General features: G+C 38.2%; 3 protein-coding genes across 6 annotated transcripts in view; all 3 read right to left on the reverse strand.

The window, feature by feature from the left end:
- Positions 1–8,588: 8,588 nt before the first annotated feature.
- Positions 8,589–31,302, reverse strand: LOC101744472 (apyrase). Of its 2 annotated transcripts, none has more exons than XM_062673049.1 (11): positions 31,281–31,302; positions 19,624–19,846; positions 18,376–18,573; positions 14,490–14,620; positions 12,876–13,026; positions 11,998–12,124; positions 11,088–11,245; positions 10,685–10,766; positions 10,122–10,280; positions 9,047–9,195; positions 8,589–8,846 (listed from the first exon to the last, which is right to left on the reverse strand). In XM_062673049.1, exons 2-11 carry the CDS (start codon positions 19,816–19,818, stop codon positions 8,712–8,714), a joined length of 1,485 nt encoding a protein of 494 aa, XP_062529033.1. In that variant the 5' UTR covers positions 19,819–19,846; positions 31,281–31,302; the 3' UTR covers positions 8,589–8,711. The 2 variants fall into 2 exon arrangements, with proteins under 2 accessions (XP_062529033.1, XP_004928858.1); XM_004928801.5 differs by lacking the exon at positions 31,281–31,302 and adding an exon at positions 30,788–31,243.
- Positions 31,303–35,426: 4,124 nt separating this feature from the next.
- Positions 35,427–53,698, reverse strand: LOC101744328 (alpha-tocopherol transfer protein-like). Its single transcript, XM_038016419.2, has 6 exons — positions 53,424–53,698; positions 46,949–47,105; positions 45,394–45,508; positions 42,036–42,170; positions 41,059–41,275; positions 35,427–37,268 (listed from the first exon to the last, which is right to left on the reverse strand). Exons 1-6 carry the CDS (start codon positions 53,584–53,586, stop codon positions 37,105–37,107), a joined length of 951 nt encoding a protein of 316 aa, XP_037872347.1. The 5' UTR covers positions 53,587–53,698; the 3' UTR covers positions 35,427–37,104.
- Positions 53,699–57,053: 3,355 nt separating this feature from the next.
- LOC101743541 (apyrase) overlaps positions 57,054–72,089 on the reverse strand; it is a 23,642-nt gene continuing 8,606 nt past the window's right edge. Inside the window, exons 1-11 of one of the 3 annotated variants that reach the window (XM_062673051.1) lie at positions 68,794–69,892; positions 68,239–68,535; positions 67,523–67,720; positions 66,507–66,637; positions 63,708–63,831; positions 63,170–63,296; positions 62,534–62,691; positions 60,384–60,465; positions 59,544–59,693; positions 59,036–59,178; positions 57,054–57,257 (exon numbers count right to left, since the gene is read on the reverse strand). In XM_062673051.1, the coding sequence (XP_062529035.1) occupies positions 57,132–57,257; positions 59,036–59,178; positions 59,544–59,693; positions 60,384–60,465; positions 62,534–62,691; positions 63,170–63,296; positions 63,708–63,831; positions 66,507–66,637; positions 67,523–67,720; positions 68,239–68,265 (1,266 nt within the window). In that variant the 5' untranslated portion in view covers positions 68,266–68,535; positions 68,794–69,892 and the 3' untranslated portion in view covers positions 57,054–57,131. Of the gene's footprint in view, positions 57,258–59,035; positions 59,179–59,543; positions 59,694–60,383; positions 60,466–62,533; positions 62,692–63,169; positions 63,297–63,707; positions 63,832–66,506; positions 66,638–67,522; positions 67,721–68,238; positions 68,536–68,793; positions 69,893–72,089 lie in introns of those variants that run through there. The other 2 variants (XM_004927651.5, XM_062673050.1) reach the window with 2 other exon arrangements.

Here is a 72,089-nt window from a genome sequence, read left to right on the forward strand (position 1 = left end):
GCAGGTAGTGAATAAAATTAACGCCAACAGGCCAGATAAAGCCGTATATCCCTAATTTAAATTAAAATTATCTGACAGAAAGTTTTAATTAGATAGATAATTAATTGTATAATTAGACGTGGTTTTGAGGTTACCTTTCTCACTATGGAGACAGTTAACGTCCCCAGTTGGAAAGATAAATTTCACAGTGATTTTTGAACAAGTTTTCATGCTCCATTCAAATAATTCCCTTAAGAGTTGTCTTAAACAAAGCTCTTACAATTCTCATCTCACTATCTCACTATATTATATGGAAACATCTTTGTTGAATTTCGTGTTCCTAAGCCAACAGCGTCGTTATTCACAATAAAATTGTACAAAGTTTTTCTAACTAATTGACAAATTTTATAAATCCGTCATCCGTGACCAAGAAAACTGTAAAATATTCGATACATAATAATATAATATATAACATAATAATATAGTATAATGTAATAGCAAATTCAAATTCAATTCAAATTCAAAATCATTTATTTCAACTTAGATGTCAGTATGACACACTTGTTGAATGTCAAAATACAAATAACAATGTTAACTCTACCACCGGTTCCAAAAAAAGCCACAGTCCTGAGAAAAACCGGCGAAACAAACTCAGCGGGCTTTTTTTTGTTTTTTCTCAAATATTTTCTTTTTTTTAAATAAATAAAAATATTTACAATAAAAGAAAAAACAAGTAAAAAAATACAATTAAAAAAATAATAATAATAATGAAAAGGCCAGGAGCGAGCGCCTCATTCCCACGTAGTGCCATCTAGTAAATAATCCTTAACTTTATAATATGCCTTGTTGCACAAACGTTCCTTAACAGTTTTCTTAAATCTATGAACAGGTAGTAATTGAACGTTTAGTGGGATCTTGTTGAAAAGCTGTACACCCAGCCCCCTAAAAGAGTTGCTTATTTTCTTAATTCGAGCCGCCAGCAACGCAAGCCTATGTTTGTTCCTAGTGTTCACATTGTGCAAATCGCAGACTCTGGGGAATTCTTCAATGTTTTTACGCACGTACAATAAATTTTCAAAAATGTATGGGACGCTAAAGTTAGAATTTATATTTCCTTCAACTTGTCCCTCAAGGATTCCCTCGGGTGCATATTATAAATAGCACGAATAGCCCTCTTCTGCAGCATGAAAATCGTTTCGACATCGGCAGCATTGCCCCATAGCAAAATGCCATAGGACATAACACTATGAAAATAACTAAAATAAACCAGGCGTGCCGTATCTTCATTAGTATACGTTCGTATTTTTTTTTTCATTTCATTTCTGTATCGATTCAACAAGGCAACACCAGTTTCAAAACGCATTTATTTCTGCAAATCAGTCAAATTATGAGTTACCCATTTTTCATATTTATTTTATTTTATCGATATTTTTTTATTCATTAGATGGGTGGACGAACTCACAGCCCACCTGGTGTTAAGTGGTTACTGGAGCTCATAGATATCCACAACGTAAATGCGCCACCCACCTTGAGATATAAGTTCTAAGGTCTCAAGTATAGTTACAACGGCTGCCCCATCCTTCAAACCGAAACGCATTACTGCTTCACGGCAGAAATAGGCAGGGTGGTGAACTCACAAGAGGTCCTACCACCAGTACAAGTTGACGAAAATTTGACGCAAACGAGTCAGTATTGTTGGTAAGGTAACGTTCATGCCTCTAATTCCTGGGTAGTTTGGTTCGGGTCGGCTTCCACCATCTCTTTCAATTCATTGTTATTCACAAGTGTGGGCGGTCCTCCACGTGGTTCGTTCGTCAAATCAAATTTCCATCACGAAAGCTTTAAAACCAAAATCGCATGGGGCGATCATTAGCAGTCCCCTCTCCAAACGTAACATTGATATTGCAAGCTGTTTCTGCAGCGTTAGATCCGCGTCGAAACTCGTATTCAAAAATCACTCGAATTTTCGGAGTATCCATCTTTCTTGTCTAAGCGCAATAAAAAAACAACAAAATCGATAATCATATGTTGCGCGTTTTTTTAAAGAAAAACCTCATAGGTATCATTTGAAAAAAAATTAACTCAAAAATCTCAAACCATGAAGGTTTTATGTCAATTCGAAGTACCTATTACAATAAAACGGCAATTTCATACGTTAGCCCCTATTATCATGATAATAATATTGTGTACAAATTTATTTATATTATTAAATATAAAAATATATATTATTAAATGAAATTACATTTTTATTTCCAAAACTCATTCCTCCACTGAAAAGTTTTACTTAAATTTTTTACAAGCATACTTGTGACATTAAAAGTATTTTTACAAGGAAATTAAACAGTCTCTCAGATAATTTTGTGCTATTAAAACTTAACTGTGAAAAGTTTTTATTATTATCTGAAGACTCAGTTTTGATCTAAAATTCTACTCAATGGCGAAAAGCATTCCAAATTTATTGTAAAGTTACGATTATTTAAAAAAAAAATACATTCCTTTTTACTTTTCTTTCGAGTTCTTTGTTGTGAAAATAATTCGCAAATTTCACATTTAGCATTGACTGTACAGTAACGTAAGCTCACGCACACATAGAAACAATGTTGTAATCAACACCGGCTTGTTATCTACGTTTACATTGTCATTCGGGGATGTGTACATACCACAGATCTTTACAGATGCCACTTAATATCATACAATGTTCTTGGATTACCGCTGCGATGGACAGTGTTTCCCCTGAGACACGATTATCGTAGATGCAAAAAGCTCTAAACAGCCCGCTTCTTTCATGTTGTTTATTTCTTTTGAGTGAATAACTCTTCTCTCTCCTAGATATTCTGGTTTTATTACTAATCGGAGTTGCATTTTTGTAAAAGATATAATTAAGATCATATTTACGGTTTATTCTCGCGTTATTATTATTTATTTCAGACTTTTCGAATATTTTACGGTTTACGTGATCACGAACGCGATATTAAACCGTAAAATTAGTTTTAATTATGTAGAATGCTGATGAAGAACTATTTTTAAAATATGATTGGTGTTCTGACCTTATTTTCTCATGTGCATAATGTAAAACCAGTACTTTGCTGAATCTATCACCGAAATCACGACCCACTGAGAATACTCATCGAGAAACTCAGTGGGTTGTGTTTAGTAGTTTGTCAGTGGGTTGTGGCAAGTACCCCAACGGTACGATATCACCCTAATCGTACTAACATATGATATGTGACTCGGTGACTGACTGACAGTCTGTGGTATCAATGACACTGGAAATCCTAAGTTGCTTACAGATAACAATGCATGATTTGTTCCCAGTTATTTATCTATCTATCTATATATATAAAAATGAATTGCTGTTCGCTAGTCTCCCTAAAACTCAATAACGGCTCGACCGATTTGGCTACTTTTGGTCTTGAATTATTTGTGGAAGTCCAGAGAAGGTTTAAAAGGTAGATAAACATGAAAATGCTCGTAATTAAATAAAAATAACAATTTTGTTTTTACTTTGATGTCTCCCCCGTCGGACGGATTTCTTTTGTTTGTTTTAAGTTTATTTCATACAAAAGTTTAGATATTTTATTTATCGATTGAGGCACTACGAAGTCTGCCGGGTCAGCTAGTTATTTATATTTATTGGAACGAAGTTCCTTATCGCGCGTTGTGAAAGGGGGCTAGACGGAAAAAATTCTTACGAAAAGTTGTCACGACGCTTTTTAGATCCGTCATTCTGACCAATCAACGTGTTGGCGCTTATCGCGTGACATTGCTCGTATCCGATTGGTCCGCGTAATGAGTACAGTTTCTCGAGATAGCGTTTCAACAATAGTAATTTAGTTCATAGTATTGTTTTTTTCTTCTTCATAATGCCGTAATTTATTATTATAACTTGAAAAAAAAATTACAATTCCTTCACCGAAATCCTTAATCGAAAGGAACTTCGTTCCATCCGGGTGTCCCTTGACACCTCTGAAGTTTTTTATTTATATGTTTCAAAACGCCAAATCTGAAACGATGAAATTAATTCAATCAGAAAGATTTATCGGAGTCTAAACCTCTTACCTGGCACGTTGAAGTATTACAAACATCTGGCACTACAATGCCGAACAGACGGTGTCCGTCAAATTATACCGAAATAATGGCTTCCAATTAAATTAACATACATTAAAATAAATTACTAAAACTCAGTTAAAAACAATTTCAGAGGGATGTAACGAAAGTTGTTTGTTGGAGGATCGGCGCGTCGTCCACAAAACTTACTGCTTTCTTTGAAATATTAAAAATATTTGGTGTCACCGAAATAGTTCATAAAACGAAGATTACCAAACTGGATCTTCCAACAATACTAGATATGAGTTACTAAGAGATGTCACCGATACCTTTACGATGGCTAGACACTGTAGTGGCTAATTACTCTAATTACTAATCAACTGCATTAGATTCTCGGTAGGTGTCAGTATTTTTGACAAATACATTTGATAATCGGTGTCCAAGTATATTCGGTGTATTCTTAGTCTCCTATGTGTATTTCTGAAATCCATAGCACAGAGAATAATACTAGCTTGAATCCAATGTATATAGAACTAATATTATTATTATTATTTTTTAAAGAACTATACAACTGCAACAGTCAAGTGCTCTATAATTAGATTTATGGCAAATGTTTAAGCACATTCATAAATCATGTTAAAAAAAAATGGAACAATAAATACATCAAAGTTTCACTATAAATTCACCCTATTGCAAGAGAAACTTAAACAAAATAGCAGAATTTTTGTAACGGATTGGAAACCCCCTGAATTTTTTGCAACGATACGTCAGTCAACTCTCGAATCCTTCTAAACTTTTCCCCTCGAAAATCGTAGCGAAGTTAATGTAATCCCGCCTGTGTCGGTCAATGCATGCCGTCCAGTTTAACGACCCCATTTTTCAGTTCGGCCAGATATTTGTTTGCATCCGTCTCTGTGGATTCCGCCGTCCCTTTGTTAGTTGTCTGAACTATTTAGATCCGATTTACCTGGAGCGGTAAAAGGCTTACAGTTTTATATCTTAAAACTGTAGTTCTGACTTCTGTTTAAATAATCCTTGTGAATAAAAGGAGTCTACAACAAATCATAATTCACAAATTTTCAACCTAAACTGTTGTGTCGGGATCCTTCTTCGTTAGGAGGGGTCGGCTCAATGTTATTATATTCGTGAATAACATTATATCCGTCCAACTATTTTACTGATTATCTACCTTAATATGGAAATAATTTCATTTTTGGCTAAATAGCAGAAAACAAATATAGCCATAGGTCGAAATACGTTACAGAAGCATCAAAGGATTATAATGCGCGGAAAGATTATATAGGGTTTTCTTATTATTTTTGATGTAGATTGAAAGCAAATCTCGCAGTAACTATAACTAGTCAGGTCATAAGTATTGTCACACAGTAAAAACTTTTCTTTTAGAATGCTGCCCACAAAAAAGTTTATTGAATTCGAATTTCGAATTGTTCATGGAAATAAAAATGTATACTTTTAGAATTTTACTCATTTTTTTAATATGGAGTGGACGCTTAAAGAAGACCGTGTTGCAGTTATTGCGTTGCATCGTTGCGGTTACGCGCCAATTCAAATTTTTAACATACTGAAAAATTTGAATATAACCAAAAGATTCGTTTATCGTACCATCAAACGATACAATGAAGACTCTAGTGTAGATGACAGGTCAAGAAGTGGTCGCCCTCGGTCTGTTAGGACTACAGTAGTGATAAAAGCTGTGAAGGCGCGAATTCAAAGAAATCCCAAACGTAAGCAGAAACTGTTGGCCCTTCAGATGTGGTTAAGCAGAACCACGGTGAAAAGGGTGTTAAATGAAGACTTAGGGCTTCGGGCATATCGAAGAAAAACAGGACATCGTTTGAATGCTCGTCTAATGGACCTGAGACTGAAGAGATGCCGCGCTTTGTTGAAGCGGTACGCGCGCAAAAAATATCGGGAAATTCTTTTTTCGGATGAAAAAATTTTTACCGTAGAAGAGAGCTACAACAAACAAAATGATAAGGTGTACGCACATAGTAGTGAAGAAGCGAGCTACCGTATTCCACGTGTCCAACGAGGTCATTTTCCATCCTCGCTCATGGTATGGTTGGGAGTTTCTTATTGAGGCTTAACAGAGGTACATTTTTGTGAGAAAGGTGTAAAAACGAATGCAATTGTGTATCAAAATACAGTCCTGACGAACCTTGTGGAACCTGTTTCTCATACCATGTTCAATAACAGGCACTGGGTATTCCAACAAGATTCGGCGCCAGCTCGTAGAGCGAAGAGCACACAAGACTGGCTCTCCTCCAGTCCAGATTTGAATCCGTTAGATTACAAGATATGGCAACACTTGGAGGAAAAGGCGTGCTCAAAGCCTCATCCCAATTTGGAGTCACTCAAGACATCCTTGATTAAGGCAGCCGCCGATATATACATGGACCTCGTTCGTGCTGCGATAGACGACTGGCCGCGCAGATTGAGGGTCTGTATTCAAAATCACGGAGGTCATTTTGAATAAACTTTAGTGTCATAAGAATCTATGTTTTGTTAAGTTCATTTTGGTATATGAATGGTTACATAATGAATAAACTTGTTTCAATTATTTTACATTAAACATGTGACAGAATTTATGACCTGACTAGGTAGGTACTTGATGATAAGTTAATACAACAGTAATGACAAATTCTTTAAGACGGATCGAATTAATTAAATCAAACATTTTGTAATTTAAAAAACTGGTTGAAACATTATTCCTATTAAGTATCACTCAACATACAAGACCCCTTTTAATTAATTAGCGGTCAGCAAATTTGCATCTGAGTCCAACGACTTGGAGCTTGCTCGATATTCGCTGAGCTGTATATTTGTACAGTCAAGATTCTACAAAATTTATTGAATGGAGCATTCGAACATTGTTTGTACAAGTGTTAAAGGTTGAATTTGTAATTCCAAAGTGTACCTTGAACTGAATATTGACGAAGTTTTTTTTTTTTTATAAAACCAGGCTAATAACTTGAGACAGTTGCGTTGTGCTAATTTTTTAAATTGTAAACATCTACAAAATAGTCTTTTTTTATTGATGACAGCATTGTCTACTGCATTTCCGAGAAACCTGTGCTTGAGCTATGAGTACAAATGTTCTACACTCCATGACTGAAGCTAGAATTTTCTCCTGTACTTCTTCTATATCGTTCCCTCACTACTGAGGGTCGCGACCACATGCGACGTACTTCCAATGTGCTCGACCATGGGTGGCATGGACTGCATGGTACAGACTACCACCGAGTGCTTCTCTTGCTAGATCTGACCATCTGGCTGGCTGGTGTTCTGCCCACGGCGCGCTTGCCGTCTATTCGACCCGTAATTATGAGCTTCTCTAATTCATGTCTGGGAGACCGCATGATGTGTCCGAAGAAGCTCATAACACGTTCCCGGCAGATGGAAGAGAGCCTTTTTCGGATGTTTAGCTGCCTTAGAATGGACTCGTTTGTTCGCATGGCTCTCCTATACTACGGCTTACCAAAATAGCACATTTGCAAAAAGATACAAACTCCCACCGGAATCCAACATAGTGCAGTGCTCGACATCTCAAACCAACATGCATGCGATTAGTTAACAATCGCTTGCTTAAATTATAATCGACCATTGACATAGAAACGGTTATATTTTTAGAGGATAATTAATTGATTGCGTCTGTTCTCTCTCTTCTCAAAGTTCTTGTCGATTTCCCAATCTACGCGACCTGTGACATCATCATTGACTTTTTAAACAGATTGAAATTTCATTATGATATAATCGATTCGAATGATGACTAACTTTTTTACTATATAAGAAGTTAAATTTTCATCAAAGAAGTTGAATTTTCAGCAATTGTTTATTTCATTATTCTCGTTAGGCATACCGGTTTACGATTCAATCATTACCGGAAGAAAAAGACATCGCAATGTACCACTATCTTATCTGGAAAAATGAGGTTGAAATCTTAACAATTCAATCTGAGCACGTAAATTGGTTACTAGCTATGAATTTACAAGTGAAATTACTACAATAGATTATCATTCTGAGCTGAAATTCTCGCAGGAGCGAAGAAATCTCATATTATCTTCTCTGGTTTTAGAGACAGAAACATAGCTTTAAGATTTTTTTTTAATTGCTTTTAAGGGTAGACGATATCACGGCCAACCTGGTGCTAAGTGGTCACCGGAGCACATAGCCATCAACAATGTTAATAATGGCACACACCTGTCCCACTCATCAAATCGAAACGCATCACTGTGGCACGGCAGGAATAAGCAGTAATTACACAAATTAGAATTTTTGCGGGTTCGATTTTTATTACACGATGTTATTCCTTTACTGTGTCACGAAGTTCTAGGTAAAGGTTTGTCAAGTATGTATTTCATTAGAAAAAATAGTACCTGCCTGCGAGATTCGAATACCGCCACAGATGCATCGTTATATATGAATACCCTAAACATATTTTACTGATTAGGTCATGGGAACTCAAAGAAAAAATTAATACCCAAGTTGAATTATTTTAGGAATAAACAGCGAGTTTGCTAACTCACGAAGAAAAGCGTATATTTAGTAGAAACATTTATTTTAAGCTGGACATAGATTTATAAGAAAACATTAAAAATAGATTATTTTATAATAAGTAAAATCAAATGAACTATAATATTTTACAAACAACAGTCTAACTACAATTATTCTATAAGTTTTAGTCTACCGTCAAGTGAATGTTGTGACTCATCTATCGGAGATATTTCCTTTATTATATCTTCAAAAACTTTTAGCATTTTCCCCACATGTTTAGGGTTTCGTGAATTTTCTTTTAGCATCTGAAAATTTTAAATTAATAATTAGATTTAAACTAGATTTCAAAATTACTGCGCTGCTTAGACTATATTCAAATATAAAAAAAACACTAAATTATTTCACTGCTTAGATTAGAATTTCCAATAGTAAGCAGGTGGTGGATGAAAATTTGTCTTTCAAATAATTAAGTTTCTTCAATAGATAGTTCGTCTATTTAATTTACCGTGAATCCAGCTCCTCCCATTAGGAAATAGTCCAGCGTGGCCAGTTGATAGACTTCATCCGGGTCTAAAGGTCGGTAAACATCACCTCGCTTCACAAGTACTGATGCTACATTCCGTGGTAATGTTGTATTTACTGTGATTCTCATACCTGTATCGTTAAAAAATATTTTAGCATTTTTCTCAGTGTTGTTAAATCGTATGCATCTATTTACCAACAGACCTATTTTTCTAAAAAGTTTTTAGTTGTTTATTATTAGTAAAAGGAGAGACTTCGTTTTTTTTTTTTCTATAAACTAAATTAGCAGACAAATTCCTGGAGATCTGCAATAGATCAGTAAAGAAAGTCGTGTCCAAGAAATTTATTGTTGGAATACGGAGGCTATTGACTCTCTAATCTGAATAGGAACTTGCCCACTTTAATACGCTCAGATTAAGCCAATGAGCTTACCAACACGTCCGAGCGTTGCTGGAATCCCCTCTTCCGCTACGAGCGATTAGGTGAGGAAAAAATACATCGGCCGGAAGTTTCAACTCTAGTGCTATAGCAGCAATTCTATTGTAATATATTCCCATTATACTATAAACATATTTAAATCAAATCTCATGAGTTCTTCTCGTCAAATACAAGTAGGGTTTTAGATAACCAAGGTATAAGGGAGGATTAGATATCCAATATAGTAGTTTAAAAGTACTCTGGTAGTATCAAGTACATTTCATCAATGTAAAAATCATCCAATATACATATCGAATGAATATTATGGAAAAAATATTCAGCATTGTCTTTCACACCACTTCTTTACTGACTTTTTTTCCAACCTAATCGTTGGTAGCCGTTAGTAGTATGGGGCTATTCCAACTTCACGCGGATCGTTAAGTGAGTTGACAGGCTCAACCTGAGAGCATTGCTAACTAGCAAGAGCAGTGCTTCGCTGAATCTACTACCGAATCGGAATCGCGAGTCACTGAGAAGATCCGAGAAACTCAGTGGGCTGTGTCTATGGGCTTGACCGTCCAATCGCCTTATGCATTATGCTACACTTTAGGTTATCTTAATTATGAAAAAAATAGACTTACCAGAAAACTGTGGCACCCAAGGTCCAGAGAATGGAACACTGTTATAAGACTTGCTGAAGCACTTTCTCAATGCTTCCAATATATACCTCCCTTGAATTTCCAATGCAATCAACTCATTAGAAAATGGGAATATATTGAGGGCCGTAGCACGTGTCAATTCTGTTGAAAATAAATTATATAATTATGTTTATTAGACTGCTAAGTTTAATGATTAGTTTTAGGAAAGAAAATAATCAAGAAATTATTATTAAATTTATTTCTGAAGATCTTTCAGAAATTATTTTTCAAACGGTCATCATATTACTATTTCTCGCTTTGGTGCATTTAAATAACACTATTTTTCACTTTTTAGCTGATTACAACGAGTTCTTGCACTGGAAAATGTAAAGAATGAGAATGTCTGCACTGAAGCATGTGACCGAACCAACTAAATTTAAACCGGTCTATTTGAAAGTACTGGCTTCGTAACTTCACTGCGTTAAGACTTGATGAGCTTGAAACTGAATTATGATTATGTCCTATAAGTGCTTATAATTTATAAGGATATGTTTTTAGTAACTTACTTCCCGACGGTAGAGGACTTCTTATGTTATTTCTTAGTAGAAAAGCTATGGTTGTCAAATTCGTTGGATACTTTGCAACAGTCTGAAATGGAATTACTAAAATTTCATCTACTTATATCCATATAGTCCTAGTCATTATTCGTTCCAAAAATTGATAAATCTAAAATTGTTTTATTCTTCCAGCCTATCTAAGTCAAGTCATCACCTTTTTACCAGAAAGTGCTGAAAGCTTCAGAGCATCTTAGATAAACTAATCGAAATCTGTCAATTCTATTCTAGATAGGAAATTTCTGAAGGTTTATCTTCAACTTCATCGTAAACTATGATGTAAAGCACAGGAGTAGAAACAATGCTAATAAAGATGGAGCTGATTTAATTATATTATTAACAAAAATTAACATACCGCTCTCCAACAACCATCGGCTACTATATTACCCAGGATACATTCGTGAGCACTACAATTGTAATCCGATAGAATTTGATTGGAATATCCGATTTCTTCATCGACTAATGAATGCAATTTTTTTTTGTATGGTTGCAGTAAAGATAGAATGGCCGGATCTATAAAGATTAGTATTTTGAAATTTAATATAACACTATCTATAAAATACTAATGAATTGATTCTATAGTTCAGAGCGTGTAGAAAATATTTAATAGACTACTACACATTCAACTTAACAGAATATAATTTGCATGATGTTGTTGATATTATATGATATTCTAAAGAGAACAGAACTCGGTCGATTTTCAATAGGACATATTTAATTTGTAAAGTCTGTAACGCAAAACTTCATAAAATATATCCTAGAAAATAGAATACCCCAGAATACCAAATACATTATTTACAGAAAGGAGTTAAAAGAGGAGTTAAAAGCCAAGAGAGCCTAAAAATTAAACTCAATAAAAAGAAGTTTCGAGTATCTTGCATCGATCGTGACCGCAAGATTACACTAAACCATAGATAGGTAAGTACTAGTACTGCTACTACTAGTAGTAGGGTTTTTTTGTAAGTTAACATGACCTACCCATTTGTACCGTGAAGCAGTAATGCGTTTAGGTTTGAAGGGTGGGGCAGCCGTTTTACTGTAAAAACTGAGACTTAGAACTCATGTCTCAAGGTGGGTGGCGGCATTTACATTGTTGGTTTCCAGTAAACATTTAACATCAGGTGAGCCGTGAGATAGCTAAAAGTTAAAAAGTAATGCCACTCTAAAGTCCACCGTTTTGTTATATTCGTCATTTGATATCCTAAGCAACTTACTTTAAAATTAGTAATCTTAGTTTCCCAAATATATACAAAAATACTTATTACCTTCTGGAATCGATCTGTTCAAAAATATCGGAGATCCCTCAAAATCCACAACTTCACCACTTTTGTCGAAAAACACTGTTATGTTACCCAAATATTTGGTAAAAGATGATGCCGTTACAATTATTACCTAAAAAAATAAAGAATACATATATACTTTATATTAGGGTTGAATAAAGAATATAATTTCATTTGAATGCATATTATCATCATCATGTACAGTATTTCAGTCGATGCCAGCAACTTGTCTTCTTGTTTTCTCTTAAAACCAAACACAATAATAATTTTTACTTATTGCTACATGCGCTAAATGCGGACTGCACCAAGACCAAGACCAGTCACTGTTGCAAACCTTAGTGAAAGGCCTATGAGGGACTGATGATGATGACAATGATGATGATGAATAAATTCTAATGATTGATCTAGATGACACGTAAGAACATAACGTCCTACATGAACCCAAAACGCACCATGGTTAAGCTACTTTATCGTATCAACAACCATGCTATCCGATAACGAAGTATAGAAATCAGAATTATTCATATTTCATCTTTGAAATTTATCACGGACCCAAACAATCTTTACTAGCGCACAAACGAACGCCATACAATGACGATTTGGTCTCGTCTATCCCTAACCTAACCTGGATCACTACGCTCAATACGAGTGCGTTTCTAGAGCATATTTTTTTTACAATATATCGACTTGGGAATTTTTCTTTAATGTTGATATGCCACTGAGTGCCTTAAAAAATTCCGAGCAGTATTTCCGTTGACTATGAGCAAGTGAATCGATCCTTTGCCTCGAAAAGAAATAACAAAAATAGAGAAGCACGCATATTAAAAGGTTTTTGTGCTCTTTATCTTAAGGCTAAAGCTTACCTGATGATCACAACCTTGCGTAGCCTCAACCAAGATTGGGTATGGGCCAGCTACTTTTTCTTTTGAGGGTGATTCACCATTCCAAAGCAGACTATGCGTGTGCCCACCAACTATTACATCTATGTTTTCCCCAACGGTCCTTGCTATTTCTCTGAAATAAATGTTATCGATGTAAATAAAATTCTTCATCTCTTTCAATCAAATTTCCTTCAGTGCTCTCCATCTAGCTTAATTTCGCATCAGTCTTTCTTTAAGTCAACCCGATCGACTTAAAGAACATTTAAATGCAAAGACCCTGGTGCTGTATTTTCCTATAAAACGTCATATTTTGATTTATAGTCAGTTGGTCCATAGCTTAAGAGATCGAGATCGCAAAGTTATATACGTAATAAGCTCTTCATAATGTTGATATGATGTATCTATAACTACCTTAAAAATTTAAAAACTAAAATTAAGATATTTGATTAATATTTTTCAAAATTATAAAGGGTATGGGTCAAATATTTCTAAACACGTTGATTTTAGTTCAAGCATTTCTGAAAGCGCGTCAACTCGCATTAGTAGTAATAATTCGTATTAAATTAAAATAACTTGTAGATGATTGCTAATTCCGATTCGTATTGCATTTACTTTTGCATAAAGTTTTATAATATTACTAGCTGACCCGGCAAACATTGTTTTGCCATATATAAGATTTCTAGGGAATTTGTAGTGTAGAAAAAAAAAATAACTTATTGTAAGTGTGTAAGGATGTGGTAAATGAGTGAAAGAGGTATGTAGTGCTGTGAACGATGAGGGAATATATAATAAAATAACAAAACCTCATTCAACCACATAATACCTCATTATAACAAAAAAAAATGTCCAAATAAAAAAAAATATGTTAGGGGTGGACAACCCTAATCACTTTGGGGTATAAAAAATTGATAGTAGCCGATTCTCAGGCTTACTGAATTTCATGAAAAAATTTCATGAGAATCGGTCAAGCGGTTTCGGAGGAGTATGGGAACGAACATTGTGCCACGAGAATTTTATATATTAGATAAACTGCACATCGACGCCAAGGCAAGCAATCCAACCTTACCTTACATACCAGTATCATGTTGCGTTTAGTTAACCTGAATTAGTTATCTATTCTAAAACATGTTTTTTTTTTATTCTTCACAGTAAACTGTCCTTATAATTTCAACTGTAGTTTAAAAAAAAAAAATTCATTGGCGATGAATGCACAACGTCAAGCGACATGTCCATTTCAATAAAGCTATAACAGTTCAAGTAGATTTTGAGGCATTATTCTTCTAAGTCTTCTTGTATGCGTGAATAAAAATTCTGCCCTTTAATATAGTTTTTTTCTTTTCTTACTTAATCGTCGGCAGCCTAAGCGACTATTGCACCTACACGTGGATCAGTATGGCATAACCTAAGAGGCTTACTAACACTGACTGGTGCACATACAATTGCTAAAAGCATGTACCCCGAGTTCTCTCGAGGTCCTATGTTTTCAAAGTCATCTAGTTTTTGTTCTTTTCTGCGTTATTTGTCAGGGACATCAGCAACACAATTACTTTTTTTTTTTCAAGTTCACCCGCTATAGATATTATCTTAAGAACTCACTTGTCAACGTCCAAGCCACAATGTGACAGAACAATTATGATATCGACTCCTTTGTCTTTTAGCAGCTTAGCTTCTCTTTCGACAACAGGAATTGAATCCAGAAATTTTACGTTCTCCGATTTTGATGCAATCTGTAACCAAATATGTTAGCGAAATATTTAGAATAATGTTAATGCATCACTATTGGAATCAATGAGTTATACTTATGTTAAGAAGAATGCAGTCATAACGGAACGATATCTGAAATGTAAGAATGAAAGAGATGCCCAAATCTATACTAATATATAAATCTACAGTGGTTTTTACGGATGTTCCGTTATAACTACTGAACCATGCATCCGATTGACTTGAAACTTGGTATCCATGTAGAAAATACATCTAGTTAATGGTTAGGGTAATATTTATATGAGTGTTGGACTCCCTAATAATAATGACAATAATTAATATTGTTAATTTTAAATGCCCAGCGAAGCGGGCGAGTGCGGCTAGTACGAGATAAGATTAAGCATAAGAGAGTAAACGAATACACAATTTGTCTGAAATTTATATGGATTGTTAATTTGAATTGTAGTTTTTATAATAAAGAAAATAAAAGAGAATAGAAATTAAAAATTAACGTCAAGTATTTATATAATTATATAAATAATAAACGTTCTGAGCTTTTCCCGCTATATATCTATACTAATATTATAAAGAGGAAAGATTTGTTTGTTTGTTTGTTTCGAATAGGCTCCGAAACTGCTGGACCGATTTGAAAAATTCTTTTTCCATTAGAAGCTGACATTGTCCCTGATTAACATAGGCTACTTTTTTTTATTTTTTTTTTATTTATTTTTTTTGTTTCATGTGTGTTTTAATGTTTCCGAAGCGAAGCGAGGGCGGGTCGCTAGTATCTAATAATCAATGATTATGATGCTAGCGATATCACGCGTGACTCTCATCCTGCAGGCACTGTTTTGGTAATGCACCAACCGACAAATTATGTACATTTGTTTGTTTAATTTAACTGTTTTATTATTGAAAATACAACACAACACAAGCAACCTAATTAGATTGCACTATAATATAAAATTTATTCAACATTTAAATTTGAATATTTTTTTAAATTTAAATATACGATATCACAATACGCTACAAGCAAACACGAAATAATAATTAAGGTGTAGCATAAATTATGTTTTTGATATTTAATTGACGACGGCCCATAAATGCAGTGTACATATAAATGTATACATATAAGTAATTAATAACCAAATCTAATGACGAATGAAATTCTTTAGGGATATTAGGGGCTTCAAACCTATCGAATAAGCCTTTTTTACTTTTTGATAGTTTTGCGTTTCATCTTAATTTATAATTAAGTATAATAATATTAAAAATTAAAAGCGATGAAACGCATAAAACAAAAAATTAACATTGAACTAAAATTAAGAAGCACGTGAGCGTATTTTATTTTTTTAATTAATGTGTGCTGGTAAATTTGGATTAATAAAACAAGGTAAATAATCAAAACACAGAATGAATAAAGTGAATATTAATTCAAAAATTATGTTGATACGATTGCGCTCGTGTCTGTGATCTTTATTAATACGCTCTTATTAGCTTCAGACGTATGTATGTTAGTATGTAACGGAATCTTTGAACATGATTTTGACCCCCTTCAAAACGTCGGATTAACTCGAAATTTGGTATAGGTGCATGGTATAAGTAGTTATAAATATTTTATGAACAGATATTAGTAGAAGGGTTATTTTGATAATATCCTGAAAAGCGTCCCACGCTTTTTTTACAATAAAATCATTTTTTCTTGCACTATTTTTAATTCAAATTTATTAAATTTTTTATTTTCTATTTTGTAGTTGGACTTTCTATAATAGCGTATTTTGTAAGTTTTTTTAAACTAATATATATCTTTTCAATAGGTCAAATTGATACGAAATCTACATATATTTAAAAGTGAATGTATGTATGTGTGTTTGTATATTCGCTCAAAGTTATCTTACGTAATTAGCTTTCTGAATCGTCTTATGACTTTTATGTTTTAATTTAAAATTCCATTTTGAATTTTCAATTTTGTTGAACGCAAAGCCGCGGCCGCAGGTAGTAAGTATTCTATAAGAATATGAATGCAAACATAATTTTGAACAATCAGAACAAATTATAATGTTTAATTTTGTATTCATTTTTTATTTCCGTGACTAGATCGAATATGATAATCGAGTATCAATTAAACAAGTCATTTCATCGTCAATTGCGAGTGTTTCATTTACGTAATACCCTGGAGTAATAAATTCTGATTAACATCATCATTATCCTGCCCTTCTCCCAGTCACCTGGGGTCGGCGCAACATGTTTTCTCCTTCCATACTCTTCTATCATATACCATTTCTTCGCTCACTCTTACCCATATCGTCTTTCACGCAATTCATCCATTTCTTCTTAGATCTACCTCTTCCTCTATATCCTTCCACATTCATAGTTAATACTCTCTTACCAACCTCATTTTCATTTCGTCTCATTACATGTCCATACCATCCCAAACGCGCACTTCTCAGCTTCTCTGTCACAGGTGCCACTTTCAGACTTCCTCTAACATATTCATTCCGTATTCTATCCATTCTCGTTACTCCACACATCCGTCGCAACATTCGCATCTCTGCTGCATGCAATCGCCTTTCATCCATAAATAATTTCATCCATAAATTTTGATTAACAAAGATAATTATAAAAAAAAAACGAATATAGTTAAATAGAGAAAATGAAGGGAAAAGCTACATATTGAAGAAACTGCAGTACAGTCCAGATTTATTTTCACAAGTTTTGTACTAGCTGCTCATGATTAACTCGTTGTTAAATGGTTACTTGAGGAATACACAACGTGAAAGCTACTATTTAACTCAAAACATGATGTGTACGGGAAACCAACTGTATCTTTCAAGCAAAACGCACGAGTGCTTGCTGTTTTAAATAAAAGTTAATTAACTACTCTTTGTTTGTGGAAGGGATGATGAGTCACATGTTCATCTTCCCACAGTCGGGACTATAAGCTGACAACCACCGGTAAGTACTACCACCCCGCCTATTCCTGCCGCGAAACCGTAATGCGTTTCGGTTTGAAGGATGGGCAGCCGTTCTTTTCTAAATGTGGGTAAGTCCCATTTTTCGATGTTATATGACAGCATTTACGTGATATATTCCTATGGACTTCGGTAACCTCTTAACACCAGGTGGACCGTGAGCTCTTTTACTTATAGAAGAAAACGCAAAAAAAAAATCGGTTGTCTGTAAAGTCGGTTTACTGACGATAGTTGAACGTGACAACGTCATAAGAAAATACTGATAGAATGGTTTCATTTTTCAAAAGAAAATTTTAATTTTATTTGTTTGATAGATATTTTGTATGGATAATTGACACCACATTCACTTTTCACTGAACTTCATACATGACGAAAACATGTAAATGTATTATTGTATAGCAGCTGTCCACGCAGACGCATCGCTCACTCAAGTAGGAGAGAGACAGATGTCGAACGCTGCCGAACGCGGAGGCCGACTGTGCCTCTTTGTCGCTCGTTGCGCGCTCTCGCTTGCACTTCAAGCCTTAAATGGAACGCCTCAATGAGTCATGTTTTTTCGTGCGTGCAGCCGGCTCCATCGAATTATAAGACGTTGTCACGTCAAAACCCTCCATAACTTCCACTAAAGCACTCGATCTCGTAACAGAGACAGGTCTTGGAAGGACGTTGGCAAATTGTTTACACAAAACTTGTACAAATTAACAGCATAGCCCTATTGGCCCACACTGCATATTCTGGTCCAACCATTGGCTCTCAAATTACAATGCTGTATTTTTTGTGTTCTCATATTAAAAATCCAAAATACACACCGGTGTTTCTGTAGTTATCAGGCCGATGACTCCGATATTACGGCCGTTCTTTGTTACAACCACATGTGGCTTGATGATGCCCTGCAATGAGGGCACATCGCTGATGTCTATATTTGCAGCTACGACGGGCGCTCGTAGGGTCGCGATGTAACGCGATAAGTCCGCTACCCCATCATCGAATTCATGGTTACCTATTGCCTGAAATATTTTAGGTATTAATCAGTATTAATGTTCACGTATAATACTATATTATACCGGTGGTAGGACCTCTGGTGAGTCCGCACGGGTAGGTACCACCACCCTGTCTATTTCTGCCGTCAAGCAGTAATGCATTTCGGTTTGAAGGGTGGGGCAGCCGTTGTAACTATACTAAGACCTTAGAACTTATATCTCAAGGTGGGTGGCGCACTTACGTTGTAAATGTCTATGGGCTCCAGTATCCACTTAACACCAGGTGGGCTGTGAGCTCGTCCACCAATCTAAGCAATAAAAAAATAAAAAATAATAGTATCGAGCCGTGGTTATGACGTCATCTGTGACGTAAAGAACTGTATTGTTTTCGGAAGTCAATCTGTGCCAATTTTCGTGGAGGCTAATTAGCGTATCTTCACTAGTAACCAGTGAAACCTTTTATTTTACTCAATACTGTTTTTGTCATACAGAAGAAAGCTCATCGAATTGTCGATCACATTCTTGCATTGCTCATGGGCATCAGCGAAGTATGGGGCAAAGCTAAGTCGCCTACAAGAACTTTACAGTGCGATTACAGATATATTTCCGTATAGCGTATAGCATCAAGCTCTGGAATGAATACATTTTCAAATATAAAATCCTTAATACGGTTGATTTAACTTTGCCCCTAACACGGACATAGGTCCATAACCATCAGTCAGGTATTTGTACTGTTTACTAAATTAAAAATAAAATGAACAGATTTACGAGTATGTCTCTCGTTCAAAATCGATACAAACACTCCGGTCACCGTTCTAGTTGAACCCGTCGCTTGCGACGAAGGTCTCAACGAGTACATTAACCCACAGACACAGCCCACTGAGTTTCTCGCCGGATTTTCTCAGTGGGTCGCGTTTCCGATCCGGTGGTAGATTCTGCGAAGCACGGCTCTTGCTAGGGTTCGTGTTAGCAACGTCGTCACGTTTGAGCCCCGTGAGCTCACCTACTAGTTAAGGTTACGCTGAAATAGCCTCTCAAGGCTATCAGCTTAGGTAGGATAAAAAAAAAGATACATACATGGACATCATTTGGTAGCAAGTTGATGAATTTTTGGGTTACATTCCATTTCAATAGGGTGTACCAGTAGGTGCCCTGGAAAACGTCTCCTGCGTTCAATACTAACGTTTCTGGATAAGCTTTGACCAACGTCGTTATCTCATGGTAAAGACGAGCGAATCCTCCCAAGCATTGGGTGTCATTATTGCGACACATCGGAAACTGGAGTGAGGTCTCTTCAAATCTAGAAAAAAAACACAACCGGGATAACACGTGTAAGGTTTGTTGTAAAATAATTATATTAAATTTAACATGTCAAAGTTAAGGCAATTTTCGCATTGCCAAATGCAACACTGTTGGTGGGAGCAATGGCAGTAGTGGGGACGTGACATAATAAAAAAGGCGGTAGTCTGAAAAAACGGGACAGAAAGCAGTGTATTCGGTAGTGAACAGATGTCTAAAGATTGGACAAGTGGAGTTACAAATAAAGCAATACAGAATTAAATAAACTACTGCAATCTGTGTATTTATTTCCTGGCTTTGGGACCCGGATCTTACACACGCAAGAATAACTGCGATCTTATATTTTATTTTATAGTAAATTAAGTATATGATTATATTACTAAAGAATAGTGGTGTAATTAGTATGCAATATAAGTTTAATTATATTAGAGGATTTAGCAAAATTAATAGGATACATTTTTTGAGAAAAACACGACTGTTTGCCATGCTTCGTCATGTGACCGTCGCTAAATGTTTGAAAAACATTCAGTTGTTGAAGCGACTCGCGTATCGCTTATTATACAAATACAATACATTATTGTTTTTATTTTTTACTTTAAGCAGCTCAATGAGCTCAGGACCCTGTTATCTAAGTGATTACCGATAACCATAGGAATCATAACGCAAATGACGTGACCCTGAGACAACACCTTTACTGGTGGTAGGACCACTTGTGAGTCCACATGGGTAGATACCACCACCCCGCCTATTTCTGCCGTGAAGCAGTAATGCTTTTCTGTTTGAAGCGTTGGGCAGCCGTTATAACTATACTGAGACCTTTTTTTTTTTTTTAATGGTCAGGAGGAAATCGCCGGACTTCCGCCCTCCACTGGGGATAAAGGGCGGAGCATGTCAGAGTCGACCTGACTAAAACCTCCTGTCGCTCAACAACCAACGTCCAAACCTCGCATGAGACAGAACTCATGAAGAGGCAAAGGGGGGAAAGTGAAGCGTTTAGTGCGGAGCACATCTCTCCCATCACCCTCCCCATCGGGACGCCGGACTGGCGGTCGTCGGCGCCACGACCACCAGCCCTCTCGGTCGGCAGGCTATCCGGAGCCCGCCTAGATGGCGCCGGTTAGAGTGAGCTATCCTACGGAATACCCCGCTGAGTCAGAACCAGCGTGGGTCGAGGATATCCGGCCTTCTATCACCCGGATGCTCTTGCGTAAAACGCGTGTAGAGCAGCTTGCACGTCGTCTTCTTAGGCCCCCCTCGCCGGTCCCCAGACCGACATGTGAGGGGGGACCCGAAACACTTAGAGGGCCAGGGTTTGGGCGAGATCCGCCTCCCTGGCCCCCGCTCGACGGCGGCGGGATTGTGCGTCTCTCACGCGCCCCGCCGCCTCCTTCTGCGAGATGGTGCACTCGCAGAAGTCGAGCATCGCCTTCCACGACTCGTCGTCGCCGAGCATCGATGCCACAACACTCGGCAACGACAAGTCGTTTCCTACTTTTGCGACGAGGACACGGCGCCACCCCTCCCATGCGAGGCAGGCGACGAGCGTATGCTCTGCCGTGTCCAAGTCGCAATCACAATGGTGGCACTCTGCCGTCGGCTCGGCTCTGATCCGGTGCAGGAACTCACCGAAGCAACCATGCCCAGTGAGCACCTGCGTGAGCCGGAAAGTGAGGCGTCCTCTGTCACGATTCACCCAATCCACAAGGACCGGGCGAATCGCCTCGACGGTCCTACGACCGGCCGAAGGATCAGCCAGCCGATACTGAGACCTTAGAAGCTATATCTCAAGGTGGGTGGCGCATTTACGTTGTAGATGTCTATGGGCTCCAGTAACCACTTAACACTAGGTGAGCCGTGAGCTCGTCCATCGATCTAAGCAATAAAAAAAACATGAAGTCGAATTTCCAATTGTATACCCCTGTCTTAGGAATGAAACTGAAAAGCACTGCTTTAGGACAGAATTAGGCCTGATGATGGTATTTCCCCATATAGATTAATAATACGATCTATGACTACTATTATTTCCCCGCCAATTACATATGTTTGGGTGGGCTGTTTTTTCCCTACCTATTCTAGTGACCTCCAGAGGTTATTCTAGATTAACCGAACTGGCAGGTGAGCTCACTGGGCTCAAACCGGGAGTGTTGCTAGCACTGGCCCTTGCAAGAGCAGTGCTTCACAGAATCTACCAGCGGATCGGAAACGCGACCCACTGAGAAGATCCGGCGAGAAACTCAGCGGGCAAGGGTAGGCAGTGATATCGTTTCCGCAACTAACTATTTTCCTTTTGTCATTACAAGCTTTGTGTATTTGTCTATAACGCATACATATATTTGTATACAGCACGTAAAGGGTATTTCTAATTCAATTTTCACCCACTTCTTATTGTTGTATCATCATAAACTTGGTAATAGTGTGTTTATGACAACACAAAGCTACTTTTGAGCTAGACTGATTATAAACGTTGCAGATAGCTTAGATGACCTATGAGCTCGATAAATGGGGTAAGATAATAAATAAAACAGACAGAATTGGAACACGCCAAAAGCTATAATATTGAACCCCGATATAATCGCATCGCATTTTGAAGTCGTCGTGGCCTAAAGGATAAGACATCCGGTGCATTCGTATCGAGCGATGCACCGATGTTCGAATCCCGCAGGTGGGTACCAACTTTTCTATGAAATACGTGTACTTCACAAATGTTCACGATTGACTTCCACGATGAAGGAATAACATCGTGTAATAATATACAAACCCACAAAATTATAATTTGCGTAATTACTGGTGGTAGGACCTCTTGTGAGTCCGCACGGGTAAGTACCACCACCCCGACTATTTCTGCCGTGAAGCAGTACTGCGTTTCGGTTTGAAGGGTGGGGCAGCAGTTTTAACTATACTGAGACCTTCGAACTTATATATCAAGATGGGTGGGGCATTTACGTTGTAGATGTCTACGGGCTCCAGTAACCACCACCTAACACCAGATGGGATGTGAGCTCGTCCACTGATGTAAGAAATAAAAAAAAAAAACATCCGACACGAAATCACCTCAAACATACGGATTACCTATACAAAATATATATATATATACTTTGACAGTTAACTGTTAACAATAACAACAGACGTACCAATTCACCTCCTTGTAATGTAATGACCCATTAATATGACAAGGCCGCACGTACTAACTACATTATGACAATTCTCAAGTTTCCTTATTAACCAATATACTGGACAACGTCCAATTTAGGTAACAAAATGTTAATGTATATGTGTATGTTTGTATGGCCCTCTTCCATCTGCCGGGAACGTGTTATTAGCTTCTTCGGACACACCATGAGGTCTCCCAGACATGAATTAGAGAAGCTCATAATTGCGGGTCGAATAGAGGGCGAGCGCGCCGTGGGCAAAACACCAGCCAAATGGTCAGATCTAGTAAGGCAAGCACTTGGTGGTAGTCTGTACCATGCAGTCCAAGCCACACATGATCGAACACAGTGGAGGAACGTCACATGTAGTCGCGATCCTCTGCAGTGAGGAAACGATATAGAAGAAGAAGTATGTTTCTCCACATAAAACTGGAGAGCCGTTAGCCCAATTCATAGTCCATATAGCAATATATGAAACTTTGCACACATGTAGGTACCCGTAAAGGGTCACATGATAATTCTGACGAATATGGTTACCGCATAGGTGGCGCTGGTGGCAGTGATTTTTTTCTTTTGAACCATAGATCGAATTGTTAAGAAAACTGTATAAATATATAGAATAAAAATTAGGTTCACCTAAATATATTATGTCTTACGTAGCTAGCTTTCTGGATCGTCTTAATATGGCTTTTATGTTTACATTTTTTCAATTGCATTTTGTAGCGGGCGAAGCCGCGGGCGTAGCTAGTGTATTATAATTTACAACATAAATCCATAATTAATATATTGCTTAAACATGAGCACTCGCAAGCACAGCATATTATTATGATAAATATTTTAAAAATATTTTGGTCTTTGAAGTCATTGTGGCTTAAATATACATTAGCTATCAACATTTTTTTTAAGGATATATACTTATAGGTTGGGGAAAAAGTCTTTTCGCATTATAGTATGTATGAACTTGTAATAAAATCTCTTTGGCTATACTATTTGTATCTGGCTGGTTTTGGTATCATTAAAAGTTTAAATAGATACATAATTCCAAATTCAAATTAGGAAAATGTGTGATTTTTATTTATTTTTCGTACTGTCAAGATGAGTGAATCTAATGAAGAAATTCGATACATTTTAAAATTTTACTACAAAAAGGTAAAAATGCAACGCAAGCCGCGAAAAAAAATTGCGATGCTTATGGACCTAGTGATTGCACTCTGTGAGATTAGGGCTGTGAGAGTAGCACAAATTTGGTTTAAGCGTTTTCAATCAATCAATTGTAGGCAGCGGCTTGGCTCTGCCCCTGGCATTGCTGAAGTCCATGGGCGACGGTAACCACTCACCATCAGGTGGGCCGTATGCTCGTCTGCCTACAAGGGCAATAAAAAAAAAAAAAAAAAAAAAACTGGAAATTTTGATGTCAAAGATGCACGCCGCTCTGGTCGCCCTATTACGAATAAAATGGATGCCATTTAAAAAAAAGTGAAGTAAGATTGGCATATCAGTAGGCCCGACGTAGCTGAAGAACTGGGAATTGACCACAAAACAGTTTTGGCGCATTTGAAAAAAACTAGGTACACAAAAAAGCTCGATATTTTGGTAGCTCACAAGCTCACTGAAAGAAACTTAATGAACCGTGTACTCATTTGTGATTCTTTATTACGACGTAATGAAACCGAACCATTTTTGAAGAAGCTGATAGCTGGTGATGAAAAGTGGAACACGTACGACAAGAACGTGCGAAAAAGGTCGTGGTCAAAGGCCGGTCAGGCTTCACAGACTGTGACAAAACTCAGGTTAACTCGCAACAAGGTGATGCTGTGTGTGTGGTGGGATTGGAAGGGCATTATTCACTGTGAGCTGTTGTCTCCAGGCAGGACCATCGATTCTGAACTCTACTGCGAACAACTGATGAGATTAAAGCAAGAAGTTGAGAGAAAGCGGCCGGAATTAAACAACAGAAGGGGTGGTTTTTCATCAAGATAACGCTAGACCTCACACATTTTTAGCCACTCAGCAAAAATTAAGAGAGCTTTGCTAGGAGGTGTTAATGCATCCGCCGTATAGTCCTGACTTTGCACCTTCAGATTTCCACCTGTTTCGGTCTCTTCAGAATTATTTAGGTAGTGTTAGGTTAATATCACGAGAGGACTGCCCAAACCTTAAGTCGTCGTGGCCTTAAGGATAAGACGTCCGGTGCATTCGTGTTGAGCGATGCACCGGTGTTCGAATCTCAGGCGGGTACCAATTTTTCTAATGAAATACGCACTCAACAAATGTTCACGGTTGACTTCCACGGTGAAGGAATAACATTGTGTAATAAAAATCAAACCTGCAAAATTATAATTTGCGTAATTACTGGTGGTAGGACCTCTTGTGAGTCCGCGCGGGTATGTACCACCAACCTGCCTATTTCTGCTGCGAAGGAGTAATGCGTTTTGGTTCTAAGGGTGGGGCAGCCGTTGTAACTATACTTGAGACCTTAGAACTTATATCTCAAGGTGGGTGGCGCATTTAAACTGGTGGTAAGACCTCTTGTGAGTCCGCGCGGGTGGGTACCACCACCCTGCCTATTTCTGCCGTGAAGCAGTAATGCGTTTCGGTTTGAAGGGTGGGGCAGCCGTTGTAACTATACTTGAGACCTTAGAACTTATATCTCAAGGTGGGTGGCACATTTACGTTGTGGATGTCTATGGGCTCCAGTAACCACTTAACACCAGGTAGGCTATGAGCTCGTCCACCCAACTAAGCAATAAAAAAAAAATTTTTTGTCTTGCATGGTGGTTCTCCAAACATGCAAGATGTCTGTGATACTCAGTAGTATATTTGGTCATGATATCTGATGGTCAATATCAGTTTACTTATCCTCATCATCATGAACAGAAAGAAGTTTGCTAGGGAAAAATCCGCCTAGCCTACGTTAGCCATAGCTTCCGAAATTGTGGTACCCAAAGAAGCAGCATTTTTTTTTCCTAACTAAGCTGATAGCCTTGAGAGACTATATCAGCGTCGCCTTAACTAGTAGGTGAGCTCACGGGGCTCAAACCTGATGACGTTGCTAACACGAACCCTAGCAAGAGCCGTACTTCGCAGAATCTACCACCGGATCGGAAACGCTACCCACTGAGAAGATCCGGCGAGAAACTCAGCGGGCTGTGTCTGAGGGTTAATTTACTCGTCGAGCCCTTCATCACAAGCGACGGGTTCGACAAGGACGATGACCGGTAACCATCGTACAAGTCATATAATTCTCGGTCCCGTAACAACTTACCGGGTGAATTGTGAGTTCGTTTGCCCATAAGAAGCATATTTATTTTTCACAAAACATACGTGTTCGCAACGTGAAATAAAGAAAAAAAAAAACATTACAGAATCATGTTCGAGTGATGATAATAATGTGCATATAATCTGTACTCGTGACACCAAAGCCATTAGTTTCCTTATTATCACAACTTAAAATGGCTTTGAAGTGTTGGTTCGAAGCGGTTTCGAAGATAAGAACGTTATGTTGACTGATATAATATTTTAATCTATAATATAAAACCAATTGTTGCTAATCTTAAATTTTCTTCGCGTGTATTGAGTCATTAAGCAAATCAACAACACGAACTTCACGCATTATACGAAGACACGAACATTACAAAAACGAATAATTGAGTCGTCTATTATCAAAGCCGGCAATCTGACTTTTGAACAATATTGGTAAATCAGAAAAACGAATTATTGACTTTGTATTCCATTGGCAGTCACAAAACTCTTCGGAACGACATCTTAGATAAATAACAGGTTAACAGGCTATTAACCTTTATTTAATGCAGGTTTTGAACCGTATTCTTTGAAGGAGACGATTATATTCAAATCAATCTGTATTGATTTGAATATAATCATTTTGTTGATTGCTTCCCGCTTCCGTAGGTTTAACCCGCGATTCCCTACAAGTGACCCCTGGGTGGTGCAAAACGGGAGCCGAACACATAATCGGTGGTAGGACTTGTCCGACTGGCTGGCGACCACCCTCCAACTAGAGTCCGCCGCCAAATAGCCTAGCTGTGTTCCGGCGTGTGGGTTGGAGAGCCAGTTTTATTCCTTCCCTTTCCTCTTCCTTGTTCGGGGTGAATCTTGATGATGCCTGGAACATGCGGAGCAGACGTGCGTGCGAGCTCGCGGGACGTGATTGTTTGACGGGGGTATAGGGAGACCCAGTGAAACGGTGTTCGCCGCCGCCCGCCGGTCAGTTGGGGACCTGAACCCGGGTGTCTCTACTAAACTCCGCCCCGGGAAGCTGTCCCGCCAACCGGTGTAAAATCCTGCCGTGCGGTCGTCGTGCCGGAGTCGGAGACCGGAGTGGATCCCGGCGATCGCACGCAGGGTGGACTGGGGGCCCTTCCATGCCCTGCGTCAGTCTCTCACGCAACCCGTGGTCGAGCACGTACTGTGTTCCGCGCTTTATTCAGGTATCGTCATGATTTCGCTTCGAACTTCCTACCCCACCCATTCCCACTCTCCAAACAAAAAAAAAATCAAACATGACAGTACAAAAAAGGAAAAGGGTTTTGTCGGCGATGCCCCATTCCACATTTAATGTGGATTTCAGCAATGTAAGGGGCCTACACAGCAACCTCGACGCCGTACACCACCATCTTGAGACGGCGCAGCCTGCCCTCCTTTTTCTGACGGAGACGCAGATATCTGCTCCGGATGATACTTCGTACCTTGAATACCCCGGCTACGTATTGGAGCACAACTTCCTGCGTAAAGCCGGGGTGTGTGTATTCGTCCGGGCTGATGTCTGTTGTCGCCGTCTACGAGGCCTCGAACAACGGGACCTGTCCCTCTTGTGGCTGCGCGTAGACCATGGGGGTTGTACCCGAGTCTACGCGTGCCTGTACAGGTCCCAGAGCAGTGATGCAGGTTCAGCTCTGATAGAGCATGTGCAAGAGGGGACTAGCCGCGTGCTTGAGCAGTACCCATCTGCGGAGGTGGTGGTTCTTGGAGATTTTAACGCTCACCACCAAGAGTGGTTGGGGTCCAGAACCACTGACCTACCGGGTCGGGCTGCTTACGATTTCGCCCTGGCCTACGGCCTCTCCCAGCTGGTGACACAGCCCACCCGTGTCCCAGATATTGAGGGGCACGAGCCTTCTCTGTTGGACCTTCTGCTGACCACCGATCCAGCCGGATACAGTGTAGTGGTCGACGCTCCGCTTGGATCGTCTGATCACTGCCTTATCCGTGCTGCCACACCACTCTCTCGTCCTAGTCGTCGAACGACGACCAGGTATCGAAGAGTTTGGCAGTATTTGTCAGCAGATTGGGATGGATTGCGTGAATTTTACGCATCCTACCCATGGGGGCGGTTCTGCTTTTCCTCTGCTGATCCTGACGTCTGTGCGGACCGTCTTAAAGACGTGGTGCTCCAGGGGATGGAATTGTTTATTCCCTCCTCTGAAGTGCCCGTTGGGGGTCGCAGCAGACCCTGGTATAACAATGCCAGCAGGGATGCTGCACACCTCAAGCGGTCCGCATACGTGGCATGGGATAATGCCAGGAGACGTCAGGACCCTAACATCTCAGAGGAAAGGCGGAAATATAACGCCGCTTCCAGGTCCTACAAGAAGGCTATTGCCAAGGCGAAGTCGGAGCACGTTGCTAGAGTTGGCGAGCGACTAAAGAGCTATCCCTCTGGGAGCCGTGCTTTTTGGTCGCTCGCCAAAGCCGCAGAAGGAAACTTTTGCAGGTCTAGTCTCCCACCACTGCGAAAGTCCGATGACTGTCTGGCCCATAGTGCGAAAGAGAAGGCTGACCTTCTGGTCAAACTCTTCGCCTCGAACTCGACCGTGGACGACGGGGGTGCCACACCACCGAACATCCCCCGGTGTGATAGTTCCCTGCCGGAGATCTGCTTTACACAGTGTGCAGTCAGGCGGGAACTCCGACTCCTGGACGTCCATAAGTCGAGTGGGCCAGACGGCATCCCCGCAGTGGTTCTGAAAACGTGCGCCCCTGAGCTGACGCCTGCGCTAACGCGTCTGTATCGCCTCTCTTATTGCGCTAACAGGGTTCCGTCTTCATGGAAGACCGCCCACGTCCACCCTATCCCCAAGAAGGGTGACCGGTCGGACCCATCGAGCTATAGGCCTATCGCGATAACTTCCTTGCTTTCCAAGGTGATGGAGCGAATAATAAATATACAACTCCTGAAGTATCTTGAAGATCGCCAGCTGATCAGTGACCGACAGTACGGTTTCCGTCACGGTCGCTCAGCTGGCGATCTTCTCGTATACCTTACTCACAGGTGGGCTGAAGCCTTGGAGAGCAAGGGCGAGGCTCTTGCTGTGAGCCTTGATATCGCGAAGGCCTTCGACAGGGTCTGGCATAGGGCACTTCTGTCGAAGCTACCATCTTACGGAATCCCCGAGGGTCTCTGCAAGTGGATCGCTAGCTTTTTGGATGGGCGGAGCATCATGGTCGTTGTAGACGGTGACTGCTCTGATACCATGACCATTAACGCTGGCGTTCCACAAGGTTCGGTGCTCTCCCCCACGCTTTTCATCCTGTATATCAATGACATGCTGTCTATTGATGGCATGCATTGCTATGCGGATGACAGCACGGGGGATGCGCGATATATCGGCCATCAGAGTCTCTCTCGGAGCGCGGTGCAAGAGAGACGATCTAAACTTGTGTCTGAAGTGGAGAACTCTCTGAGGCGAGTCTCCGAATGGGGTGAATTGAACTTGGTTCAATTCAACCCGATAAAGACACAAGTTTGCGCGTTCACTGCGAAGAAGGACCCCTTTGTCATGGCGCCGCAATTCCAAGGAGTATCCCTGCAACCTTCCGAGAGTATTGGGATACTTGGGGTCGAGATTTCGAGCGATGTCCAGTTTCGGAGTCATCTGGAAGGCAAAGCCAAGTTGGCGTCCAAAATGCTGGGAGTCCTCAACAGAGCGAAGCGGTACTTCACGCCTGGACAAAGGCTTTTGCTTTATAAAGCACAAGTCCGGCCTCGCGTGGAGTACTGCTCCCATCTCTGGGCCGGGGCTCCCAAATACCAGCTTCTTCCATTTGACTCCATACAGAGGAGGGCCGTTCGGATTGTCGATAATCCCATTCTCACGGATCGTTTGGAGCCTCTGGGTCTGCGGAGGGACTTCGGTTCCCTCTGCATTTTGTACCGTATGTTCCATGGGGAGTGCTCTGAGGAATTGTTCGAGATGATACCGGCATCTCGTTTTTACCATCGCACCGCCCGCCACCGGAGTAGAGTTCATCCATACTACCTGGAGCCACTGCGGTCATCCACAGTGCGTTTCCAGAGGTCTTTTTTGCCACGTACCATCCGGCTATGGAATGAGCTCCCCTCCACGGTGTTTCCCGAGCGCTATGACATGTCCTTCTTCAAACGAGGCTTGTGGAGAGTATTAAACGGTAGGCAGCGGCTTGGCTCTGCCCCTGGCATTGCTGAAGTCCATGGGCGACGGTAACCACTCACCATCAGGTGGGCCGTATGCTCGTCTGCCTACAAGGGCAATAAAAAAAAAAAAAAAAAAAAAAAAAAAAAATTGACATATCAATAACATTTTTTTGTCCAAATGCACAGATTGCCACCTTTGATAATAGACGACTCAATTATGAAGTCTTTCTAATCTGATTGATGACAAGTACTCACTGTTACAAAAGTGATAATGAAACATCCGGTTTAGTCTTGGGTTTTATGTTGAGTGCGTTCGTCCTTAAGTGCGTGATCGTGAACCAACTCTATAAAAACAAGTTCAATGCCTTCGATAAACACTTACCGAGCGTGAAAATCATTGTAATGCACTATGTGAAGAGGAAAAGTATCAATATCCACCGCTTGAGTCCGTAAAAATAAGAAAACAAATACTATATTAAACACTGTCATATCGACGTAATGTATCAGTTAATCGATTATTATTAATGTGGAATCGATCATTCGCGGTAACTGCAACGCAGCCGTTCATGAGTAAAGTATAAGATAGACTAAAGGCTTAAAATGTTCGTTAGCAATCGAGTTTCGTTGAAATCGCTTGACTTCGAATTATACTCTCTAGGTCAAAGAAATACTGAACAAAATTGTTTAAATAAATTAAATAAAAAATATTTCCGTAGGTCATTTAAAAATATTTATAAATTGTGTTTTTAAAGTAGACCTATTTTTTTAATGCCCGTGGCTAAATGGATGATTTAAGTCACTGAGGGCCCAAGACAATGCTACATTCTACCAACTTTTAAATACTAGTACGCGGAAAAAGTTATTTTTATACTCACGAGACAGGCCACGGTCAAGTTTCAGGGACAGGACCTTCAGCAATGAAAAAAGCGACGAAGAACAATGCAGCTCAGCTGGTGTTAAGTAGTTATCGTCGACCATGGACGTCAGCAACGCCAAGGGTACAGCCAAGTAGCTGCTTACCGCTAAATAACAAATGAGATTGATATATTCTAGGGTCTGGAAGCATTATCACATTCTACTAACGTTAACCTAGAAAGGTACACAAATGCATGAAAGAAACCGTGTGTCTTAGCGCTAGCTCTTATCAATCCCAATTGTGTTATTTTCTACAATTTTTAATGATGACAGAACGTGGCTTGTCTACTTCCTTTGTTCACAACAATAGAAACATGTTTTTTCATGCATGAGAGTGCAATAAGTGAGTGGGGCAGCCGTTTTCTATACTAATATTATAAAGAAGAAAGATTTGTGTGTTTATATTGAATAGGCTCCGAAACTACTGAACCAATTTGAAAAATTCTTTCACTGTTTGGAAGCTACACTATTCCCCAGTGACATAGGCTTAAAAATCTTTTTTGAAAAAAATTAGGGATCCTTACTAAAACTCCAATAATGTAACCCAAGGCTTAAAAAAATTACCTAAAATATTCTTTACATCGCGTGCCCTGCGAAAACTATTGATGATAGAATAAAATAATGTACTACGACTTTGTGGAACACATTATTATTTACAAAAAGTGTCGCGAACGCATATGTCTAACTATTATAGTTATGCTGCAATAAGTGTTCTTAAATTAAAAAAAATAAAACGTCAAATATCGTTAATTTTTTGTGAAAGACCCGAGCGGAGCCGGGGCGAGCCGCTATACTGTATAAACTGAGACCTTAGAACTCATATCTGAAGGTGGGTGGCGGCATTTACGTTGTAGTTGTCTATGGGCTTCGGTAACCACTTAACATCAGGTGAGCCATAAAAAATAAATAAATAAATGCAAGCTCATCTTGATAATGTCGTAAGCGAGATTCGGGCATCTGTCAAATATCTTGTAGAATGGCGATTGGCCACAAATACCTAGACAAAAACTTTCACTTACTTATATAATTGGTACAATCACACTACCATAAACTGCAATCATATTCTTAGTATAGAATATCTAAATCCAAGTCCAAATTTAGCACAAACGAAGCAACTTTCCCTAAACGAATACTGTTGTCTATATCAGGATTGGAATTTTGATATAAAATTATCTAGATGTTAAGTAAGATGTAATATTTTGATTATAGATATTCCTTAATTTCCTCGCAGTCGCTGCATAGTGGATCCAACTTGCGCCTATGCGACTTATAATGCCTTGTTAGAGTCCTCATTAAGACTATTCGTTTACTGTAAGTTAAATTAATAGCCTCTAATGTTTACCAGATTTCGATCGTTCAGAGAGAGCTTCGGCATGTAGTTTCCCTGGTTTCCCAAGACTCCACCGATATATCGATCGATACAGAAGAAGATTGGTATTATTGCTAAGGACTTCCAATCCTATTTTATGTATAAAAATAGGTACTGTATATATTAAATAGCCATAATTGATCAGAACTGCCGACAATAATACTGTTACGCCGGTAAGAGTATCGCCATCTATCGCCGAATATTCGAACGATTGTCGAAGGATCTAGTAGTATCTAGAACGCTCGAGAAGTACAACGCCATCTATTGTCAGATAGCGGAAACACACAATACTAGACTTTTGTGAAATATTCTCGACGATTCTAGGGATTTCGTCTCGACTATAATTAAAATCGTTGCAGAGATGGCACGCAGTCAGTTAGTAATCAAAGCGAAACAGCGAACGGATCACCTGAAGCGAAGCGGAAGAAGCGAATTGAGAGTTTTAAAGTGTTTGTTGAATGTTTTAAGTGCTCTAAGTGTTGAATACAGTTTTTAGTTGTATTTTGGTGGAATTTTATTTATCCCGAATCCCAGCGCGTAACAATACTCTGTAAACATAAAACGTTGATAAAAAAATAGGTAAACATAGTACAAACCAGTTAATGCTTATTTAAGAAAAGGCTAGCCTTGCCAGTCACGTCTGAGCCTTCACTAAAGACTTCGTTCAACAACCCGGGTCGCGCCTTAAATGAGAGAAAACTCGACCAAGGTCATTGAAACATTTGGATATCATGGCAACGAATTCGAAAAATATATTATTTTTGTTTTGTGACAAAGCACTCGTGCGTTTCAGTTTAATTCGTATGTAGGTTTACCATCTTGGCTGCGGCAAGTAAATCATAAGCCTTCACCTGGTGCAACGGCGGGTCGAAATGCGCCACCAAAGATATTTCCATCATTGCGTGGCAGATCTTTCTCGACGCACAACACTAGAGTAGGTTAAAATGCTATAACTTAGTGAAAACATACTGTATACAATTTATATTCATTGTCGGTGTCGAGCTCTTAAAAACACCTGAAACAATCGGCCCGCATGAGAGGGACATTGTTTTCTTCGTCCGCACCACCTTCTGGAGTGAAAATGTTAGCTATTATGATAACAGTAACTATGGTACCACTGAATTGATTATAAACCTAAAAAGCGGACAAAAAGGAGCATTTGAATTGTTGCTTTCCCTTTGCTAGTATTTATTCATTAGTATTAGCTACGAACGAAGCACAGTCCTGAGATTTTTGTACTACATATAATACCCGATCCTGTAGACCGAATGGTAAACAGTCGACGTCGCCCTAAGCACGTCATTCCGCATCCTCCCGATCCATTAACGGTGCTTTTAGGTACCACAAGCACCGGTCACCGTCCTCGTCGAACCCGTCGCTGGTGGCGAAGGGCTCGACGAATGAATTAACCCATAGACACAGCCCACTGATTTTCTCGCCTCATCTTCTGAGTGGGTCGCGTTTCGGATCCGGTGGTAGGTTCTGCGAAGCACTGCTCTTACTAGGGCCAGTGTTAGCAACACTCCCGGTTTAAGTCCCGTGAGCTCACCTACACGCCAAGGAGAAGCTGAAATAGCCTCTCAAGGCTATCAGCATAGGTAGCGAAAAAAAACATATAATTTCATCAATGTCCCAACTCGAACATAATGATAATAAAGGTTCCGCAAACCAACTTCATTATTATCATAGACTAACAATGAATAGCAATTTAATTCAACCTTGGACTAGAACTGTCAAATGAAGTATTTCAAACTACTTTTTGGAATGGCAGCTTCGAAATTTTCATTAGATTTGAGAACGACCATCGGCTTTGTAGAGATATCACCTGATCTCTTACCTTCGGAAACCGTACAAGGGTATTATTCGTCAGAGAACAGACAGTTGCCTTCTCGGAATATTATAAAAGCATACTGCGGTCGATTGTGTACCAGAATCCTGGCGCGAAGTATTATTGCATTCCAGTTTATAGGGTAGGACAGGTGATATACAGTTTGACTTCGACCTCATGTCTTAAAGTGGGCTGTGAAATCCAAGTTATATTACTACAGTAATCACGAACCATCTAGTGGGCGATGAGACGGTCTAAAGACCACAAATTTTTTTTTTTTACATTATATTACGCATGCAGTGGCTTGGCTGTATCCCTAGCATTGATGACGTTCAACCGCGTCAGTGACAACTCATCATCGGATGGTTCGTATGCTCGTCTGCATACGATGGCAATAAAAAATTTGCCTTACCGAATTTTATCTTTTACCTACAAGTTCATACAGTTATCATTTTGTCCCACTAAAAAGATCTTCAAGGTCAAGTTTTTTTATTGCCCTAGTAGGCAGACGAGCATGCGGCCCACCCGATGGTGAGTGGTTACCGTCACCCATGGACTTCAGCAATGCCAGGGGCAGAGCCGCTGCCTACCGAAAATAAAGGTCAAGTTCAAGGTCAAGGGCAAAGTCAAGATAATGAATTCTGTCATCGTATAAATTCCAAATTTTATTGTGCTCGAAGCTGACTCATTCAATAATAAAAGTCATGTAATAACATAATAGTCTCTCAAACAGTATTGCATCCCGAATAGCACAAATGTAATCCTTAAACTTGTACTAGCATCTGTCTGTCCGTCTGTCCGGAACGAAAATAATTTAGATAAACTTATCGCACAATGCAGAGTGTACAACACTATTTTTCTAGTGTTAGAAACTACAGGGTGTTTAACTCTTGAATTAAGATGCTGAAATTTAATTCTCAATCATTTAATTGGAATTATAAATAGCCCAAATAACATTGCACATCCCCCAAAATTTCAACTCATCGTATATACATTAAACTCAAAAATAAACTACAAATATGTAGTATGTATAATAATATTATACTAGGTATACTCAGTACAATAATATACTATATAATAATATGATAAAGTTAGGACACCTTTTAACCAGTATCAACCAATAACCTATTGATTCTGATTTTTTTGTATAACAATTTACAATCCTTTAAATCTTTTAAATTTTTTTATTTAGTCACAAGTGAAGTCAGTTTAGTCACAGTGAAGAAAACTTATGTATGAATTATCCATGCTTTTGTACATAATTATCTGACTTTTTAATATCTAATTATTTTCGTTTTGTAAAATAAAAGTAAATAAATAGCCACCTATATTCTCGAGAGTATATTTTATAATCTCACCAATAACTAAGCTTAGCCAAAGGACAATGCCCAAAAGTGGGCCAACTTTATGTCAAAACTATTTGTACTTGAAAAACTATGCCTTATTTTTTCACGTTGTTTAGTTTATGTATCAACATTTCTTTCAACCTGGTATTGTTTTACAAAAAAATAAATTACTTATTTGATAACAACCCAAAACTGAGTGCCATAGTTTTTAAATTCGCCAATAGGCAAAGGGTTTAGCCCATAAAGCCTTATAGTAAACCTTTAAGCTGCCAAACGAAAGAGTTGTCTGTGACTTGAACAACAAATTAAAAAAATTTAGCTAATAGTTATAATTCAGACTTTTTAGTTTATTTTTGTTCAATTCAATATTTATATATTGTAATAATAATTATTACTTAAAAACAAGAATTATTTAATATTTTTAGATATTATTGATTCCATTAGTAAAAATCTCAATGGCCTACCTAATTAATTAATTACTCTATTCTTATTATATATGATCAGAGAATTTTGGCAGCAACCCGAGTGAAGCGTCACTTGAAGTTTTATTTTAATGTATTTTTAATAGTTTACTGTATTGTATAATATATAAATTGGGTTTTGTTTTGTGTATTAAACGTCAATAATCGTTGTTCACGATTATTAAAGGCATTGGAATAAAACTGTGGCTAACATAGCAGTGACTGTTTTTTTTTTTTTCAAGATAAAAAGGTCTGCTGAAATTCACGCTCACTCAATGTGCTATTCATCGAGTTGACGTCAAAACTCCCAAAAAGCAATAAAAAGAGACACACCAGCTTTTTATTGAAAAAAAAAATATATAACTACGACAGACTAGGCTGTATAGACTACGCTCTTTGCCTGCTTATTGGCGAATTTAAAAACAACAACAATAATATCGTTGCCGTCTTCTGGATTTTCATTTCATTTTTTTATTATTATGAGGATATAATAATAATAAAATGTACGTAAGGGCTTATTTCTAGCAACATTAACCACAATGAACTTATTTAATACTGTAAATAATGATGAGAGCGATTATTGATTTCGAAGAAAACAATTAACAACTTAATTTTAGCTGCAGAAAAAAACAGATTTCTCTTAAACCTGGGTGAGAATATAAAAATCGTTTTCTGAATATGAAACGATATCTTTCTTGTCTATCAAATTAAGTTAAAACCATCATGACCCGACAACTTTTTTTAGGGGCCCAAACGCCCTAAGAAAATGGGCATTGTCCTTTAATCTACACTTAATGTCCTAAAACTTCCAGCTATACCAAGAGATTGTTCATCGAAACAGGCCACCCCATCCTTTGGCCTCAAAGCTTCATGAACACCAGCCTCGGCCATCTCAGCAAAGAATTTAACATTATCTTCATTCGTAAAGGTGTTAATTAATTTATCTGTAAAAGAAAGAAATAACTGAAGTGAAACTTCTAATGCGACTTCCAACAAGGTTGCGTTAAACGTTTAACGCAACCATGGAATAGAAAGAGACAGAGCGAGAGTGAATGCGTGGCACTCGAACGCATGCGCTTAGTATACCTGTTACAGGCCAGCGCGAGCGTTAGCAACGAGTAGCGTCCAATAGTTTAATGAAGTATTTCAAAAATATATATATTAATGTTTCTATCTACAATTTAAAATATAACTAGTCAGGTCATAACTATTGTCACACAGTAAAAACTTTTCTTTTAGAATGCTGGCCACAAAAAAGTTTATTGAATTCGAATTTCGAATTGTTCATGAAAATAAAAATGTATACTTTTAGAATTTTACTCATTTTTAAATATGGAGTGGACGCTTAAAGAAGACCGTGTTGCAGTTATTGCGTTGCATCGTTGCGGTTACGCGCCAATTCCAATTTTTAACATACTGAAAATTTTTAATATAACCAAAAGATACGTTTATCGTACCATCAAACGATAAAATGAAGACTCTAATGTAGATGAGAGGTCAAGAAGTGGTCGCCCTCGATCTGTTAGGACTCCAGCAGTGATAAAAGCTGTGAAGGCGCGAATTCAAAGAAATCCCAAACGTAAGTAGAAACTGTTGGCCCTTCAGATGGGGTTAAGCAGAACCACAGTGAAAAGGGTGTTAAATGAAGACTTAGGGCTTCGGGCATATCGAAGAAAAACAGGTCATCGTTTGAATGCTCGTCTAATGGACCTGAGACTGAAGAGATGCCGCGCTTTGTTGAAGCGGTACGCGGGAAAAAAATATCGGGAAATTCTTTTTTCGGATGAAAAAATTTTTACCGTAGAAGAGAGCTACAACAAACAAAATGATAAGGTGTACGCACACAGTAGTGAAGAAGCGAGCAACCGTATTCCGCGTGTCCAACGAAGTCATTTTCCATCCTCGCTCATGGTATGGTTGGGAGTTTCTTATTGGAGCTTAACCGTTCCGATATCGAGTCGAGGGAACGCGTTCCCGGCCCCGTCACGTCACAGCCGGAGTCCCACAAGGCTCCGCCCTCTCCCCGTTACTATTCAGTTTGTATATCAACGATATACCCCGGTCTCCGGAGACCCATCTGGCGCTCTTCGCCGATGACACCGCCATCTACTACTCGTGTAGGAAGAAGGCGTTGCTTCATCGACGACTTCAGACCGCAGCTACCACCATGGGACAGTGGTTCCGGAAGTGGCGCATCGACATCAACCCCACGAAAAGCACCGAACGAACACCACGCTGAGCATCCCCCTCCCGACTAGGCGCGTCAATAACCCCGCCCCCGCCGTTCGCCCAATCACGATGTTCGACCAGCCCATACCGTGGGCCCCGAAGGTCAAATATTTAGGCGTCACCCTCGACAGTAGGATGACATTCCGCCCCCACATCAAGACGGTACGCGACCGTGCCGCCTTCATTCTAGGACGTCTCTACCCGATGATATACGGTAGGCAGCGGCTTGGCTCTGCCCCTGGCATTGCTGAAGTCCATGGGCGACGGTAACCACTCACCATCAGGTGGGCCGTATGCTCGTCTGCCTACAAGGGCAATAAAAAAAAAAAAAAAAAAAAATATGTAGGCGAAGTAAAATGTCCCTTAGAAATAAGGTGACACTCTACAAAACTTGCATACGCCCCGTCATGACCTATGCAAGTGTAGTGTTCGCTCACGCGGCCCGCATACACTTAAAATCATTCCAAGTCATTCAATCCCGTTTTTGCAGGATAGCCGTCGGAGCCCCGTGGTTCGTCAGGAACGTCGACCTCCATGACGACCTGGAGTTAGAGTCCACCAGTAAGTATATGCAGTCGGCGTCAATGCGCCACTTCGATAAAGCGGCACGACACGAGAACCCTCTCATCGTGGCCGCCGGTAACTACATTCCCGATCCTGCGGACAGTATGGAAAGCAGTCGACGTCGCCCAAAACACGTCATCTCGGATCCTCCCGATCCACTAACGGTGCTTCTAGGTACTTCAAGCACCGGTCACCGTTCTCGTCGAACCCGTCGCTTGCGACGAAGGGCTCGACGAGTAAATTAACTCCCAGACACAGCCCACTGAGTTTCTCGCCGGATCTTCTCAGTGGGTCGCGTTTCCGATCCGGTGGTAGATTCTGCGAAGCACGGCTCTTGCTAGGGTTCGTGTTAGCAACGTCATCAGGTTTGAGCCCCGTGAGCTCACCTACAAAAGTTAGGGTTACGCTGACATAGCCTCTCAAGGCTCTCAGCTTAGGTAGGAAAAAAAAAAAAAAAAAAAAAAAAAAAGGAGCTTAGCAGAGGTACATTTTTGAGAGAAAGGTGTAAAAACGAATGCAGTTGTGTATCAAAATACAGTCCTGACGAACCTTGTGGAACCTGTTTCTCATACCATGTTCAATAACAGGCACTGGGTATTCCAACAAGATTCGGCGCCAGCTCATAGAGCGAAGAGCACACAAGACTGGCTGGTGGCGCGTGAAATCGACTTCATCCGGCACGAAGACTGGCCCTCCTCCAGTCCAGATTTGAATCCGTTAGATTACAAGATATGGCAACACTTGGAGGAAACGGCGTGCTCAAAGCCTCATCCCAATTTGGAGTCACTCAAAACATCCTTGATTAAGGCAGCCGCCGATATTGACATGGACCTCGTTCGTGCTGCGATAGACGACTGGCCGCGCAGATTGAAGGCCTGTATTCAAAATCACGGAGGTCATTTTGAATAAACTTTAGTGTCATAAGAATCTATGTTTTGTTAAGTTCATTTTGGTATATGAATGGTTACATAATGAATAAACTTGTTTCAATTATTTTACATTAAACATGTGACAGAATTTATGACCTGACTAGGTATATAATATAAATGTTTAAGAGGTCGCATCTCTTATACACAGCATTCCCTATTACAAGAACAATCTGATTTAAGGATGAAAAATGAAGAAAACCACAATACTACACATCGAAAAATAAGTTTCACTTCATTCACGTGCACCAAGTTGCACGCGTACCGTTTTTTTTTTTTTTTTCATTGAACTAGTACTGTAGCCCGTCGCCCCGTACCCGCTTGACGTTGAGTATCAGGACACTCTGTATGCTAAGAACAAATATCACATTATCAAACAAATTTTTTTTGTTAAAACCCGTGCGAGATTCGCATCATGGTCGTACACTTTTGCTCCTTCAACACAATTTAAGGTCATGTGAACAACGGGAAAAATATAGATATAGTTCTTTAACCCCCTTTTCTTTCCCTTATACATATATAGATGGGTGAACAGGGAATATATGTATATATATTTACCATCATCTTACCCAATCGACTGAATTAACAAAATAACTCCCGCCATCAATTCACGCAACTTCCAAATATATTGAGGCAGTTGACTTTCTAAACAACACAACATTTCTTAAAAAAATATCCTACTTTTTTTTCCTACTGAAGCTGATAGCCTTGAGAGGCTATTTCAGCGTAACCTTAACTAGTAAGTGAGCTCACGGAGCTCAAACCGGAGTGATGCTAACACTGACCCTAGCAAGAGCAGTGCTTTGCAGAATCTACCACCGGATCGGAAACGCCACCCACTGAGAAGATCCGGCGAGAAAGTCAGCGGGCTGTATACTAGTTTAATTAATCGCTTTACCTCTTTCATTTTCATTCTCCGATATTGCGCTCCTCGACTTTGGGTTTGTGGGTATAATCATATGGTATGGCACCAGATCTGAGTGAGTGAGTGAGTTACGGTAAAAACAAATCTTACCGCTTAAATCGTCCAATGATTCTTCGTTCCCGCCATACTCAGCTGGTAATATATCATTCGGTGTTATGTACTTGTAAAGGCTATCTAAAGTAAGGTGCGTGTGGATGCGACTCCCTAGTTTGGCACTAACAACCTGTTTCATGATATTGACAATCACATCAATTGTTTTCGATGAAGTGAAGAAATGTATACCTTTAACCCTCACATCGTATCCTTCCTGAAATGTTTTTTTTTAAATTAGCTTATATTAGCACATGACCAAAATTACTGACCAACTGGTGGTGGTATGGTGGTGGTAAAGTGAATTGTGAGCTGATGCAATATACTGTCCATGTTTTCTGGCACCAAGCAATCATCCATTCCTATTGGTTAATAGTAATGAATGATTATATTATCATAATATATATCAATAAGACGTTCTTAAATTTTTAAGAAAATCATCTTCATTCTTCGTATTGAGTCCGCACGAGTAGGTACCACCACCCCGCCTATTTCTGCCGTGAAGCAGTAATGGGTTTCGGTTTGAAGGGTGGGGCAGCCGTTGTAACTAAACTGAGACCTTAGAACTCATATCTCAAGGTGGGTGGCGCATTTACGTTGTGGATGTCTATGGGCTCTAGTAACCACTTAACACCAGGTGGGCTGTGAGCTCGTCCACCAATAAAAGCAATAAAAAAATAAAATAAATTTTTTTCATTACTATAATAATTTATAACGACTATTAAAATATGTTATTTGTGAACATAAATAAATAAGACGCTACGCTGAGAAGATATATTTCTCCAAATTGATTTATGATTTCCAGTTTGTTCTATGGAACAGCATGTGTGCCATACAATTGAGATAGTGACAGCATGCACTTCGATTTGGTTACCACCTATAATTATTGTTCGCCCCAAAATTCAATCATTGGATAGTATTGAAAGTACTCAGCTCTGCTATGAACACGGCTTAATTTGGTTCAGTAAGGTACGTACCATCGCTATTGTCATGATATTGCGTAGATCCGCTAAATTCAAATTACTAGCGAACTCCATGACGTTTACATTCCTGAAGTCGATAAACACTATTACACCGTCATTGTAATCGTGAGCTCGTAAATACTCGTTTAGCTGTAAATAACATATAAATGTCACAAATTATATAAATAGACAATCCATATTGTTTTCAAGAGTCGTGAAAAAAAAACATGCAAACAGATATCTATATATTAATACGTGAAGCAAAAACTTTGTATCCCTTTTTACGTAAATTGCGCGGACGGAGGAGTATGAAATTTTCCACACTTATAGAGAATATAGAGAAGAAGTGCACAATGCTAATATTTTTTTAAAATAATGCATAAAAGATACATTAAATCAATAAAGAAAACATTACACACACTACATACCATGTATTTGACGCACACACGCATGCATACTATTTATTGTCAAACTTTTGTTCTTGACGTCTGTGGTCAAATTGAGAATAGATTAAATATTGTTTGTCTTTATTAATATTTTTTATAGTGTAGCCTTGGCGAAATTTGTGATTATAGAAGTATAAAATACAATCATAATGGTATACAGACTTACAATTCCAACTAATTATAGTCGAATTTCGACTACTGCGGGACCTCTAGTTAAATATGAATACGCAAACTACAAAAATCCGTCACTTAAATACGTCTAGATTTAAGGAACGAAACTGTCTTTCATCGAGATATGTTTTACACCGGCCGAATATAGTATATTTTTTGGCTTTTTTGCGTAAATATATAAAGATGACGGCTTACCGAGTCGCGACGTATAATTAATTGCACATGGGCGAAATAGGGAAACTCTAAATTGATTCCTCAAACTTGCAAAAACTGGTCTTGCGATTTATAATATTTATGGTGATTATTTATGGTGGATATTGTTACGCCGGTAAGAGTAACGCCATCTATCGCCGAATAGTCGAACGAATATCGAAGGATCCAGAACGATCGAGATTTACAACGCCATCTATTGTCAGATAGCGGGAACTACGACTAGAGGTGTGGAATATTCTCGATGATTGTAGGGATGAGGTATCGGCTATAAAAGCGTTGTAGGGATGGCGCGCAGTCAGTCAGTAATCGGAACTACTCGAAGCGAAACAGCGAACGGATCACCTGAAGCGAAGCGGAAGAAGCGAATTGAGAGTTTTAAAGTGTCTGTGAAGTGTTTAAGTGTTTTAAGTGTTGAATACAGTTTTTACTTGTGATTCGGTAGATTTTTTTTTTATCCCGAACCCCAGCGCGTAACTGTATTTATTGTAAACGCTTAAAATCAAATAAAAAAACTGTTGGAATCATTGGCTTGCGCGGGATCAAGACATCCTCTTCTTTGCATTTGCCCTTGATGATCTTGAACTTAATGACGTTACCCATTATCTTTGTCACAGCCAGTCTCGTTCCATTGCAAAGTGAAGGTTGATTAATGTTACGCAGTATAATCACAACTGATCCTACTTTTAATTGTAATTTCTGAGGCGGTAATCCAGGCACATCCAGGAAATAAATAAAATCTGTAGGATAGTTGACTACGCATATTGCTGTGTCAACGGATTTGTACTATAACAACTCTCCTGGTTCTTGTGCTGGTCGCATCGAGATCATCGATATCTTTGTTTTTGGCCGCCAATATTACTCGTTCACTCTGCCAATTTAGCTGGAAATAACCTCTTAGGCTATCACCGAATAGGTAGGGGAAAAAAACGGACAATTATGGTTTCTGAACTGTTGTTCTTTGTCCGTGAAACACTAAATAAGCTCTTCCTTTGAGTCGGTAAAGTTACAAAAATCTGTGGGTAGTGTAATTAATCCGGTCGAGATATCAACTGCGACCCTACCATTTCCAATGTTTAATGACTGCTTCGAAAACATGATCGCAGTTTGATCTTATTGCAACAACGCGCGCATGTTAGTTGTTAATTAGAGTGTCTTTACATGCCGCCACTAATGCCTTGAGTTCGTCATCAGCAGTTGATCGGGGAATTATTGGAAAAGTCTGACAAAAATCAACTGACAGCAGAATCATGCTCCAACAAAAACTATCTTTTAACGTTCTGTTTCGTGCCTCCAGTGACCTTTCCATCGTACATTTATTTTGGCAACGTTGCAAACTGGTGCTTGGTTGAGTTGAATGCTTAGTGTTCATTTCAAATCATAATGGGCAGTTCGTCCACCTTCTGTTGCAGCTATTCCTGATGAAGCCAATGCTAGGACTACTTCATTTAGCGATTTCATCTTCGCCAACAGTAATGAAATTAGGAACGTGTTTAGTGAAACAGCGAGTGTAACATTTGAAACCACAAAGTTTGCTAATATTTAACAATTCGTAGTTTTATTTATGGTTAATCGAAGGGTATTAAGTATGATATATATTTTTTTTGTATAATATTTTTATACCTAATACTAGCTAGCGGCTTATCGTTTATTTTGGCCCCAATTGACGTCATGTGTGAACACAATGAACTCAGCCGAGTTTCGTAAAGATTATACAGCCTTTTTAAATAGAATATTTCTGGTCTTCTGTTATTCAAATACATTAGTTATCTCGTTTTAAATTTATTTATTAGTTAATTAATTAATTTGTTTGATTAGAAACTGATTCGATTAGAGAGTATTGAACACAAATACTTTGATTAATTTGGTTGATTTCGGTCGTCTAGAATGTAGAATGCAGTAAAATATAAGATATATGTGGCTGCAGCATTTAAAGAATCCAAATAAAGTTGTATCGTATTATCAAATTAGATACACAAAGTATATGTAAGTTTCTTTTTGATAGTGCCTAAATCTTTTTTCTCGAGGATACCACTTTTTTATATTTTAACAACAATTGTTAAATTATTAAGTTTATAAATTTTCAATTAATGTTTCTTAACTAACTATTTGTAAGCCGAAATTATTTGTGAAACACGCTGTAAGGTTACACCGGTTTGAAATCTTATACCTTTAAACGAGCAATTCTTGTATATTAATGTATATATAATCTGAATCTCGGAAACGGCTCCAACAATTTTCATAAAATTTAGTATACAGGGGATTTCGGGGTCGATAAATCGATCTAGCTACGATTTATATTCAGATGATGTTGTTTTACTCGTGTTTATCTCTCTATATCAACTCTTCCCGACATCTATTGGCGAATAATAATACTATTTTTCTTAATTGAGGGCAACTAGCCCCTTTAAAGACAAAACAAGATGCCGTTATCAAAAAAAAAACGCGCAAAGCTCAGTCATCGTCTAGTTCCCTTTAAACTAATTACTCAACAAAAATATTTATGAGAATACTTTTTACAATTGTTGTACTTTAATATTACATACCAGAATGCCAAATTTGTAGACGTTTAGAATACACTTCGTCGTTGCGCCATTACTAACTCTAACTACGTAGACCCTGTGATTTTCCTCTGTCATTCTCGGCAACCAGGCTTGTAAACTTCAAATAATTACATTCATATCGTTAAACAACACGAAAACCAAATTATATGTTTTTTTTTTTTTGACGGCTTTGTAAGCACACGAGCGTACGGTCCACCTGATGGTGAGTGGTTACCGTAGCTTATGGACATCAGTAATAACATGGGCAGAGCTAAGTCACTGCCTATCGTTGAGTAATCTACACAAGCCCCGTTTGAAGATGGACATGTCAGCGCTCGGGAAACACCGTAGAGGGGGGAGCTCATTCCAAATCGAATAGTACTTAGTAAAAAAGATCTCTGGAAGCGCACTGTGGATGAACGCAGTGGTTCTAGCTAGTGGGATCGTGTAGTAAAAATCAAACCAGCAAAATTATAATTTGCGTAATCAGATCTCTATGGGCACCGGTAACCACTTAACACCGGGTGGGCTGTGAGCTCGTCCACCCATCTAAGCAATAAAAATAAAATAAAAAAGTAATGAACTCCACTCTGCACTGAACTTTATTCGCACTAGATGAATAAACGTGATCAATAAATAAATAATAATAATAAATAAATAAATATTTACTAACAATTACGCCACGGTAACTGATCCCGTGATAATGATAAGTTCGTAAAGAACTTGTGTTACAGGTACCAGATAACGGAAATAAATGTAAGATTTTTATTATACACATACATATATTTAATATACATCCATAACCCTGGAAAAGACATTTATATTTATCATACAAATATCTTCCCTTGGCGGGGTTCGAACCCGTGACCCCCTTGTGTAGTGACCATGTCACTTACCACTACACCAGAAAACAGAAAGATTGGTTATTCCCAAAATTTGAAAAACGACCGTGCGTGCTCACCACTAGGCCGGACGGGTCTAAAGCGATAGAAAAAGGGTACTTTATGAAAGGTTAAAAATATACCCAAAGAATGTCACTGCTCAACTAGAAACATAAATTCAAACTCTCGAATACTAAGGAAAGAACAACAACTCTTTAATGTTTTCTGAGCGCTATAACATGGCCTTCTTAGACGAGGTTCGATGAGAGTTCTGTGTGGTGTCAGCGCTGATGTCCATGAGCATCTATGACTCACCATCAAATGAAACTCTATTTATAAAGTACATTATGTTACAATATAGACACCATGAAAAACCAATAAGAAACAAGTCCCAAAAAACTATTTGAGTAAAAAAATTGTCCATAGGATTAGTATTGAGTTACCTATAGCACTATTTATTAAATTGAATACACCAATATAAGTTTTTTCGGCTTCGCTTGTGACCTGATTAGTTTTAAATAAAAACATATTTTTATGACAATTACTGTTGACCATTTATTTAGCTTTGATTTGTCTCATGGACTCCAATCCCACCCATCCCACAAGAGTGGAGTCGAAACCTCATCTAACTTGACTATCAAAAAGGGATTTACAATATTTTTTAATACAGTACTTACAGGTATTTTTTCGTTTCCAGCAAATCGCTTCGGGACTTGTAGCCATCAAAGAAAGTAGGCAACAATGATTTCAATGCGCAAAGCCTACTAATCTGGGCTTTGGCTCTTTCTATGGATCCTTTGTTGACTATTATCGTGTTCTCCAAGTATGCTCTTGCTGTGAATACAAGGAAAAAATACTATGATTCCACATTTACTGGAAGTCAGCACGGGTAGGTATTATTTGGTATTTATACCGCTAATCAACCGATATATTGACAGTTGAGACTTCGTTAGCCCCAAGACTGCATTAATATGTCCACGAAATCTTGAACTACTAACATTTGGCTGACTCGTTGGTGCAGTAGTTAGCGCTCCCGACTGTTGCACCGAGAGTCGTGGGTTGGATTAACACGTCAAGCAAACATTGTGTGATGAACAGATTTGTTTGCTCTTTGTCTGGGTATTTATCTATATATGTTTTTTTTATTGCTTAGATGGGTGGACGAGCTCACAGCCCACCTGATGTTAAGTGGTTACCAGAGTCCATAGACATCTACGACGTAAATGCGCCACCCACCTTGAGATATTAGTTCTAAGGTCTCAGTATAGTTACAACGGCTGCCTCTCCCTTCAAACCGAAAAGCATCACTGCTGCACGGCAGAAATAGGCAGGGTGGTGGTACCTACCCGTGCGGACGCACAAGAGGTCCTACCGCCGGTATATGCACTGCGATCCCTATTCTACATGCATATAGTTAAATACATTTGTGTATCTTTATCAGTATCTCGTACCCATAACGCAGGGAATTCTAAATTCCTAGTTATTTATTTAATTATATCAATTTGCTCCGTCTGTTTTATAGAGTACCTGTTAAAATATGTTTATTTATTAATATCAAAATAATAAGTTTAATTTATACTAGCGGCATCTAGTGGTCACAATATGTACTAGTAGTGTACCATAGTCAATTACCAAGAAATAAAGTACTTCATTCTCAACCGTCATCTCATTCGTTTCAATAGGTTATGGGCCCAGTGCAAAAGTGTTTCAAATAATTTTATATTAATTCTTATCGTGTATCAGAAAATAAATTATAATGTCGTCAGGTAGTTATTTATTAAATGTGCCGAAATTAAAAGGACGCGAAAATTATGACGACTGGGCATTCGCAGCAAGAAACTTTCTTATCTTGGAAGGCATAGACATCGACGCCATTCCGGTTGATTTGAGTCATGCCGAAGACCGAAAAGCGAAAGCAAAACTCGTCATGACCATTGATCCCAAGCTATATGTGCACATCAAAAATGAAACCAAAGTCAAGGATTTGTGGCAGAAACTACAAAAGTTATTCGATGACAGCGGGTTCACAAGAAAAATCAGCCTACTTCGAACACTGATATCCATTCGACTTGATAATTGTGAATCCATGACAAGTTACGTAAGTCAGATAGTGGAAACTGCACAAAGACTAAAAGGTACAGGGTTTGAAATTAATGAGGAATGGATCGGATCATTGCTGTTGGCGGGGCTGCCAGAAAAGTTTGCCCCGATGATTATGGCAATAGAACACTCCGGAATTGCCATAAATTCTGATGTCATAAAAACCAAATTGCTTGATATGAGTTCTGAGGTAGGTGACCATGACTCAGAAATTGCATTATGGTCGAAACAAAAACGAAGGGTAGATCAAAATTTTAATAAAAAATTTGAAAAACCAACTTCAAATTACACGCAAAATGTAAAAAAGATTATAAAATGCTACAAGTGCAAGAAAATTGGCCATTTTAAGAATCAGTGTCCTGAATTGAAAGAAAAGCAAGTAAACGCATTTAGTGCTGCTTTTTTTCATAGTGAATTTAATAGGGAAGACTGGTATATCGACTCAGGGGCTAGTGCTCATATGACATCAAGCAAAGAAAACTTATTGCAAGTGAGAAAAGTACACGATATGAAGGAAATTATTGTTGCAAATAATATGACTGTGCCAGTAGTGTGTGCCGGAAATTCACAGATTACTACTGTTGTGAATAATTCTCAGTTTGATATTAAGGTAAACAACATTTTATACATACCTAATCTAACAACAAACTTATTGTCAGTAAGCCAGTTGATAGCAAGAGGAAACAAAGTTTCTTTCAAAAGTGATGTATGTTATATACATAATCAACGAAATGAGCTTATTGGAATAGCAAATCTACAAAATGGTGTGTATAAGTTGAATACAGTAAGATCAGAGAAAGTGTTGGCGGCAGCAGTTCAGACTACAGATGCAAAACAGTGGCACAGAAGATTGGGACACATTAATAGTAATGATTTGCAGAAGATGAAAAATGGTGCTGTAGACGGAATATCGTTTGATATGAAGGCTAATATAAAAAAATCCAACTGTCAAGTATGTTGTGAAGGGAAACAGAGTCGTTTACCGTTTCAATTACGAAACCATAGAAGTACAGAATTGCTAGATTTAGTTCACTCAGATCTGTGTGGGCCTATGGAGGTTCGATCGATTGGACAGGCAAGATATTTTCTATTGTTTGTTGACGATGCTAGCAGGATGGCTTTTGTATATTTTATAAAGGAGAAGAATCAGACTCTACAGCGTTTCAAGGAATTTCAAAAAATGGTTGAGAATCAAAAAGGAACAAAGATAAAAACATTGAGAACCGACAATGGAGGGGAGTTTTCTTCAGATATGATGGAAAATTATCTGATAGATAGTGGAATTATCCATCAGAAGACGAACCCATATACTCCGGAGCAGAATGGTCTCAGCGAACGTTTCAACAGGACTATAGTTGAACGTGCAAGATGTTTATTGTTCGAGGCCAAACTGGATAAAAGTTTTTGGGCAGAAGCAGTTAACACGGCAGTATACTTGAAAAATAGATCACCGGCTTCAGGTTTGGACCAAAAGACACCGATTGAAGTATGGACAGGACAAAAGCCTGATCTCAGTCATGTCAGAATATTTGGGAGCCCAGTAATGATGCATGTTCCTAAAAATAAAAGATTGAAATGGGACAAGAAAGCAGTTCAATTCATATTAGTGGGGTATCCAGAGAATGTAAAAGGCTACAGATTGTACAACTTAGAAACTAGAAAAATATGTACCAGCAGAGATGTCATTGTAATGGAACCAGATACTACTCAAATAGAAATAAACGAAGGACAGATAGAAAAACAGCAGTCAGCACAAGAGGAAAGTTCTACTGAAGAAAGTGAAATAACATTGACAAATCAGGATGATCCCACTTATGTATATGATTCAGAAAAAAGTACAACTTCTACTGAAGGAGACTCTTATCAGACATTATCTGAAGAAGAAGAGCTATCTGAGAAAGAAGAGCCTCGATTGGTGGAAAAGCGTACCAGGAAACCTCCTGAAAGGTATGGTTTTACCAATCTTTGTATTTCAGATGAACCAGAGTCTTGGTTTGAAGACATAACTTATGATGAAGCTACCAACGGTCCAGAGAAAGACAAGTGGCAGCAGGCTATGTCTGATGAACTTCAAGCGTTTGAAGACAACCAAGCGTGGGAGATTGTTAAACAAGAGGAGGCAGATAGAGTAGTACAGTGCAAATGGGTGTTCAAGAAAAAGCTAGAAAGCAATAACAGTGTTAGGTATAGAGCTAGACTTGTAGCGAAAGGTTACACTCAGCAGCATGGAGTAGATTTTAACGAAACTTACTCACCAGTGCTTAGATACTCTACACTTAGACTTCTGTTTGCATTAAGTGTAAAATTCCATTTTGAAATCTTTCATCTTGATGTAGTTACAGCATTTTTAAATGGTTTTTTAACAGAAAATGTGTACATGTACGCACCTCCTAGCTTAAATTGTCCAAGTAATTGTGTTCTTAAACTTAAAAAAGCAGTTTATGGTTTGAAGCAGTCTGCTAGGGCATGGAATACCAGAATAAATGATTATTTAATAGACATGGATTATGTAAAGTCAGTTTCAGAACCATGTTTGTATAGTAAAAAATGTAAAAATGAGCAGATTATCATTGCAATATTTGTTGATGATTTTTTCATTTTTTCTAATAGTAAGACTATGACTAATGATTTCAAGAAAAAGCTAATGTCAAAATTTAAAATCAAAGATTTAGGTAAAATAAAAAGGTGTTTAGGCATGCGAGTGAAATATGAAAATAATTGTATCACCATTGATCAGGAACAATTTGTAAAACAAATTCTTAAAAAGTTTTATATGAATGATTGTAATACAAAAGATGCTCCAATGGAATGTAATTTGAGATTAAATAAGGCAGAATGTGTTGACAAACAGTTTCCCTATCAACAGCTTATAGGAAATCTTATGTATTTGTCAGTATTAACGCGTCCAGATATATCATACAGTGTGAGCTATCTTAGCCAATTTAATAATTGTTTTACTTCAGTTCATTGGCATCATGCAAAAAGAATTTTAAAATATTTACAAAAAACTAAGTCTTACGGTTTGAAGTTTACTAAAGACACTTGTAATTTAGAAGGCTTCGTAGATGCTGATTGGGCTTCAAATAGTATAGATAGGAAATCCTACACAGGTTTTTGCTTTAAATTGTCAGGCTGTGTAGTATCCTATGAATGCAGGAAGCAACAAACAGTAGCGTTGTCAAGTACTGAAGCCGAATACATGGCCATTGCTGAGGCATGTAAAGAAGCAATATATTTAAAAAGTATTTTATCAGATATTGTTGATTGTAATTATACTGTTGTAATCTATAACGATAACCAGGGAGCTCAAAAGTTGACGGAAAATCCTTTGTTTCACAAACGAACTAAGCACATAGATGTGCGCTACCATTTTATACGAGAAGCAGTTTCTAATAAGCTTGTAAAAATTGTTTATCTGTCAACGTCTGAGATGCCCGCCGATATATTAACGAAAAGTCTAAGTGGTGCCAAACATAACTATTTAGTAAAATTATTAGGAGTTCAAAAAGTTTAAAAACGTCAAGGTCAAGTTGTTGTTCTTGATTTTGTTGTTAATTGATATTAGATTATTTTGATAAGTGGTGCTGTTAAAATATGTTTATTTATTAATATCAAAATAATAAGTTTAATTTATACTAGCGGCATCTAGTGGTCACAATATGTACTAGTAGTGTACCATAGTCAATTACCAAGAAATAAAGTACTTCATTCTCAACCGTCATCTCATTCGTTTCAATAGTACCAAAAAAAAATATGTTATTCTGTAAAATCTTTCAACGTCAAGGTTGTCGCCAATTATTTTTATAATAGAACAGCAGCCGAGACTGTATTAAAACAACACAGCCACGTAAACATGTTGTATTTGCGCAAGTGTTTTGTGCTTAAACATACATATTGTTACAAACGAAATATAATATAATGTATATGTAAATTATTAATACAGGTTTCGCATTTTATCTAAGCATTCTAAGTTTAAATTAAATTTGTTTTGCCTTTAAATCTTCATCAAAACAACTTCTTTATTTATTTATTTTTTTTATTACTTAGATGGGTGGACGAGTTCACAGCCCAAAGAGGTCCTACCACCAGTCCTACTATCATTAAGTTTAATTACAAATAGGTCATGTCGCAGACAGAGTTTTTTTTTTGCTTAGATGGGTGGACGAGGTCACAGCTTACCTGGTGTTAAGTGGTTACTGGAGCCCATAGACATCTACGACGTAAATGCGCCATCCACTTTGAGATATAAGTTCTAAGGTCACAAGTACTTACCCGCGCGGACTCACAAGAGGTCCTACCACCTGTAATTACGCAAATTATATTTGCGGGTTTGATTTTTATTACACGATGCTATTCCTTCACCGTGACAGTCAATCGTGAAAATTTTTTGAGCACGTATTTCATTAGAAAAATTAGTACCCGCCTGGGATTCGAACACCGGTGCATCGCTCAACACGAATGCACCGGACGTCTTATCCCTTAGGCCACGACGACAATAAACATTAAATTTTGCGAAGAGCTCGGGTTGTATGGTATTTATTAGAATACTCTTTACATTCGTGCGTTATTATTATTACATACCAGAATGCCAAATTTGAAGACGCTTAGAATACATTTCGTCGTTGCTACATTAAAGTAGGTGGTTGCGTTTACAAAAATTGGTACCCATTTTTGTAATGAAATACGTACTCAACAAATGTTCACGATTGACTTCCACGGTGAAGGTATAATATCGTGTAATAAAAATCAAACCCGCAAAATTATAATTTGCGTAATTACTGGTGGTAGGACCTCCTGTCAGTACGCACTGGTAGGTAGGTACCACCACCCTGCTTATTTCTGCCGTGAAGCAGTAATGCGTTTCGGTTTGAAAGGTGGGACAGCCGTTGTAGCTATACTTGAGACCTTAGAACTTACATCTCAAGGTGGGTGACGCATTTACGTCGTAGATTTCAATGGGCTCCAGTACCCACTTAATGCCAGGTCTACCATTAAGCAATAAAAAAATAATTAAACTACTTTTAATTAAACAAAAAAAAAAAAAGAACTCACTATAGTCCGTCTTCTTAAAATGATTCTGCTGTTTAATCCAATCCTCGAGTATATCGATAACTTTATTCATGTCCTCGCTTTTTTCTAAATTATGCTTTTTCCTGACCATAATTAAAGTGTCGGGATTGTAACGAAATAAAGGATTATTTGGCAACGTATCCATTTTAATTGAGTGCCAAAAGTATGTCTTTCTCGGTCCGTTGTCGCGTGCAAACTATATTTAAGAATGAATATTAACCAATTATGTATGTTTTAAGTTGACTGAATACAGACTGGTTTTAGTTTAATGTCAGTACAATAATTAACATTGCATATATTTTATGACCTTGACGTTTGTGGTTGATCTTCAACATGACTATTGCGGTATGAATTAGCATTAACTAGAGCACCGTGCGTCGAGATAAAAAAAAATCTCCAAACACAATATTATTCGATTCTCAAAACTACAATATTCTCTTAAAACTAATCAAATCTCTGAAATGCATTGCTTCAATGATTAGTACTTAGTCATTTAAAACCAAGTTTTGGGGTGAATTTGACAGCATAGCAAAATAATGTTGCCTTTAGATCTATACGACCACACAAAACACTGGTTGATAAAACTATGATATAGGATATGTAGCGTATTAATTAGAACTAGTACAATTAGTAGTAGGACACTTAGGCAGTAAGTCGTAAAAATGTTTTACGCTTATTCGAGCCTAGAATAGTGACCGATCTGAGGGTGTAATAAACGGTGACTAAGAGATTAATCGGAGAATGGGCAGCAGCAATCTAAGCTGCGATTGCCAACAGGCATTTCATAGTGACGGGGCGTATTGTGAACCTGCCCGAGTAGTTAATACCATCCTGCTTGTTTCTGTCGCGAAGTCACCATGCATTCCAGTTTGAGCCAGTCATCGTTCTCGTCGAACCCGTCGCTTGTGACGAAGGGCTCAGCGAGTAAATGAACCCACAGACACAGCCCAGTGAGTTTCTCGCCGGATCTTCTCAGTGGGTTGCGTTTCCGATTCGTTGGTAGATCCTGCGAAGCACGGCTCTTGCTAGGGTTCGTGTTAGCAACATCATCAGGCTTGAGCCCCGTGAGCTCACCTACTAGTTAAGATTACGCTGATATGGTCTCTCTAGACCATCAGCTTAAGTAAAGCAAACACAAAAAAGCTGCGATAATCGAATACAGTTGAGGTTTCAACCCTTTAACTCAGGGTTAGTGTACATTCGCATTTTGATTTTTATACGATCCGATAACGACTTAACACCAAGTACGCTGTGAGATCGTCTATCCAACAACAGCAAAGAATGCATTGTAATGTCCTTTGTTAAGTGACGAACCTTGTGTATAATAAAAGATAAGAAAATTAAAATTTATTAATTCAGCTCAAATAAAAACCCGGAATTTTTTATAATTTAATAATAAACAGAGGTAATTACGTCTCATTTATTATTTAAGCGACTGATAATTAATTAGGTTGAATATCAGCCGGAATGGACGTGAGCGCTAGGTCAAATGGTTCATCTGAATTCATTTTGGCTGCTGGCCTTGAGTTTTTAAGTCTTGCCACTGCGAGGCTCCATTTATATCACTTCTTCTTTTACTAGTGGTCGGATCTCTTGTGAGTCCGCACGGGTAACTACCACCACCCCGCCTATTTCTGCCGTGAAGCAGTAATGCGTTTCGGTTTGAAGGGTGCGGTAGCCGTTGTAACTATACTTGAGACCTTAGAACTTATATCTCAAGGTGGGTGGCGCATTTACGTTGTAGATGTATATGGGCTCTAGTAACCACTTAACACCAGGTGGGCTGTGAGCTCGTCCACCCATCTAAGCAATAAAAAATATAAAAAATCTACTTCCTGTCCTTGTCCGTGAGCGTCATGAGCACAATAAAACAACAATTGAATTTTTTTTTTAAAATAAGTTAATTGAGTACATAGTCCTACAACAAAACAATTTACAAAAAATAAAACTGCGAATTTAATTACTCCGTGTTTTTTTGTAAGCACATAACCGTCGGTCAACTTTGTGACCAATTAATTTTATTGTTTACTACTAATCTCAGGAACGATTAAAGATGAAACAATTGTATATATTATAATAGATCTATGTATGAGGCCATCAGCGCAAAAGTGGTCTAACCCACAATTTTTTATATTCAAAGTTATATGACGTATATTGGAATTTATTTAAAATATAATAAATTTTGATGCAAATCCGGCCTATCCATAGTTTCACCCATAGATAACAGATAGCTTTGTAAACATTATTTTTGCGCGTATGTATTCCTGTTTTTGCCTACTCAAATTCAAATTCATGAAAGTTCAAACCTAATTGCCTCCATACTTACTATGGTAAGCTTAGGCCACTTTTGCGCTGACGGCCTTCATACGTATGTCTTTAAAGCTATATAAGTATCTCTCTCTGTCAATCTCTGGTTCCCATCCTTCTTCTCCTTGCAACGACAATCCTCAACGCTGATGTCCTGGCCTCCTTTAATTACTTTCCCCTGGATTATCCTGCAACAGCCCTGCCTATCCTCGGCTGCGCGGATGGCATCATGGACTGAAGTATGGAGAATAAAGCGTATCTGGTCTGATCAGCGCACAATAGGCTCTGGCTCCCATAGTATAGGAAATCCTGGATTTGGATTTGGGGCGAGATGACAGTGTGTGAGAAATCCCCACTTATTATTATTCTTTTTTACTATTCTTTTTTCTTACCTATGCTGATAGCCTTTAGAGACTATTTCAGCTTCGCCCTAACGTGTAAGTGAGCTCACGTGGCTCAAACCGGAGTGATGCTAACACTGACCCTAGTAAGAGCAGTGCTTCGCAGAATCTACCACCGGACCGGAAACGCGACCCACTGAGAAGATCCGGCGAGAAACTCAGTGGGGCTTTTTTTACAGTTGGCAGGGCATCATACCTATTTCTACGTTGCCATCTCTGTGGGTTCCTTAACAATTTAAGACAAAGTGTCTACACTTATCTACGCAATAAAACGTTTTCTTTTTACCATCGCACCACACGCCGCCATTCTTATTACCTCAAACCACTACCTGCATTTAAAGTGTTCCTTTAGTGGTTCTAAAATAAAAACACGAGAAGTATTTACTTTGTTGTTTTAGCGCAACGAAATATACCTAATATCCTAATGAAAATATGGTTTTCAAATAATGTTAACCGCAGGCAGGAGTCGCAGTGGCTAAACAATAAGACTGTAAGAACGATGAAATTACGCCGGTATTCGAATCCTGTAGGCAGTTACAAATTTTGGGAAATAAATACGTAGTATAAACATATGCTTACGAATCACTACCAAGATGAAGGAATCATAAAAAAAAAAAAAAATATTGTGCTTTCAATAGCCAAAGATTAGATCTAGGTACTACTTGTACGATTTAGCTAATATGTACTGTAATGATCATAATTTGTTTTGTGCATCAATAAACCTCCGATATAAAGCAAGACCTCCTTATTTATGTAGAATAAAATTTAACTTGAGCTTAGAGGCTACGAATTTGAATAAACAACTTAATATTTTATGATTATATAAAGGGCAACACATACAATACCTCTCGATCTAAGCATTTCTGCCGTTCACGCTAAAAGCTACGAGAAAAAAATTTACAACAATCGTGAAATGATTTATTAACAAAATTTATTTAAAACGTATAATACATATATTCTAATATATTATTTCTTTTTTAAACTAACGGACCATATTTATTCTGTTACCAACATTTAAATCTATAGGTGAATGTTTCTTGATATAATCTTTTAAAACGTCTTGATCGTAGCCGATAACTTTCATGTTTTTCTTCTGCTTTTTGAATATCTGAAAATGAAAAAATTTATAAATAAAAATTGTCTCACAACCCTAAAACATTTGAATATTATTTTGAAAACCGTTCTTTCCAATGAATGTGTGTATAGATGTTTCTATTCATTCTGACTACTCGGTTTTTTATTGCTAACTAGCTGACCCGGCAGACTTCGTAGTGCCTCAATCGATAAATAAAAGACCTAAGCTTTTGTATAAAATAAACTTAAAACAAACAAAAGGAATCCGTCCGACGGGAGACACATCAAAGGAAAAAAACAAATTGTTATTTTCATTTAATTCCGAGCATTTTCATATTTATCTACCTTTTAAGCCTGGACTTCCTCTGGACTTCCACAAATAATTCAAGACCAAAATTAGCCAAATCGGTCCAGCCGTTCTCGAGTTTTAGCGAGACTAACGAACAGCAATTCATTTTTATATATATAAGTATAGACGAATTTTTCTCCCTACCTATTCGGTAGTAGCCTAAAAGCCGATTCTAGCTACGCCCTGACGGGTACTGAGTTTCTTTACGAAGTTTATTTGCTACTAATTTCATTCTTAAATAACTACAGTCAAAACCGTTTACTACGACATCGTTTAATACAACATGCCGGTTATAATAACCAAAAACAAAGGTCCCGGCTGAATGCCATATGACCGCCTTATTAAAAATATTGCTTTCTACGACATTGGTAATAACGACATACCTCATAAAACGACCACATTTAACTAATATTTCGGAGAATTAGATCTGTTAGAACGACCGGCTAAGCTGTATTGTAAACAATTTGAATAGGTATCCACATTTGTCTTCAATGGCTATTAAAATCAGGAAAGAAAACAATAGGATTTAGTTTTCTAATTCTTAGAAACAAAACACGTGCATGCGGTAGAGTCAAAGCCCGCTTCTTCATATCTCTTCAGTTAGTTTGTTACTTATCTATACACAAGACGCACCAAAACTTTGTGGAGTTATTCGTGAAACTTTCAAAACGTCGCAAAGAAAAAGAAAACAAATTAATATTGAAGAAAAATCGCGTATTATGTAAATATATTTTTCCAATAATTCCCTATCGATTTATTTGTACTTGCACGATACACATTAAGCATCACCGGTTGTTACGACTATCGGTTTTTACGACTGAATATGAGCAGTCCCTTCGATGTCGTTATAACAGATTTTGACTGTATTATTAAAGATTATAATTATACAAAGTACACAAACACCTGATCTTATCATTGACGACACTGTACACTTTAATAATAAAGATATAAAATTAATTTAATAAGATATTATTAAAATAATAAGACATAATTCAATAAAAATATAGTAACTTTGAATTTCTTCTACAGTATTTCGCTTTACACACGTGAACACCAGTAAATATACTGGTAGTAAATAATTAGTTACACTGGTGGTAGCATCGATCGTAGATCTACGATCGTTGGGTGGTAGGACCTCTTGTGAGTCCGCACGGGTAGGTGTCCCATAGGTACCACCATCCTGCCTATTTCTGCCGTGAAACAGTAATACGTTTCGGTTTGAAGGTTGGGCAGCCGTTGTAACTATATCTCCTCTATACCTCTATATCCGCCACCCACCTTGAGATATGAGTTCTAAGGTCTCAGTATAGTTACCTGAGACCTTAGAACTCATATCTCAAGGTGGGTGGCGGAATTAACGTTGAAGACGTCTATGGGCTCCGGTAACCACTTAACACCAGGTGGGCTGTGAGCTCGTCCAGTCATCTAAGCAATAAAAAAAAAAGTATTGTTTATTTAATTACCGTGTAGCCATCACCTCCGTCAGCCAAAAATCCTGGGGCAGTGACCTGGTAAAATTTGTTGATGTCCATGCTCTCTTGACCGACCTTCACTGAGTATAATCGTTTTCCTTCCCGCTTAGTCATATTATAAACTATTTCCAAACCTGCAATTCAATTCAAGTTCCTAAACTTTGACTATGCGAATGAATAATTCTAATTAAATTACTTTAATCCAGGTTGTCTAAAGAATCAGTGTCTCTCTAATTTAAAAGTAAATCATTTTTTCCAAAATAGAAATCAAACCGATGCTCTTCAAGATATAATTAATTAAAGACAAAATTTAAAAACAACGATTCCTAGTTTCTAGTTCAATGATCAAATGTCCGCAAAAAATACAGATTTGCTATTACTACGAAACGACCGATTAGATTCCATTTTATTTTTACATTATCATGTCTCTAATTTTTTGTTACTGTATAATGCCCCAAGTGAAAAAGCCACATCTGCCAGTTAAATAAATAAAAAATACCAGAAACTTGCAGCATATTCGGAATTTCTGATGGTAGGACATCCTTTGCGCTTCTCTCGAGTAACTCAATTATATATTTTCCTTTCATTTGGAATGTTTCTATTTGATCGTAGTAAGGCAGCAGCTCGACGATGTGGCCGTGGGTGATAGCTATGAATAAAATAGTAGTTATATTTTAAAAAAAAAACAATACGGCTTAATCTCCTGTGTGATATAAGCAAATATTTATTTTACACAATAGCAACATATCAAAACAACAACCCAAGAAAATACTTCCAAATATTGTTACAGTGACTCCTACTATTAGCGAGAGCTTGGTAAATAGCACAAAAACGGCACCTAAGCCGTCCTATGACCAGACAGATGACATATCAAAGTAAAAACGCGTAAAAACGCGGTAGTAAAATTAGAGGCGAAAGAAGTGATATTTGATGAAAAACGACATAGTGAAACAAAATGACTAGGCATTAGTGGTTACTAAATAGTAGTGAGTACAGAACGATATTTTGTAACCTATAGATTTTAATTCCGAGAACTATCAATAAAAATGTTTTTCTTTAACCTTCATTAGTTTATTTGAATCCCAGCTCGTCACTATACTATATCTATATACTGTAATAAATAAAAAGTCAGAATAAGTAGATCGATAATGAATTTTCGGGAAACTTTTAAAACTCCGGATTCAAATTCTCAATACGCCTCAAACGTTAAAAATATCCGAATGAAGTTCAAACTATTGGTGCTTAAGGATTTTTGAAGTTGTTAATGAATGCTTCTAATGATCGCCGAAATTTAAAGTTTGAAATCCAGTAGTTTGTTAAATAAAATAAATCAACTTACTTCCTTCTGGAATGTTTGAAGTAAGATACGAACATTGCGCGAATGCGATGTAACTCAAATCGGTCTTGACAGTATTCATAGCCTGAAACAAAAATAATAATCAGTACGAGTCAAGAGTATTAAACGGTAGGCAGCGGCTTGGCTCTGCCCCTGGCATTGCCAACGTCCATGAACGACGGTAACCACTCACCATCAGGTGGGCGGTATGCTCGCCTATACGGCAATTTAAAAAAAAAACTCGAAGCTGAAACGACAATCAATGCAATCGCTCTCACAAGTTCAATATCAATCAATATCAATACAACCAGGGATCCTCTTGTCGTCAATATAAGACTAAGACAAAGTTATAGTTAGCTTCTTCGGTTTTATTTTTTATTTTTATTGCATAGATGGGTGGACGAACTCACAGCCCACCTGGTGTTAAGTGGTTTTACCGGAGCCCATAGATATCTACAACGTAAATGCCGCCACCCACTTCGGGATATGGGTTCTAAGGTCTCAATATAGTTAGAATATTCCTTGTAATAAGAAACGTAACGGAAGCCTAGGTCGTCTTTAGTCGTCCGTATTCTTAGTATTTTTATATTCTGTTACTTTGTATTTAATACTTGCAATTGTTGTGCGACTTCAATTTTTTTTTTTTTTTTATGATTGAAAGATTACTGTTGGCCCGGAGGCCTTTCCAGTTTCACCAGGACAGGTGGGCGAGCAAAGGCTCAGCCAGGAGGGGTGGGATTTGCTAACAGCTACCCGAGCGCCTCCGAAGGAGACCTAACAGCTCAAGAGTAGCTGCTTCGCGAATGAATCTACTACCGGATCGGAATCGCGACCCGCTGAGAAGATCCGGCGAGAAACTCAGCGAGCTGATTCATGGGTTAGGTTGCACGGCGAACTCTTTGTCGAGTTCGACGAGTACGGTTACCGAGGTCCCTAAGCCTGCTCCTAGTGTTAGAGCTGAAGGCGTCTAATGCAAAGGTTATTGGATCTGATGTATCCGTAAGGACGTGTCTAGGGCGTCGACGGTGACTGGCTCCTGCGTGATCAGAATTCGGGGAGTAGTCAGCGGCGGCTACCATAAGGCGAATATCATGACGCATAGCCTTATCGAAGTACCGTTCCGACACTGACTTCATGTATTTCTGGATAGATTCGAGGCCCAGGTCGTCGTGTAGGTCAACGTTCCTCACGAACCACGGAGCTCCGACGGCTAACCTGCAAAAGCGGGATTGTAAAGATTGGAGGGTGCCTATGTGTGTGCGGGCCGCGTGAGCGAACACCACACTCGCGTAAGTCATGACGGGGCGACTTTAATTGCTTTTGTATTAAATGTATGACTGACTTCGTTGCGCGCGTGCATTCTTACAATTTACTTATTAATGTGCATGGTTCCGATAAGACATGGTTCTGAATATGGATCAGCTACAAATGAGTTCAGTTAATGCGATGATCTAATGCGATTAATCTTTCAAAGCTAAAATTTTATAAAAAAAAAAAAATTCGGCCTTTTGTATAACATAATCTTTGATGTACTGGATATATTATTTCCCTCGTAGGCAGATGTATGTACAGCCCACCTGAAGGTGAGTGGTTACTGTCACTCAAGGACGTCAGCAAAGCAATGCTGTCAGCAAAGAAAAACACGTCATAGCGAGCGATCAGAAAACCGCGTCGTGAGGAATTTAGTTTACTCTAGTTACTCTGCAATCCAATCATAGGAGTATTCAAGTGATGGAACTGTGGAGCACATTATCTTCGATTGTCAAAAATTTTTGATCGACAGACTAGCGTTGGCCAGTGAAGTTAGTGATTTTGAAAATAAGTGTGATTTATTGTTCCACCCGCCGCCATTGAAACAGTTGTTACAAGACGAACTTACTTACAAGCACATCTACAAATACATAAAGAATACAATTAAAACAATTTAATGGAATGGGCTCATAGTCATATTAAGACGCCTATGAATGTGCTATGAAAAATAAGAGTAGACCTAAAAGTTGTAAAAACCAGGTCACAAAATCCAAAAAAAAAAAGCAGTATCCTCAATTTGTAGACAAACTGTTTCTTTAATTGCACTACTGCTTAATTACTATTTCTGCAGCAATACAATCAAGTTAACTAAATAGGCCAAAATATCGTCCAATCATACATACTTTCTCATTAAAAGCGTCTGTTACTAAATTTCCAAGCGCACACTCCTTAATTTGACAATTCTTGAACGGCATGTCCACTAGAGTCTCACCAATCGGCACCGCTGCGCCTTCGTGAACTTGTTTCATGTATGGTTTTAGTTTTGCCTTCATCATTGGATCTAAGAACGAAAGTCAAATGTCATTTGTCGATTGAATTCCCAAAAAATATTAAGACATTTCTATTGCCCTTGTAGACAGACGAGGATACGACCGACGTGATGGTGATAAGTTTTTTATTTTTTTATTGCTTAGATAGGTGGGCGAGCTCACAGCCCACCTGGTTTTGAGTAGTTACTGGAGCCCATACGCATATACAACGTAAATGCGCCACCCACCTTGAGATATAAGTTCTAAGGTCTCAGTATAGTGACAACGGCTGCCCCGCCCTTCAAATCGAAACGCATTACTGCCACAAGGCAAAAATAGGTGGGGTGGTGGTACCTACCCGTGCGGACACACAAGAGGTCCTACCACCATTCTATCATTTATTCTACAATATCATTCCACAATAATTTTCGCAGTACCGCGGGACAAATAGTTTCGTAACTAAATAAAACTAAATAAAAATATCCCGGAAAATAAATTAAAATCGAATACCTTCAGGAATGGATCGGTCCAAACGGATCATGCCCCCGTTCCAATCAATCATGTTACCATCGCAGTCGAAGTTCACCGTTATGTTGCCAACATATTTAGTAAAGGCAGAGGCTTGGACAACTAACACCTGAAACAATCATTATATGGTAATATTTTAATAGATTTTACGCTATCATGAAAAGCACCACAATGTATAAAGAAGTCTCCCATAAAGCTGTTAACAGCAATACACATATACAGGGTGTAGAGCGACCGATCTCGAGGCGAAGTTTATAAATGAATCACATGAAATAATATTCATTTATTTATGTGGTCAAAAATATTTGACGTTTTATTTAGTTCATATTGACATCAGTAAATTTAAAGAGTAGCTACCTACTTCAAAGGGACCTAATATTGAAATTTATATTCTTCTTTTTAACTGCATATGTGATTCCCATTATAACTGGCTCACCAAGAAGAAAGTTCTGAGGTAACAAATAATAAATACGATCGAATTGATAACCTCCTCCTTTTTTGTAGTTGGTTAAAAGCTTACCTTTTTCTTATTGTCTTTATCACTTTCGACAATCGTAGGATAATCACGTTGAATTGATTCAGGTCTGTGCGAGTGGCCGCCAACGACAATGTTTACGTGTTCACCGAATTCTCTTGCTATGCGTCTGTATAATAAAATAAAAAAGTATTTTATTTAAGTAAAAGCTGTTAAATCGTCATGATTCACCAATACAACAAGAAATTCAGTGCTTGCTCTCTTCCAAACATACTCGCATGCACATAATATGAACATTACACGCAAAACTTTCAAATATCACTACATAGTATAAAACAAAGTCGCTTTCTCTGTCCCTATATCCCTATGTATGCTTAAATCTTTAAAACTACGCAACGGATTTTGATGCGGTTTTTTTAATAGACAGAGTGATTGAAGAGGAAGGTTTATATTATATAATAACATCAATTAAATAGTGGAGAAATCAATAATAAATTACAGTTTCCGAAGCGAAGCGAGGGCGGGTCGCTAGTTATCCTATATAATTAACACAATCAACACAAATAAATATTATTAATAATATAATAATATATAGTAAATTTAATTAAGACTAGAGGTCCTGCAGTGGTCGAAATTCGACTATAATTAATTGGAATTTTACTTTTGTACACTATTATGATTGTATTTTATACTTCTATAATCACAAATTTCACCAAGACTACAATATAAAAAATAATAACAAAGACAAACCATATTCTATTCTCAATTTGACAACAGACGTCAAGAACAAAAGTTTGACAATAAATAGTATGCATGCGTGTGTGCGTCAAATACATAGTATGTAGTGTGTGTAATGTTTTCTTTATTGATTTAATGTATCTTTTATGCATTATTTAAAAAAAAAATTAGCATTGTGCACTTCTTCTCTATATTCTCAATAAGTGTGAAAAATTTCATATTCCTCCGTCCACGCAATTTTCTTAAAAAGGGATACAAAGTTTTTGCTTCACATATTAATATATAGATATTTACCTCGAACTGGAAGAAACAGGAAATTAAGAGAAGTTAAATGTTAGTTCGACTACCATTTCAAACGAGATGAAACCCAAGGAATAAGCACTACTTCTAGTGATTATTAATGTGTTTGGTGCGAGTTTTTTAACTTCTCGATCGCGTAAAAGTTAACTCAAAGGACAATGCCCAAAATTGGGCCAACTTCATGACAAAACTATTTGTACTTGAAAAACTATGCCTTATTTTTTCATGTTGTTTAGTTTATGTATCAACATTTCTTTCACCCTGGCATTGTTTTACAAAAAAATAAATTACTTATTTGATAACATCATATCAGCAGAAAAAAAAGAGATTTCTCTTAAACCTGGGTGAGAATATAAAAATCGTTTTCTGAATATGAAACGATATTTCTTTGTCTATCAAATTAAGTTAAAATCATCATCACCCGACAACTTTTTTAGGGGCCCAAACACCCATAGAAAATGGGCATTGTCCTTTGTATGGAGTTGCAACAGCGCCTCTAGCGGCAAACGTAGGACACTGAAGTCTCAAATATCAAAGTAACTGCCGAATCTATATTATAGCTTCAGTGATCTATATATTAATACGCGAAGGAAAAATTTTGTATCCCTTTTTACGAAAATTAAGCGGACGGAGGAGTATGAAATTTCCCACACTTATAGAGAATATAGGGAGTGCAAAATGTTAATATTTTTTTTAAATTATGCCAAAAAAATACATTAAATCAATAATAAAAACATTACACACACTACAATGTATTTGATGCACACACGCATGCTGTTTATTTATTGTCAAGCTTTTGCTCTTGACGTCTGTGGTCAAATTGAGAATAGATTAAATATTGTTTGTCTTTCTTAATATTTTTCTATAGTGTAGTCTTGGTGATATTTGTGATTATAGAAGTATAATAGTCTTTGAAAATAGAATCATAATAGTGTACAAACTTACAGTTTCAATTATTATTAATTATAGTCGAATTTCGACTACTGTGGGACCACTTACTAGTAATAGTAGTTTTGCCACTAATTATATTTGCGTCATCTAACGGTTAGCACTTAAATACATGCATATGTATCTACAGTTGCAAAATTGCCTGGACACCTTCAATTTATAAAGCTGTGACGTTTTTAAGTATAGTTTACATAAAATAAACTAGATGGCGTTGGTGGTCTTATTCTTTACATAGTAACAACCCGAAATGAATGTATTGTAAGTGTATGTACTAAATGTATAATAAGTGTGTTTTATTTACCAACTAATCTTTCGTTTTAAATAATGAAATCTTAAAGCTAATTCAATCAAACGACTATCAGTGGACGTCTGTGGACTGAGATGATGTTATTACCTAATTCGTTGCCTAAATGACCTTTGATAGGTTCAAATGATTTCGTAAAAGAAGGTTGTGTTATATATTATGTTATTGAGTATATGGATTTATTTTTGTATTGTGTATGTAAAAAGACACTATATTCATCATACTTTTTAGGTTCGTGTTTTTTTTCATGTCTTGTCTTCGTGAAATAGAACTCTGTTAACGCGGAGATTCAAATTATCTCATCATGTGTTTGAGGGGCCTGTTTTTTCCTACACTAGATGATTGATTATCGATATCGATAGATATCAATCACAAGAAACAAAGACAAAAGGCCACAGTCTAAATCGTAGGGTAGCATTTGAGTCCTTCAAACGTGTTACTGCATTTATTGTGGTTCGCTGTTGTACCTTGTTGTGCGGTCTTATAATACATCCCACCACCAATAAAAATGTAACAAGTAAACGTTTGGAAACATAATTAAAATAGGTACTTACTTATCCACATCGTATCCGCAATGAGATAAAACAATAATAAAATCAACGCCTTCCTTTTTAAGTTCGGCAATCTCTCTCTCAATCGTCTCGTACGGGTCCAAAAACTTTGCTTTTCCGGTAATAGAAAATAGCTAAAATCAAATTAATAATTTAATTTTAATTTCGATTTTATAATAGTTAATAGTGTGGCCTAAAATAATAGCGTCCCATTTTCTTCTCACAGTTTTCCAAAACGACTAAGGAATCTATCGGAGAATATGCTCCAGCGTTATGAAGGCAAACTGCGTACGCCTTTAAGCTTTTGCGTTGCAATTTATTGAATTAGATGTGTACTTGAACTAACAATACATATGATATAGTTGTTTCACATTAAGTTATGCACCTACCACAGGATTCTCTACACCACCCTTGGTTGACTGGTAGAGAATGCCTCAGGCATTAAGTCCGCCATTGTACTTATGTGCATTAAGTTGAATAATAAATAGATATCGAATGCTTTCGAGAAATTAAACTCTGTAATTAGTCTTATTACCTTTGATGTTATTCCCTTTGCACTACGAGACATACTTCTTCAAAGTTTTACTAGAGAATTTCCCCTTGTCCACTGCATCATTTTTTTATTTATTGAAGTATTACTGGTGGCTCGGTAATCTTTCCAGTTTCGCCGGGACAGGTGGGCAAGCAAAAGCTCAACCAGAAGGGGTTGGATTTGCTAACAGCTGGCCGAGCGCCACCGAAGGAGACCTAACAACTCAAGAGCAACTGCTTCGCGAATGAATCTACTACCGGATCGGAATCGCGATCCGCTGAGAAGATCCGGCGAGAAACTCAGCGGGCTGATGCATAGGTTAGGTTGCACGTCGACCTCTTTGTCGAGTTCGACGAGTTTGGTTATTGGGGTCCCTAAACCTGCTCCTAATGTTAGAGCTGAAGGCAAAGTTTATTGGATCTGATGGTTCCGTAAGGACATGGAAACATTTGTAACACTTGTATTATAAAGTGTTTCTGTCACTTACCTGAGTGTCTGTAGTAATCAGGCCAATAACTCCAATCTTTTTGCCATCCCGTTCGATGATAGCATGAGACTTAAACTTATCTTTCAATATGGGTTCGTTGCTAGCATCCATATTTGCAGCTAGAGCCGGTGCTTTTAAGGCAGCCAAATAAGGAGCCAGACCTTCGGGTCCATCGTCAAAATCGTGGTTTCCTATGGCCTGAAATAAATTATCTCATAAGAAGTCGTCGTGGCCTAAAGGATACGACGTCCGCTGCATTCGTGTTGAGCGATGCACCGGTGTGCGAATCCCAGGCGGGTGCCAATTTTTCTAATGAAATACGTACTCGCTTTATTTATTAATTCACAAATTTAACACAAAAAACCACAAATATAATGATATGTTATAAATTAATCCCATTCTCTAGAAACTAAAATCAACGTAACAGTCAATCTTGACTTTGGTCGTCTAAATTTGATGGGTGGACGAGCTCACAGCCCACCTGGTGTTAAATGGTTACTGGAGCCCATAGACATCTACAACGTAAATGCGCCACCCACCTTGAGACACAAGTTCTAAGGTCTTAGTATAGTTACAACGGCTGCCCCGCCCTACGAATCGAAACGCGCTACTGCTTCACGGCAGAAATTGGTGGGGTGATGGTACCTACTCGTGCGGACTCACAAGAAGTCCTACCACCAGTAAAGAAGTACATAATAAGGTAACGGGAAGCTTACGTGAGCATCGATCGGCAAGAAGTTCATGAACTCTTCAACGATTCCCCACTTGAGTTCCGTGTACCAGAACGTACCCTGGAAACTATCCCCAGCTTCTAATAGCAAAGCATTGGGTTTCTCTTCTTTCAACTTATTAATTATATAGTAAAGCCGAGGATATCCTCCTAGACAGTGACTATTGTTTGTTCGACAAATAGGAGAGTCTAAAGATGTCTCCTCAAATCTGAAAAAAGACAATTTAAAAACAATTAAAACATACAGCCTAGAAGAATACCATGCGCCCTTTCTGCAATAAGACTTTTTTTTTTATTGCTTAGATGGGTGGACGAGCTCACAGCCCACCTGGTGTTAAGTGGTTACTGGAGCCCATAGACATCTACAACGTAAATGCGCCACCCACCTTGAGATAAGTTCTAAGGTCTCAGTATAGTTACAACGGCTGCCCCACCTTTCAAACCGAAACGCATTACTGCTTCACGGCTGAAACAGGCAGGGTGGTGGTACCTACCCGCGCGGACTCACAAGAGGTCCTACCACCAGTACCACCAGTACCACACTTAAATTAAAACTAGAAGATCTTATATGATAATAATATATAATCTGTCTGACTATAGTATTTCCTTCGGTTTTCGCGAGCTGTAAACATAACAACTACTTTTAAATGTAACTATCTCTCTTTTTTTTTTATTGCCCTTGTAGGCAAACGAGCATACGACCCACTTGATGGTAAGTGGTTACCGTCGCCCATGGACATCAGCAATGCCAGGGGCAGAGCCAAGCCGCTGAGCTCATTCCATAGCCGGATGGTACGTGGCAAAAAAGACCTCTGGAAACACACTGTAATCTATTAGTCGAGCCACATATACTTCTATATCATGCATCTTCCGTTGTTTTGTTGTCTAAGACAATCTTCTCCCTATATAAAAAAGTCTCGAAGAGCTAGTTTGTTAATTTTGTCAATAACAATTACAATGGACTATTTACTGATTCAATATCTAGATTCTTTTTTTTATTTTTTTTTTATTGCCCTTGTAGGCAGACGAGCATACGGCCCACCTGATGGTGAGTGGTTACCGTCGCCCATGGACTTCGGCAATGCCAGGGGCAGAGCCAAGCCGCTGCCTGCCGTTTAATAACGATAAGTCAATGACATTTTCTCGTAATTGAACACTAGTACCGATTTATTGGTTCTCTTAATATCTATTAGTTCACTTTTGTTCAACACGTGTTGAGATTACGAGCTATTTATATACTACTATAAATTCTATAAACAAATAAAAGAAATAATAGCAAAAGCGTTTTCCCGTATATCTGCGGCACTTCAAACATAAAATTAGTTTAAAAAACTTCACTCTTATCTATTTATGGATTTGTTTTTCTTTAAGTTTCATCGGCCTAGATTATATTATCAAATAGGAACGGAAATACAATAAATGTTACATTAATAGAATTTACAATCGTTTAAAAAAAACTTATCCTCAAAGCTTACTTCAATATCTTTAAGCCGACTGCCTCAAAAATAGTGAGGTTTTTTAAAGAGCATAATATCGAGAATATTAAAATTATTACAGACTAACTGTTCCGACGGCTTCACCGTGTACACGTCTTTGAGGGAAACTCTCAACGTAGTTTCCCGTGAGAAGGAGATATTCGTGGGGTAAAAGGTAACCTATAGGTACCACTCTCCTGACCTAAAACTATATATTTGTTTTATCATGCCCGATCGTTTTTTGTGAAAGAAGGACAAATGAAGACACTTTCACTTTCATCAAAAATCAGAAAAAAACTTCACTTAAAAAAAAAAGAACTCATTCACAGGGCCGGATTTAAAGGTCTAAAGGCCTCGGGGCAACAGAGGAACGAAGGCCCCCTGACCTCAACTTATATTCCAAATAAAATGAACAATTTCTTCAGTCCAGTTTTCCAATAAGTGATTTATTATGAAACCACGTAGATTCTCTTAGCATTTAACAAACATGCATAAATATAATTGGAGACAAGAATGATCTGAAATTAAATTTCGGAGGAAGGAAAAGATGTTCCTTTACTACGAGTAATGTTTACTTGTCGGAATTTTAAAGATTTTTTTCAAAAGTCTCTATTGTGGGGGCCCTCTGTTTGTGGAAGCCGGTTTGCGCTCCCCTAAAAGTGGCCCTGCTTATTCAAATTTTAATACTCCAAAATAAATTATCTGTTTGTAATGTCTGTTCTTGACGTCTATTGCAGCGGAAAAATTCGCAGCCTGAACGTCTCAAAATGGATTAGATGTAGCTGAATAAATGAATATAATAGTATAGACATATATTATATGTACACAGGCGAAGCTAATAAAAGTGCGATTTATTAATTTTTAAACATAAAAAGAGAAAGAAAATTAGAAATTATTTTATAACTGTTTGCGTAAACTTAGTGGCCATACGACTTATTAATTTCTTAATTCAGTTAGAGTTCGATGAACCTAAATATACGTCAATAATATTCACACCCAAATTCTTAATTTGTTTTACTCTAAATTTATTATCAGTAAGCCGATAAGCCGAATAAAATGTAGGGCCACTTTCGATGTTTTTTTTTTTTAAATGATAAGTTCCCGAACTCTATTAAGCTTTTTATGTTTTATTTGTCTCTTCTCTTTTTATTAATTTATAGAGTTGCTGACCCAGATAATCATTTTACAGAGTGAATTGAAAATCTTATTATTAGTTCTATACTAATAATAAGATTTTTTTTTGTATGTAAGTTTTGTTTTGTTAAAAGTAATGATTATAAAGTGTCGAAAGCCACTTTGAATCATTTTTATCTAGATTTTTTCACGATACGCGAAATACAAATTGAAAATCCACGATATCAAACCATAAACAGGTAATTAATTAAATTAAATTAATATCATTTCAACTTTAGAATTAATTTGCTCATCCCAGGGTACCAAATATAATAAATAAATAAAAACATAAAAAAAATGATATCTAATGAGTTTAAAGTTCATTGACGCAATCGACAAACGTTATTAGTAACTTTAAAACTTTCGCTTTCCAAAAACAAGAATCAAAGAAAAAGGGTCTTGTTGACTTCTAAGGCTTTTTTATCGGGGGTGGGGTGGCTTTGGCGGTGTCACTCGATATCGCCAATGCGTTCAACACCCTGCCCTGGTCCGTGATAGGGGTGGCGCTGGAACGATACGGAGTGCCCCCCTTCCTTCGCCGGGTGGTGGGTTCTTACTTGGAGGACAGATCGGTCACGTGTACCGGACACGGTGGGATCGTGCACCGGTTCCCGGTCGTGCGCTGTGTTCCACAGGGGTCGGTGCTCGGCCCTCTTTTGTGGAACATCGGGTATGACTGGGTGCTGAGGGGTGCCCTCCTCCCGGGTCTGAGCGTAATCTGTTACGCAGACGACACGTTGGTCGTGGCCCGGGGGGGAAGTTTTTCTGAGTCTGCCCGTCTTGCTACGGCTGGAGTGGCGCATGTCGTCGGCAAAATCAGGAGATTGGGCCTCGACGTGGCGCTCAGTAAATCCGAGGCCATGTGTTATCGCACCATCTCTTTCGAGGCGGCATGTGTACTGGCTGGGATGCCGCCTTGGGTCCTGGAGGCGGAGGCGCTCGCTGCTGACTATCAGTGGCGGGCTGACCTTCGTGTCCGGGGCGTGGCACGTCCCAGCCCCAGTGTGGTCAGAGCGCGGAGGGCCTAATCTCGGCGATCCGTGCTGGAGTCATGGTCCAGATGGCTGGCCGATCCTTCGGCTGGTCGTAGGACCGTCGAGGCGATTCGCCCGGTTCTTGTGAATTGGGTGAATCGTGACAGAGGACGCCTCACTTTCCGGCTCACGCAGGTGCTCACTGGGCATGGTTA

This window comes from Bombyx mori, chromosome 16, assembly GCF_030269925.1.
Source record: "Bombyx mori chromosome 16, ASM3026992v2".
In the NCBI taxonomy this organism is placed as follows: domain Eukaryota; kingdom Metazoa; phylum Arthropoda; class Insecta; order Lepidoptera; family Bombycidae; genus Bombyx; species Bombyx mori.

Excerpts from the sequence above, each read along its gene's own strand:
- LOC101744472 (XM_004928801.5), bottom strand. The coding sequence starts at position 30,894 with ATGACAGTGTTTAATATAGTATTTGTTTTCTTATTTTTACGGACTCAA. Across the intron at positions 10,767-11,087 it reads CCGATGGTTGTTGGAGAGCG|ACTGTTGCAAAGTATCCAAC; the intron begins GTATGTTAATTT and ends ATTCCATTTCAG. Across the intron at positions 8,847-9,046 it reads TGGGAGGAGCTGGATTCACG|ATGCTAAAAGAAAATTCACG; the intron begins GTAAATTAAATA and ends TAAAATTTTCAG.
- LOC101744328 (XM_038016419.2), bottom strand. The coding sequence starts at position 53,586 with ATGGATACGTTGCCAAATAATCCTTTATTTCGTTACAATCCCGACACT. Across the intron at positions 47,106-53,423 it reads TTTTAAGAAGACGGACTATA|CAAGAGCATACTTGGAGAAC; the intron begins GTGAGTTCTTTT and ends TTGTATTCACAG. Across the intron at positions 45,509-46,948 it reads CTGGAAACGAAAAAATACCT|TTTACAAGCCTGGTTGCCGA; the intron begins GTAAGTACTGTA and ends AATTATTTGAAG.